Source organism: Schistocerca serialis, unplaced genomic scaffold, assembly GCF_023864345.2.
Source record: "Schistocerca serialis cubense isolate TAMUIC-IGC-003099 unplaced genomic scaffold, iqSchSeri2.2 HiC_scaffold_1458, whole genome shotgun sequence".
Lineage (NCBI taxonomy): Eukaryota > Metazoa > Arthropoda > Insecta > Orthoptera > Acrididae > Schistocerca > Schistocerca serialis.
The window spans coordinates 257893-329981 of NW_026047689.1; the positions used below are offsets into that span (position 1 = coordinate 257893).

At 40.6% G+C, this 72089-nt stretch overlaps 1 protein-coding gene across 1 annotated transcript; it reads right to left on the reverse strand.

The window, feature by feature from the left end:
• Nucleotides 1-13095: 13095 nt before the first annotated feature.
• LOC126443345 (ankyrin repeat domain-containing protein 1-like) lies at nucleotides 13096-41542 on the reverse strand. Its single transcript, XM_050090940.1, has 2 exons — nucleotides 41331-41542; nucleotides 13096-13576 (listed from the first exon to the last, which is right to left on the reverse strand). The coding sequence occupies exon 2, from the start codon at nucleotides 13501-13503 to the stop codon at nucleotides 13129-13131; it is 375 nt and encodes a 124-aa protein (XP_049946897.1). The 5' UTR covers nucleotides 13504-13576; nucleotides 41331-41542; the 3' UTR covers nucleotides 13096-13128.
• Nucleotides 41543-72089: the final 30547 nt, after the last annotated feature.

Below are 72089 nucleotides of genomic sequence, written 5' to 3' on the forward strand. Positions count from 1 at the left end.
ACCGTCGAGTCTCCGCCCACTCCTGTTCACTCAGAAGTACCGACATGGAAACAAAGGAGAAAAATACAACTATTACTGCCTGCTAACAGGAACTGCACTACTCAAGAATTAACAAACAACAAGAAATTACACATCATCATCATCATCATCATTTAAGACTGATTATGTCTTTCAGTGTTCAGTCTGGAGTATAGTTCCCCTTATAAAATTCCTCCATGATCCCCTATTCAGTGCTAACATTGGTGCCTCTTCTGATGTTAAGCCTATTACTTCAAAATCATTCTTACCCGAATCCAGGTACCTTCTTCTTGGTCTACCCCGACTCCTCCTACCCTCTACTCCTGAACCCATGAGTCTCTTGGGTAACCTTGCTTCTCCCATGCGTGTAACATGACCCCACCATCTAAGCCTGTTCGCCCTAACTACTACATCTATAGAGTTCACTCCCAGTTTTTCTTTGATTTCCTCATTGTTGACACCCTCCTGCCATTGTTCCCATCTCCTAGTACCTTCAAAGATCCTAGCTACTTTCATATCTGTTACCTCAACCTTATTGATAAAGTAACCTGAATCCACCCAGCTTCCGCTCCCATACAACAAACTTGGTCGAATGATTAAACGGTGCACAGATAACTTAGTATTGGTTCTGACTTCCTTCTTGCAGAAGAGAGCAGATCGTAGCTGAGCGCTCACTGCATTAGCTTTGCTACACCTCGCTTCCAGTTCTTTCACTATGTTGCCATCCTGTGAGAATATGCATTCTAAGTACTTGAAACCGTCCACCTGTTCTAACTTCGTTCCTCCTATTTGGCACTCAATCCGTTTATATCTCTTTCCCACTGACATTACTTTCGTTTTGGAGATGCTAATCTTCATACCATAGTCCTTTCATTTCTGATCTAGCTCTGAAATATTACTTTGCAATCGAATCTGCCATCCAACTAAGTCATCTTGTGTTCACATATCTTAATCTCACCCAGCCAGTCTATTGTTTTCAACATATGATCCGTAAATAATATGAATAACAGTGGAGACAGGTTGCAGCCTTGTCTTACCCCTGAAACTACTCTGAACCATGTACTATCTATGTAAGGACCTTTAATTGCTTGCAAACGTTTGCCTCCTATTCCATAATCTCGTATAACAGACAATAACTTCCTCCTAGGAACCCGATCATATGGCTTTTCTAGGTCTATAAAGCATAGATACAATTCCCTGTTCCACTTCTTCTCCATTATTTGCCGTAAGCTAATGATCTAGTCCTGACAACCTCTAAGAGGCCTAACCCACAATGATTTTCATCCAATTTGTCCTCAACTAATACTCGCAATTTCCTTTCAACAATACCTGAGAATATTTTACCCACAACGCTGATTAAAGAGATACCTCTGTAGTTGTTACAATCTTTTCTGTTTCCATGTTTAAAGATTGGTGTGATTACTACTTTCGTCCAGTCTGACAGAACCTGTCCCGACTCCCACGCCATTTCAGTTATCCTGTGTAGCCATTTAAGACCTGACATTCCACTGTATTTGATGAGTTCCGACTTCATTTCATCCACCCAAGCCGCTTTATTGCACTGCAATCTATTGATAATTTTCTCCACTTCCTCAAATGTGATCCTATTTCCACCATCATTCCCATTGTACATCGAAATCTGAAACCTTACTGATCGTATTTTCACCTACATTGAGAAGCTCTTCAAAATATTCCCTCCATCTGCCCAAGGCCTCAACAGGATTCACCAGCAGTTTTCCTTACCTGTCCAAAATACTTGTCATTTCCTTCTTACCTCCCTTCCGAAGACTCCTAATTACACTCCACAATGGTTTTCCAGCAGCTTGACCGAAAGTCTCCAAACTGTTTCCAAAGACTTCCCAAGATTTCTTCTTGGATGCTGCAATTACCTGTTTGCCTTTGTTTCTTTCTTCAACGTAAGTTTCTCTGTCTACCTGAGCTCTAGTATGTAGCCATTTTTGATACGCTTTCTTTTTTCTTTTAGAAGCTGCCTTGACTCTGCCTCTGATTATTCCTTTCAAAAAATAAAACCAAAATATGTGTAGCCTGAAAAAGTTCATTTCTTCTCGTTTCAGTCAACAGTTACCTAATGTTCTGTTTACAAATCTCCAAGACCAATGATACTTAAATTTATCAAAGACCCATATGCAAAATTCCTTCCCGGAATTTCTTCAGTATTAGTAACTCTTACCAAAGATGAAATTGTGCATACAGCAAAAACCCACCAGGTCAGTCCATGTTCTCCTACCATTATTCTCTCTCTTCGTCTAACAGAATTCCATCCTGCATCAGAACTAAATTTTCGTCAACATTAAGCTCTTGAATAATTTATCTCAACATACACTGTCCAAGTCTCTCCACCAACTGCTGAGCTAGCATGGTTATAAAGTATTTCTGCTTTGGTTACATTTGTACATACCTTGTCCACTATGATTCATTCGCTGAGCTGCTCGAAGTAGCTTACCTACCTTCTAATTTTCTTATTCATTATTAGACCTGTTACTGCATTAACTCCATTTAATTTAGTGCTGCAGATCCCATACTGACCTGACTAGAAGTCTTGAACTTCACTTCTGTCACTACATCCAGCTTGAACATATCCGTCTCTCTTTTCAATTTTTCTAACATATCTACCCATTTAAGGGCACTAACACTTCACACTCTGACCTGTAGAATGCCAGTTTTGTTCTTCTGATTACGTCACACTTTTCAGTAGTCGCAGTCTGGAGATTGGTGTGGGCGATTATTTTACCTCTGTAATATTTTATCTAAGACTGTACCATCACCATGTGAGCATGCAGTAGAGGTACATCTTCTTGGAAACAACAGCGGTTGTAGTTTCTTCTCGTTTTGAGACATTCGCAGTAGCAGCTCAGCAAGGCCATGTTGGCTGATGTTACAAGGCAAGACCAGTCAATCATCCAGACTGTTGCCTCTGCAGATACTGAAAAGCCTTCTGCCTTATTAGAAGCCACATGCTAGTCTGACCTCTTCACATATACTACCACAATGTGGTTCCATATACAGTATGGCTATGGTAGAAGCACCGAAGACATTCCACCTAGGGAAGTCCACAGTCCATATAACCTACAGATTTGATCATTTATGTTTTGTACCATACTGAATACGGACAATAAGTAATAATTTGTTAACTGCCATTCTTCGTGGTGTTTTCATTTTAGCGGACAGCACACAGAAGCAGGAACAAGATACTGCTAAAACCTAGAGCTAAAGAGCCTTGCACCAGGAAGAGTGAGCTCTAACTATTAGGGCCCTTTCTTTCCACCCTCCAATCGCTTAGTACAGAAGCTACGCAAGGGGCGGAAAGTGGACATGCGCTGTAGGCTACTGCGCAACTCTCGCGCTACACACTCCGCCATTGCCGACCTCAAGGGCTTCAGACTGCGTTGCACTACAGCCACGTAAACATGGCTGTCGTCACTGTTGCTCCTGCCAGGTGTGAATTACGAAGTGTAATGCGGTTTCTGCAAGAAGAAAGGAACAGTGCAGCAGAAATACATCGGAGAATTGGCAGAGTGTATGGTGATAACTTCACAACTGATTGTGTCGTGCGTGAATAGTGCCGAAAGTTTAAAGATGGCTGAAACAACGTGCATGATGAAGGGGGCCAAGGACGCAAGTCGGTCGTTACAGCCGACATTGCTGAACGAGTTGACAGAATTGTTAGAGAAAATCATAGGTTCACCATAACTTATTTGCCTATGGAAATTGCGGAAGTTTCAAGATGTGTCATTACTGAACATTTAGGCTACAAAAACCTTTGTGCTCATTGGATTCCAAAAATGTTCACGGACGCCCACAAAAGTCACCAAATGGGGTCAGCTTTGAATTTCCTTGACTGTTATCACGGTGAAGGAGACACGGTTTTGAAATGAATTGTTAGTGGAGATGAAACTTGAATCCAACACGACACACCAGATTCAAAACGACAATCACAACAATGTATGCATCCAAGTTCACAAAATAAACGAAAAAATTCAAACAAACATTCAACAACACAAAGGTTATTGCTACCATGTTTTGGGACCAAAAAAGTGTGTTGCTTGTAGAGCTTATGCAGTCTGGAACCACTATCAATGCAGCTGCTTATTGTGAAACTTTATGACGTTTTTGGAGAGCTATTGAAAACAAACGAAGAGGAATGCTAGGATGAGATTCTCACTGTACAGCGGAGTGTGCACTGATATGAAACTTCCTGGCAGATTAAACTGTGTGCCGGACCGAGACTCGAACTCGGGACCTTAGCCTTTCACGGGCAAGTGTTCTACCATCTGAGCTACCCAAGCACGACTCACGTGCCGTCCTCACAGAGAGTTCTAGTCTCGGTCCAGCACACAGTTTTAATCTGCCAGGAAGTTTCAAAGAGGAATGCTGACTTCAGGAATTGTGTTGATACATGACAACGCTCGTCAAAACACCGCTGACACAACCCAACGGCCCCTTGAACAATTTCAGTGGAACATTTTCGATCATCCACCGTACAGTCCTGACCTGACAACTAGCGACTTTCACCTTTTCCCTGAGCTGAAGACGTGGCTAGTATGGCAGCACTTTCAAACCAAAGAAGATCTTTAAAATAACGTCAATGCTCATTTGAAATCATTGGCGGCAACATTATTTGAAGAGGGTATTGCAAAGTACGTCCACAGGTACGATAAATGTCTCAATCGTTTTGGTGATTATGTTGAAAAGTAACAATAAGTGTAAAAAAATTTTGATAATAAAATAATTGTTTTCTATGAACTTTCTTTTATTTGCTGCCTACTGGAGGTTGAAAAATAAACGACCCTCGTAATTCCGTGGGCAGGCTGTAGAGCAGAAATTCCGTAATGTGCAGGGCTGCTAAATCCTTCAGTCCCAAATAACAAACCGAACGACGCACGAGTAACAGATTTATTCTACCAGGCACAGTTTACACCATCGACAGTCATTCGTACAAAAATTACTGCGTTCGTTTTTCTGAAATACTGTAGAATTTTTTAGATGGGAAACGTGATTCTTGTGGTAGTCGTAACGAATTTGGAACTGGATGCGTCACGCAGTTAATTGATGACTGTAACCTGCTGCTGCTACTGTATGTTGCTTGGGTAAATGAGCAAAAAAATTTCACTCTTATTAAATATTTTGGTTTGAAGGATTGTTCATTCCTAAGGATGAAAACTGAACCACGTGAAATCCCAGGGACTCTGCACTGTGTGTACTCCCAGAAACGAAGCTCAAGGTGGAATGCACTTTAGACACTTAGCGACTTCAGCAAAGCAGTATGTGGTGATGAGCCCCGTAATGCTGCAACACATAGTGTCTGACACAGGGTGATTTTCGACGGAGAACACAATGCAGTGTCGGGTAATGTTACATATCAACGTGCAGGGAATTTTACTCCATATCAGATATGAAAAAGCTGACAAAGCATTGGACATGGGTCTCTGAAGTGTGCAAGTGGAGGCTCAAACCATTTTGTTACCTGATACCTGGTTCAGCAATATACCTACAAAACAATGGTGAATCAATTGCGGTGCAAGTCATAGTTTTCTCTTTTCAGTGCCTTTACCTTACACAAAAGATTAATCTTTTGGAGAATGAAATTATGATCTGTTGCGCTTAAACATTTGAAACTGAGTCACATGCAACGTCAAAATATTTAATCGCAAAGGAATATAATTTCATGTACCGCACGATTAATAGTTAACACCAGTAAAAAGCACGCCAAAAGAGAAAATTATCATTCGCAATAAAATTACTGTCATATTTTAACCACAAGTGCATATCGCACTATGATTCAGACGGGACATATGAAACGAACTGAGAGAACTTTGGAGGCAAGTGGACAGTTAGCAACTAAGCTGTATAACTTCTAACGTTAAGTTTCTTGAAAGAGTAGAGAAGAACACGAACACTGCGCATAACTGTTATGATCTCAGTGATTGGTAGCTGTATGTTCAGTACAGTTTATAGCATTGTTAGTGATTTTAATAGATCACAATCTTCTTTAAATTTACTGTTGTTATACACACCATAATGTATTTAACGGCCGTATGTTATCCGGTGTGTGCTTGGTGTATGAGTGACAGCTGTGTCTGATACTTTTCATGGTGAAGATCAGATGTGAGGACGTTCCGTCAAATGAACTTATGTGTAGTCATTTCTTTGTTCAGAGAGCTATGTGTGAGGAGGTACAGAAATTCACTTGAACCGTCACACAAACAACTTTTTCGCTCTAGCATCAAGTGTAGGACAGAATGTGGGTGATCTGGATACATTTCTTATATTTAGATTGGTTGTAAGTATCGACTGTGGTGACTGCAGAGATAAAGTGGTTCAGTTCATGTTTGCAACATCCAGCGTAGCATGATTTCATCTGTCCACCAGGATGGTGATCCTGTGAGTGTGTGTCAGCAACTGTGTCACTAACTTCGTGAATGTTTGTCAGTTCGGTGGTGGGAAGTTGGCAATGTTAAATCCTTTCTTCACGATCTTAATACTGATACAACAGGTTTATTGCTCCTTCTGAAAGAAAAATAGTCTACTCATGCCACACCACTTGCATTTAAGTGACACATTCCCTACGCAAAAATTTACTGTGAGCAGGAGGAAATGATACATGACAGGTCAATTTGGACTGCTGCCCATTCCTAATTATGATCATCAGGGTTGCTTACCAGTACTGTGTCGAGGTATGTTAAACCTAACAGTGATTACGACTTGGAGAATGAGCATCTAGTTAATCTGATTTATCAGTGGGTTACATGCGCATCTTAAATTAATGTGAGATGTTCCTGGAGGGCAGTTACAAAAGTATTCGCAGAAGGAGCGCTGGACCACACACAATGTGAGGGCTGCGTGGCTCTTTCACTCAGTTCGGACCTCAGACAAGGAGAAAGAGAGTGTTTTGGGCGAACAGGTCCTGGTGGCGGCTGGCTCCACTGTCCAATAGCTGGCTGATGCCCACCGCAAGCTCAGGGGTTGCGCTCAGCGCCAGAGAGGCGCCTGTTTTCAGTCTCTCTCGGAATTTGAGAGCTGGATGGACGAGTGCCTGGCTTAAGCGATCTGTATCTGCGTGCAATTTTCAAATTCTGTCTCGAAGTAAAACAGAGACGCACTGCATCTTGCAGCGGTTTCAGCCTTCTTTACTGTAAGGAGAAGGGTTACATGTTTCATGGAAGATCACTTTGTTCTTGAAAATCCGTCTCAACCAGGGTTGTATTATATTACAGTGTCATTATACCCGCTAAGATAGGCTGGAGCTATTACTTGGTAGTCAGCGGTAAAATATTGTTTGATAACTGAGATTGATTACAATTTTTAAAATTATTTTGGACAAATTGCAAAGTTATTCCCATCTGTGTAGCTATGTTTTTGAATATTACAAGCACTATTGGCTTTTAGTCCTTGGGAGTGGAGTAGTATTCATGTGTCGTGTATCACATTTGGTTTTCTGACTGAACTGGCTACACAAATTTCTGATTCAGTTTTCCAGTTCCTACGAGCCGTAGTTCGGTAAACTGCCAGCTGCGACACAGCGGGCTGGGTGGCGGTACCTGCTGGCGCTCTGCCGACATGACGCCAGTCTGAAGGAAGTCACTAAATATTGGTAGGAGGGAAATGTAGCCAGTCGGAGATTTTGCTGTAGCTCCCGATTACGTGAGGGTGGTGATCTGCGTTAGATTATGCGTGGTAATAAGTCTGCTTACTGCAGCACTGGAGGTTGTTCTACCATTCTTTTTAATTGAGAATACGCTGATAAAGCGATTTCAGGTGATAAGCAGGTAACATAGTGTGAATATTAGTACCAACGTCTAAATGTAATTGGAGTAGTTATTCAAACGTGGAAATTCAATCTAGATTCAGAGCGAAAGTGGTGTGAATATTCCTCATAATTTCATATCTGAACTACAGGTGCAAGTTTCTGGACCATCTGCGTGGCAGACATAGGTAAGTTCTTCTTAGCTCTGAACTAAACATGCATTCCAACTACAGAACGTTTATACCCATGCTTTGTTATGGAGAAATTTATGGTAGTTTTACATCGCACTAAACATGTGCCTGGCAAGAAATTTTCAGTAATTAAATATTTTAGAGAATTAGTAGTGTATTTTTCGATTTTTGTTGAATTTTCACAAAAGGAAGCCCGCTTACTTTTGTTTTCCATTGTACACTGATCAGCCAGAACATTGTGACTACCTATCTAATAGCCATTATGTCGACCTTTGACACGTATAACAGCGGAGACTCCTGGCATGGAAGCAGTGCGGTCTTGGTAGCTGGCACTAAATCTGCACATACAATTCACCTTTCCATAAGATCTGGTGACTTGGGAAGCCAGCACATCAACTGGAAATCGCCACTGTGTTCTTCTAACCATCCCACCCCTGTCCTTGCGACATGGTGCATTATATTGCTGAAAAATGTCACTCCCATTAGGGAATATGATGATCACGAAGGGGTATACATGGTCTGCCACGAGTGTACAGTACTCCTTGATCGTCATGGTACCACTAGACCATGGACGTCCATGTGAATGTTGCGCAGAGCATAACGGAGCCACTGCCAGCATGTCTCCCTCCTGCTGTATGTGTGTCAAGAAGCTGTTTCCCTGGAAGAAGAAGGATTCGCGACCTCCCATCGGCATGGCGAGGAAAGTATTGGGATTCATCAGAAAATGCAACGCTCTGCCACTGCAACAACGCCCAGTGCCAATGGTCACATGCTCATTTGTCTGTTAGGCTCATCGAGCTCGAGGCGCAGGCGTCGGCTCGTAGTGGCGTTGGGGCAACTGTGGTGAGACCTATGCCTACTTCGGTGGCCTTGGAATCACATGGAACCCCTGATGTCGCTGCGTCTTCCGGCAGTGAGCATCTTACCGGTCAGCCATCACTCCAGGGTGAATGGCGGACAGTGGTGGGCTCGCGCGTGCCTGGCCGAAAGGCGAAGGTGGGATCTGGCCGCGTGGCAGCTGCCTTACCCCTTTCCAACAGGTACGGGGTGCTTCCTAGTGGTGATGACATCGTTTCCGAGCCACCACAGGGTGCCTCGCCTGTTGGGCCAGTGGCCGATTCTCCGGCAAGGTCCCGACGGCCACAGAGGGCGGGCCTATTAGTTATAGGGAGCTCCAACGTTAGGCGGGTTATGGAGCCCCTCAGGAAAATAGCGGGTAGGTCGGGGAAGAATGCCAGTGTGCACTCGGTGTGCTTGCCGGGGGGTCTCGTCCGTAATGTGGAGGAGGCCCTTCCGGCAGCTATTGAACGCACTGGGTGTGACCGGCTGCAGATAGTAGCACATGTCGGAACGAATGACGCCTGCCGCTTGGGTTCTGAGGCCATCCTTGGTTCCTTCCGGCGGCTGGCTGATTTGGTGAAGACAACCAGCATCGCACGCGGAGTGCAAGCTGAGCTTAATATCTGCAGCATAGTGCCCAGAGTCGATCGCGGTCCTCTGGTTTGGAGCCGTGTGGAGGGTCTAAGCCAGAGGCTCAGACGACTCTGCGACTATAATGGTTGCAAATTCATCGACCTCCGTTATTGGGTGGAGAACTGTAGGGCCCCCCTAGACAGGTCAGGCGTGCACTACACACCGGAAGCAGCTACTAGGGTAGCAGAGTACGTGTGGCGTGCACACGGGGGTTTTTTAGGTTAGAGGGACCCCCCCTTGGGCGAAACGATAAAATACCTGACGGCTTACCAGAGAGGACATTATCATCGTTGATAAAGAATGTCCGTCCTCAGAGACCAAAAACAGGAAAAGTTAACGTAATATTGGTAAACTGCAGGAGTATCCAGGGCAAGGTTCCTGAATTAGTATCTCTTATTGAAGGAAATAGTGCGCATATAGTATTAGGAACGGAAAGTTGGTTAAAACCGGAAGTGAACAGTAACGAAATCCTAGACACAGAATGGAATATATACCGCAAGGATAGGATAAACGCCAATGGTGGAGGAGTATTTATAGCAGTAAAGAATTCAATAATATCCAGTGAAGTTATTAGCGAATGCGAATGTGAAATAATCTGGGTTAAGTATCAAAGGTGGGTCAGATATGATAGTCGGATGCTTCTATAGACCACCTGCATCAGCAACCGTAGTAGTTGAGCGCCTCAGAGAGAACCTGCAGAACGTCGTGAAGAAGTTTCGTGATCATACTATTGTAATAGGGGGAGACTTCAATCTACCAGGTATAGAATGAGATAGTCACACAATCAGAACTGGAGCCAGGGACAGAGACTCTTGTGACATTATCCTGACTGCCTTGTCCGAGAATTACTTCGAGCAGATAGTTAGAGAACCAACTCGTGAAGCTAAGGTTTTAGACCTCATAGCAACAAATAGACCGGAACTTTTCGACTCCGTGAATGTAGAAGAGGGTATCAGTGATCATAAGTCAGTGGTTGCATCAATGACTACAAGTGTAATAAGAAATGCCAAGAAAGGAAGGAAAATATATTTGCTTAACAAGAGTGATAGGGCACAAATCACAGAATATCTGAGTGACCACCATCAAACGTTCATTTCTGAGGAAGAGGATGTGGAACAAAAATGGAAAAAATTCAGAAACATCGTCCAGTACGCCTTAGATAAGTTCGTACCGACTAAGGTCCAAAGCGAAGGGAAAGATCCACCGTGGTATAACAATCATGTACGAAAGGTACTACGGAAACAAAGAAAGCTTCATCATAGGTTTAAGAGTAGTCGAATCATAGCTGATAAGGAAAAGCTGAACGAAGCGAAAAAGAGCGTAAAGAGAGCAATGAGAGAAGCATTCAACGAATTCGAACATAAAACATTGGCAAACAATCTAAACAAGAACCCTAAAAAGTTTTGGTCATATGTAAAATCGGTAAGCGGATCTAAATCCCCTATTCAGTCACTCGTTGACCACGGTGGCACCGAAACAGAGGACGACCGAAGAAAGGCAGAAATACTGAATTCAGTGTTCCGAAACTGTTTCACTGCGGAAAATCGTAACACGGTCCCTGACTTCAGCCGTCGCACGGACGCCAAAATGGAAAATATTGAAATAAACGATATCGGAATTGAAAAACAACTGCTATCACTTAGTAGCGGAAAAGCATCCGGACCAGACGAGATACCCTTAAGATTCTACAGTGATTATGCTAAAGAACTTGCCCCCTTTCTATCAGCAATGTATCGTAGATCGCTGGAAGAACGTAAAGTACCTAGCGACTGGAAGAAAGCGCAGGTCGTTCCCATTTTCAAGAAGGGTCATAAATCAGATGCGAATAATTATAGGCCTATTTCGCTTACGTCAATCTGTTGTAGAATAATGGAACATGTTTTGTGTTCTCGTATTATGACGTTCTTAGATAATTCAAACCTCCTTCATCATAGCCAACATGGATTCCGCAAACAGAGATCATGTGAAACTCAGCTCGCCCTATTTGCCCAAGAAATTCACAGTGCCGTAGACACTGGCGAGCAGATTGATGCCGTATTCCTGGACTTCAGGAAGGCATTTGATACGGTTCCGCACTTACGTTTAGTGAAAAAAATACGAGCTTACGGAATATCGGACCAGGTTTGTGATTGGATTCAGGATTTCCTAGAAGAAAGAACACAACATGTCATTCTTAACGGTTCAAAATCTGCAGATGTAGAGGTAATTTCGGGAGTACCGCAGGGAAGCGTGATAGGACCTTTATTGTTTACAATATACATAAATGACTTAGTTGACAACATCGGTAGCTCCGTGAGGCTATTTGCAGATGACACGGTTGTCTACAAGAAAGTAGCAACATCAGAAGACTCGTACGTACTCCAGGAGGACCTGCAGAGGATTAATGCATGGTGCGACAGCTGGCAGCTTTCCCTAAACGTAGATAAATGTAATATAATGCGCATACATAGGGGCAGAAATCCATTCCAGTACGATTATGCCATAGGTGGTAAATCATTGGAAGCGGTAACGACCGTAAAATACTTAGGAGTTACTATCCGGAGCGATCTGAAGTGGAATGATCACATAAAATAAATAGTGGGAAAAGCAGGCGCCAGGTTGAGATTCATAGGAAGAATTCTAAGAAAATGTGACTCATCGACGAAAGAAGTAGCTTACAAAACGCTTGTTCGTCCGATTCTTGAGTATTGCTCATCAGTATGGGACCCTTACCAGGTTGGATTAATAGAAGAGATAGACATGATCCAGCGAAAAGCAGCGCGATTCGTCATGGGGACATTTAGTCAGCGCGAGAGCGTTACGGAGATGCTGAACAAGCTCCAGTGGCGGACACTTCAAGAAAGGCGTTACGCAATACGGAGAGGTTTATTATCGAAATTACGAGAGAGCACATTCCGGGAAGAGATGGGCAACATATTACTACCGCCCACATATATCTCGCGTAATGATCACAACGAAAAGATCCGAGAAATTAGAGCAAATACGGAGACTTACAAGCAGTCGTTCTTTCCACGCACAATTCGTCAATGGAACAGGGAAGGGGGGATCAGATAGTGGTACAATAAGTACCCTCCGCCACACACCGTAAGGTGGCTCGCGGAGTATAGATGTAGATGTAGATGTAGATTTCTACCCAGCCTACGACATTCACCTGTGATGAGGGGTGGCTGTCCAACTCCAGGACACCTGGATGTAGCTTCACATTCGTTTCTTCACATGATGAAGACACTCGCCTCAGCACTCCTCAGACAAGTCGTGCAGTTTCCGAAATGCTCGAGCTGAGCCTCTGGGGAATCACAAACTACCCTTGATCAAACTCAGAGAGATTCAACACGCAGCGCGCACACTGATACTAGGTGCACTGTGCAAGTGTATGACTGGCAGCCATTCGTCGCCAAGTGGCGTTGCTGCCACTTTGATGTGTTTATATTGGTAGTAGGTTGGTGGTCAGAGTGTTCTGGTTGATCAGTGTACGCCTCCCTCTATCGCTATTCTTTTGGTGTTCCTACAGTAGTTATAAATGTTGCATGAATATGGATACAGAGGAGGACTGCAGTTTCTTTGGTTTCATTATTCTAAAACAAATGACAGGAATTGTCAAAAATCTTCATTTATTTTATTTGACAAACATTTGTGAGACTCCTAGCTTTATGATAGCACGTCTATCAGCTGCTGGTGGTTTTACTGTCTGGCAATGTCCTGTGGGGTTTTGCTGGTGTTATCCACGGCCCTCTTGTTGGCCCCTGCCTCCAGCAGTTCTGTCACCGCCTCTGCCTGGCCTGTGAATGCTGCAGAGTGCAGCGGCGTCCATTCACCCTCATCCCTGGCGTTGGGGTCGGCAGAGGACGCCACCAGCAGCTGCACAAGAGCTGCGTGGCCATTCAGTGCAGCCCCATGCATGGGTGTCTGCTGGAAGTTGTCCCTCGCACCCACGTCAGCACCTGCCATTAGCAGACACCTCACTGCCACTACGTGGCCCCCGGAGGCCGCCCAGTGGACTGCTGTCTTGTTGTCCTCGTCCCTCGCCCCCAGATCTGCCTTAGATTTGAGCAGCATCAGCAGCTCCTCCACTGCCCCCTCCTTAGCTGCCTGGATCAGTCTCTGGTCCTTCTCCTCTCCACGAATGCTCCTGCAAAAAACAGAGAAATTCTCACACATTACTAGAAACACAAAGACATCACGAAGAAAACTATCGCAGTAGCAGGACTATGACCTCTAAAATCACATCCTTGCAGTGACAAACAATGAATCTACAATTCTCTCCCTTCTACAGCACAGAGTAACCTAAAGTCTTGGTAGTTAAAGATGTATAACCACAGTAGTATCGTTTTCTCAAATCTTTCATTCACCCACTATAATTCCCACATCTCATCTCTCAAGAAATTCAATTGTTACATTTTCTCACATTCATTCCCTACAGTAACTTACTTCTAAAACAAGATGTCCTGCTAAGGAGTTATGGCCCTTGACTAAATGAGCTACTTCATGTGGCCACTAGTAGTGTTCTGTGTGCACTAACACCTTCTGACATAAGGAAACGCAACACAAACAACTAATCACATCCCTTGATATTTAAGAAATACTTCCTGTTATGGAGAAAAAAATCATCAGAGTTATTCCCAAATACCCTGAAACAGCTTAATCAAAGAGAGAAAGCTACTGCTTATCAGAAACGTATTTGGTCGAAATATTTCAGATACAGCAGTGAATGTAACTCTTCTGCTCTGCCCCTATGAAAAAAGACTTTGTTGGCACGTACTTATGCACAAGCGCTCACTTAACATACAAATGTGCTTCCAAAATAAGAGCACTCACAGATACAATCTGTTAGACACACGCACACACACACATACCACACACACACACACACACACACACACACACACACACACACACACACACACACAGACAATTTGAACATAAATTCTTGCTGCTGAATACGTTCTAGGCAACAGCAAAACGTGCACGTTATAAGAGCAAATTATTGTCTCTTGCCTAGATTACGATTCGAAGCACTGCTCCAAGGAAATCTCGGCTTCCTGAACACATTGTAGACTTCTCACTATTGATCTATATCCTCAGAAATGCACCGTGCCATTTGCACGTATCAGCTTCACAATAATGAGCCTAACAGAGCATAACAACATTCTGATACTACAGACTTTGTGTTGCCTCTCCTTTTCAATAAGATGTAGTAATTTGTTTTTAATATAACGTCGATAAAGAAGTAATTCTTGTTATTATCCTATCAAATGACTTATTACAGCTGATAAATCTAGTATGCATCATTCAGTCAACCCGCTTTCTTGTTCTATGAATACTACATTTACGTGATGTTGCTAGTGTAGCTGTTTCGACTGAAAATCTTACAGTTCATCTACTTGGAATGGATGTTAAAATTGTGACAAATCTGTGTAACGCTTCTTGACTCTTTCTTGTCGAATGACGAGACAGGGAGAGTCATTTGTGAATGACTACAGTGGCCAACAGCCTGAAAGTGGTTTTGATGCCCACAGTCCTTTACTAGGGGTGCCCACAGTGGAGGCTGTGTGCTTTTGCCTGCCTATGGTGTCCGCAGCGGTTCATAGGGGCCCACAGTGTAAGATGAAATACCAGCAATGGTGCTCCTTATATTTGAAATACCACTGATAGAGGTCAAAGTCATGTCCATAAATTAAAAAAAAAAAAAGAACCTACAAATGTGACGCTAATCCCAAGCTGTCCAGTCAGGCGTTGTAATAAGGAACAAATAGACTGGTTCACATGCAGACGTTTTATCTATTGCTACTGATGTTTTAATGGTGCAAACTGAGTAAGGTCAGATTTAGCCTAACATGTTCTCTCATTATTACTCTTCAGCCGCTGGGACCTGAGCAGTTGGCTGTCTCACCATCACGAGAACCCCTCGCTCCAGTGCCACAGATGTTCTGGGTGGATGAGTTACTGAAAGACTGTATTATCTTTGTTGGGGAGTTAGAGTTAAATAGGATGACATTACTGTGCAGCACTGTGGATGTTTTGCAGTGTGTCCTCCGCCTCAGTGATGTTCAGCACCACTGCTCGAGCTCCTAGGTCTGTGTCTCCCACCAGTACTTGCATCCTCAGTATTAATATAGTACTAAATGCAGCCTTCGAGATGTGGCCGCCTCATACAAACTGAAATACCACAGACTTTCTTCTGTTAGCAAATGTTGTGAGCAGTGGAGGGACTGCTGCTAAATAAATTATTTTATGCATGATGTATAGGTCTATAAAGGTTACTGATTTGCATTATCAGAAATTGTTGTGTCGTAGTCCTCCATCGTGCCACGCAATACCTTACGTTTTTGCTCCCAATTAACTGAGACCGTGTTTCTCAGCTTGGGAATGTATGGAAGTCCCAATAGGATGTTCTCCTCAATTTATTCAACATCATGTTTAGATTAGTTTTATGAGCTGGCATTTTTTTTACAGTTACTTTACCCTCCTGTCACTTACACGCATGTTCTTCAGATTTATTTCATTTTAGGCAGATTTTCCTACTTGTAAATCAGCAAACTGACCTCATTCCTGAGATATCGTCCTCACGCTGGAAATCTCAAGTGTTTTAAGTGTTTAGAGAAGTGTGTCCACGTCATTTGCGTTTGATGTTGCTGACAGCAGCCATACATGACGAATCAGGCTTTTAATTTACAGTATTATAGCAGCCTACATCATGTTTGTCACCTGTTCACTAATCTCATTTTTCTCATAGCCATAATAACTAAAACATTAAATAAATCATTCAAGTTGCGAAAAACCACGCAAAATATGCTAGTTGTGATTTGTAGATTGACGTGAGATTCAGAATGTATTTGAACATTCCGTAATGGATATGACCCGCTTTTAACTGCTGTAGCACAGAGTTTCTATGGGGTTAGAAACAATTTTCAGAAACAATTTTGGTGCACTGTTTTATAAGAATGTCTATTTTGTAATCAGAATGGAGTAATAGTATCAATATAGAATACTGAAGTGATGATCCATTTTACTTCTTACGGGAGAGCACAATCAGCCTGTCAATTGAATCATAAGAATAACTGGTTTCATTAAAATTTCGTTATATGAACGTGAAGAAACTCTGGGCCAATAACTGGGCCAATAACTGCTCAAAAAACCCCAATAGTATTCTATCACTGTTCTCTTCTATATCGTTGATGATATTTGGCAAAATCGAGTGATCCACTCTCGTTATCCGCCACAGTGTTTCCATCTGTAACGATACCCTCCTGATGCACTACTTTTTATGGCACCTCGTTGTCCCTGTAGGCTTGTACCATGGGAAGGCAGCAGAGGATCTTGTTTGCTGGCCAATATCCTCCTTCTGTAACACAAACTGCATACATGTATTAACGGGGTTCTATATTCACGGGAACAAGAAGTTAGTTAACTTGAGATAGTCAGGTGTTGTGGTACAAGCTCTTCTGTAACAGATCATATGAGCCACACTGATGTTGAAGTACTAGTCCATTATGTACAATACTGTGGTACTTGGCTGTGACTGAAGGGTCTATTCGTTGACTCACTGGACGACTGACTGACCGGCCCTCCGGTCCATGGCGGCGATCTAAATACTGATGGTCCGGACGGAGTTAGCGGCGTATTTCTTGCGAGTTTGTCTTTGGCCTCTATCCTCATAGGCACACTTGCTCCGGTGTCTGTTATCCACCTTCTTGCAACCTCTGTGCCACCTGGAGTGCTGGCGCCAGCTTACGCCAGCACACTACTTGTCTCTGGATTCACATTTGGGGTGGTGGGTGCCTAACAAAATTTTGTACATAACTTCTCCCTGGATCTAGTGTTGCATTCTGTCCTCGCCCATTAACAGTTCTGTTAGTGCCTGCACTGCCACTGTAGTCTCCAATGTAATCCGTAATGCTGATGTTTGGTCTTCACTGCCATTCAGTCTCACAAGTGCTTCCTCGTTTCTAATATTAGTGGTCATACAGGGTGTTACAAAAAGGTACAGCCACACTTTCAGGAAACATTCGTCACACACAAAGAAAGAAAATATGTTGTGTGGACATGTGACCGGAAACGCTTACTTTCCATGTTAGAGCTCATTTTATTACTTCTCTTCAAATCACATTAATCATGGAATGGAAACACACAGCAACAGAACGTACCAGCGTGACATCAAACACTTTGTTACAGGAAATGTTCAAAATGTCCTCCGTTAGCGAGGATACATGCAGCCACCCTCCGTCGCACGGAATCCCTGATGCACTGGTGCAGCCCTGGAGAATGGCGTATTGTATCACAGCCGTCCACAATACGAGCACGAAGAGTCTCTACATTTGGTACCGGGGTTGCGTAGACAAGAGCTTTCAAATGCCCCCATAAATGAAAGTCAAGAGGGTTGAGGTCAGGAGAGCGTGGAGGCCATGGAATTGGTCCGCCTCTACCAATCCATCGGTCACCGAATCTGTTGTTGAGAAGCGTACGAACACTTCGACTGAAATGTGCAGGAGCTCCATCGTGCACGAACCACATGTTGTGTCGTACTTGTAAAAGCACATGTTCTAGCAGCACAGGTAGAGTATCCCGTATGAAATGACGATAACGTGCTCCATTGAGCGTAGGTGGAAGCATATGGGGCCGAATCAAGACATCACCAACAATGCCTGCTAGTACTGTAGAGCAATGAGTCGCACGTCAACACAAGCACCGAAGTCAACATTACCTTCCTTCAATTGGGCCAACTGGCGGTGAATCGAGGAAGTACAGTACATACTGACGAAACTAAAATGAGCTCTAACATGGAAATTAAGCGTTTCCGGACACATGTCCACATAACATCTTTTCTTTATTTGTGTGTGAGGAATGTTTCCTGAAAGTTTGGCCGTACCTTTTTATAACACCCTGTATATTGGTAATAGGCTTTATTTGCTTAGGCTTTAAAAATACGTTGTGTGTTATTTCATTGTTCGTACATGTCATGGAGGCACGTAGAATAACATTCATTGGTGTTCTTCTGCCATCATTTCGTGACAATGTGGTTCCTGTGTTAACAATTTGTCATCATTTGCACAATGCTGCGTTAAAACGCTCTCGTGAAACACAGAGGGTTTCATCTAGTACATACTTGTGCCATGGTATCTTTTTCGTCGTTGGAGGTCGGTCAAGACGTGATGAGAGCAGCCATGTCTATGTGCATATTACAGAATTCGCTTCATCTATGGGCTAGCGGTTTGTGAATGTGGAGCTGGCGTCCAGTAGTATCCCAGATATGTTCCACCAGGTTCACATTGATTAATTGAGCGGTCAGTACTTCAATGTCAGTGCACTATCATGCTCCTCAAATTACTGCACCACAATTGTGATACGGACTGTTGTTCTACTGCGAGATTCAATCGGCATTCCGAAAAACATAAAGCATCGAAGGATGCATCTGCCCTGCAACAGTGTTGACATATCCTACAGCTGGTATGGAGCCTTTGATTACTGCCACTGGTGCCACGAAAGCCTAAGTGAATGTCCACCACAACGTAATATTGCCGACACCATGCCGGATTCACGGTGTGGTGTTGTTTCATACAACTGTTCACCTGTATGACAGCGCATCTGGACACGACTATCGACCTAGTGTAACGTGAAACGGGATTCACCGACCAGACGACACGTGTCCATTGATCTGTGGTCCCATCTTACTGACAATGTGTGCACTGTGTGAGCGTGCGAACATCCAGGATTCGTCTGCTATGCAGCCTCAAGTTGAACAATGCGTACAGAAAGGTGAGCTCCAAACCACTTGTCCCCAAAACAGCATTGAACTCTTTTTGCCAGATCTGCCACAGATCGATGCCTATCCAACTTCACAGAGTGGGCAAGCCTGGTACCTCCACTTTCTAAGATGAGGCATGGACGCCCAACACCTTGTCACTTACTCTACAATACTTGAATCAATCCCTATAAGTACTGTCGATAGTAGGGGGTAACAAGCTTCTCCAGTTCCGAAACGCTCATTCCAGATGATGGGCCATCTCAAACTGCCCTTTGTCAGAGTTACTTATATAGATTGCAATACCAACTTGTGCCCGCACTGTCACTAAATTATTCCCAATTCGTCTCTCCTCTGATAATTTACTTACTCTGCCACATGACGTCTCTGCAATGGCACCAGGAAGCATTCAACTTCGCGGTCTCATCAGTACGTGTATATTTTCCCTACAAGTCCTCCTGCTTAGCTGGGTGGTAACGTGCTTGCCCCCCATCCAGCAGTCCTGGGTTAGATTCCCAGTTGGGTTGGAGATTTTCTCCACTCATGGACAGGCTGTTGTGTTGTCCTCATCATCATATCATCCTCACCACCGGCGCGCAAATCGCCCAATATGGCGTCTACTGAAGTAAGACTTGCATCTGAAGGCCGAACTTCCCTGGACGGGGCCTCCTGGCCAACACTGCCATATGCCCATTTTCATTTTTTTCCATACACTCCTGCCATTGGCTCTTGTGTAAGTACAGTGCAATGCAAACATTGTGTACATCCAAAGTTTTTATCTCTCTACTAATAATAAGTTTCAGCATCTGTATCTTTTTGATATCACGCCATTTAATTTCTGTCCTAATTCCAGAGCTGGGTCAGAGATATTAGCTGCGTATTGCCACTTATTCTCTTTTCTATACCAGAGTGTGAAAAAATGTTAACTAATAACAGATCTTGCAGCCTTGCCACTAAGCCTGTTCCATCTTTCAGAGCTGTAGATAGTTTATTCCAACTCTAAATGAAATTTCATTCTCAACCACATCAGCTAGGTTACCTACTGTGCAATGACCAAGTATTTAGTTCTTATTGGGTTCTTCTTCTTGTAAGGAAATTGTATATAATGTTTGTGCGCAAACACGTCTGCCTACATTGTTGAGTGATCACCATATCTGGAGGTATGCAGAAGACACGGGGTGGATATCTGGTACTGTCCAGAATATTTCCTTGCTGGGAGCCCTGGGATGACATGCAGGCAGCCTCACGATGCCAGCTGACTAACTGTGTGTGTGTGTGTGTGTGTGAATTCGTAAGGAATCAAACTGCTGAGGTCATCGGTCCCTACTTACACTCTACTTAAAATAACTTATACTAAGAACAAAACACACACCCATGCCCGAGGTTGGACTCGAACCTCCACACTATCCGCGACATGGCGTCTCAAACCAGGCGGTCACTCGGTGCGGCAGCTGACTGACTGAGTGAGACATACCGGCTCTGACGTCAAGGGAGCCGAAAACAGCTGGAGACTGATGTGGTGATACCACGCTGCTCCATACCACATCTGAACGACGCCATTGGCAGAAATAGATAAGGTGGGCAGTCAATCAAGGTCAAAACGTGAAGCTTCGCTTTTTGTGCGAACATTGCCTTCCAGTGTTTGTAATTTTACTTAAGATTATATAGGTTTTATAATTAAAACACTTTGTTTTAGTCTTCCAGCGCCTGTATCTTGATCTGTAAGTTCTTCTATTGGTCCACACAAACCTCTATAGCCCACCACAGAAGAAAATCTTCACATTATTATCGCCGTACAAAGTCTTTCTTCTTGGTATCATTCCCACATACTCTTCCCCAACCTATTACCCATTTTATGGTTTTCAAAGTCTCATTGCCAAAAAATGTTTCTTTCCATTTATAAACTACATTACTATGTTTCCGAATATGGTTTTCTTAGCCTCTTTGCCAACGATTTTTTCCCTTACTTTTTAAGCCGCTGTATTAGTCGGTTCTATTTTCTCATATAACTCATACAATCTTCTCTGGTTAAACCGTTCATGCTTTTTTCGCATTTTGGTAGCCTGTTGTGGTTGCTTCCTGGAAGTTTTCTTCATTTTTTGTATTGGTGTTTTTGTGGTGTAAAGATCTTCCGTTGTCATGTCTTATTTCTGACTGAAGTCCTCAATTTAACATTGATCACCGTGTTTTGGGGATATGTGGCTCCTTGTTTTCCTTTATTTCTGGCTGAAGTCCTCAGTTTGGGGATATGTGGCTCCTTGTTTTCTTTTATTGACCGGATTCACGACTTTTTACTAAGTATTCCTCGCGTTGTTGTATCTCTTTAATCTCTTCGAAAATATTTCCTTCTTGTTTGTTGTATCATGCACCTCTTTCTGTGTCAAATAACTCACACTGTCTCCATGTGCCCAATTTAACAAACACCTGGCAGCGTCCTGTCCCGATCTGCGCCTTCCACGAAAGTCTGTTGTGGTATGTGAACTTCTGTTGCCTGTCTACGCTCATGAGGCTTTTAAATGTACATGGAATCGGCAGGTCATGCATGGATGACGATACTATGTAATCAAGGCCACAATTTATTGAATCACTGTACAGGAGACAACAAGTTTTTTCAAATACACTCAAGCATTTCTTACCCACTTATCAATGTAAAATATTTATTTAGCTCCCATATTTCCCCCTGTCCTGAGTTTTGTGAGACTACAGCGTAATGCAATACTCAGTTGTTGATTACCATGAGTGTTGTTAGTCCTGGGCCTGCATAAGTATCATTTCCTTCGACATTAAAACGAATTGCATTGGCAATGAAGTCTTGTTGTGAACCGATCTATTCACTGTAATTTAGCGGTATTGTTCATAAAGCCAAATATTGATATCCACTGCATCATTGATTTAAAAAAAAGGTAAGTAAAAATCAGGATGTATTTACGTAGAAACTGCTCTGTAATGAAAAAAGAAACTGTAGTGAGGACATCTGTGAAAGGCCCTTAGCTCTGCAGGTTGTTTGCAACTGGTCAGGTGCACACTGCTGCACATGTCTCCACTCCACCAACAATAGGACTGCCTGGACTTGCTCATTATGACGAGCAGCTGCCTCAACTGTCAGGCCTTCTGAGCATGACTTACCAGACTCCAACATTCATTGAGTCTGATGTCTCAATGAATGATTTCCGAACACTACCAACAGAGGAACTCATATACATCTCCAATAGCAGGGCAAGCCAGCCCTATCCACTGACTCTGCTCTCCCATTGGTGCCATTGCCTCTCTCCCTGTGGGGCAACTGAATGCGATAAGCAGGAAATCTACATATATGTATGGCACAACATGGAAGCGTCTGAAAGAGTGATTTAAAGGAAAGTATGCAAAACACATATAGTTGAAGACATACGCAGCACAATATGGCATACCCGAATTACAGTGTGGCATGTTATTTTCTTTGAATTTCTACACTCATTATTCGTTCAACATTTCCTTTCGTGAATAGCCATGGACTTATTTTAACATATATTTGTTCCTTTAATGTCAAGGCTTCGTGGAGATGCTATGGATAAAAATCCTGTTCAAAATCTATTCCCTGCAGATTAATTTGGAACATAGGAAACTATAATTGAAAACAAAAATACCCTCTAACTCCCTGCCGCCGTTGGATAAGCAGCTGCAGCAGCAAGTCGTATACTCCTAGCTCACTCATTTGTTACATAGTTTAATTTTTAATTTCTTTGCATGTTTTTCGTACTTGCATTGTTTAATTCTTAAATTTCGGGCATATTATAGTATTTGAGAGTTGTAGCATCGCGTTTTAGTACCTGAATAGTGTAAAATCGCGTAGTCTCCTTCCGCTGCCGAGCAGTGTGTCAGCAGTGCGCAAGTAGCAGCATTACTGCATTTACTAGGCAATCTTGTATTTTAATAACCGTTTAAATTTTGTGTCGATTTGTTTGCGCTCTCTGTAGATTAGTTCAGACGTTTTTTGCAAAACAGTTTTTAGCATGGTTAGGGACTGCAACTGCTGTGTTCGGATGCAGGCTGAGTTGGCATCCCTTCGCTCCCAGCTTCAGGCAGTGTTGGCTTCAGTCACACAGCTTGAGGCTGTTGCCAATGGGCATCACTGTGGGGGACAGGATGGGGGTTTGTCGGGGACGGCCAGCTCGTCCCACGCATCCCCCGATCGGACTACGACTGTGGTTGCCCGGGATACTGCCCGCATTGAGGCTGATCCCTCACCTGTGGTAGAGTGGGAGGTCCCCTCGAGGTGTGGCAGGGGGCGAAAGACATTCCGGAGGGCTGAACGGAAGGCCTCTCCAGTTTGTCTGACGAACCGGTTTCAGGCTCTGTCTCAGGCTGATACTGATCTTCGGCCTGACATGGCTGCTTGTCCTGTTCCAGAGGTTGCCCCTCAGTCTGCAAGATCCGGGCGGTCGCAGAGGGTGGGCTTACTGGTAGTTGGGAGCTCCAACGTCAGGCGCGTAATGGGGCCCCTTAGGGAAATGGCAGCAAGAGAGGGGAAGAAAACCAATGTGCACTGTGTGCATATGGGGGGGAGTCATTCCAGATGTGGAAAGGGTCCTTCCCGATGCCATAAAGGGTACAGGGTGCACCCATCTGCAGGTGGTCGCTCATGTCGGCACCAATGATGTGTGTCACTATGGATCGGAGGAAATCCTCTCTGGCTTCCGGCGGCCATCTGATTTGGTGAAGACTGCCAGTCTCGCTAGTGGGATGAAAGCAGAGCTCACCATCTGCAGCATCGTCGACAGGACTGACTGCGGACCTTTGGTACAGAGCCGAGTGGAGGGTCTGAATCAGAGGCTGAGACGGTTCTGCGACCATGTGGGTGCAGATTCCTCGACTTGCGCCATAGGGTGGTGAGGTTTCGGGTTCCGCTGGATAGGTCAGGAGTCCACTACACGCAACAAGCGGCTACATGGGTAGCACGGGTTGTGTGGCGTGGGCTGGGCGGTTTTTTAGGTTAGATGGCCTTGGGCAAGTACAGAAAGGGCAACAGCCTCAACGGGTGCGGGGCAAAGTCAGGACATGCGGGGACCAAGCAGCAATCGGTATTGTAATTGTCAACTGTCGAAGCTGCGTTGGTAAAGTACCGGAACTTCAAGCGCTGATAGAAAGCACCGAAGCTGAAATCGTTATAGGTACAGAAAGCTGGCTTAAGCCAGAGATAAATTCTTCCGAAATTTTTACAAAGGTACAGATGGTGTTTAGGAAGGATAGATTGCACGCAACCGGTGGTGGAGTGTTCGTCGCTGTTAGTAGTAGTTTATCCTGTAGTGAAGTAGAAGTAGATAGTTCCTGTGAATTACTATGGGTGGAGGTTACACTCAACAACCGAGCTGGGTTAATAATTGGCTCCTTTTACCGACCTCCCGACTCAGCGGCATTAGTGGCAGAACAACTGAGAGAAAATTTGGAATACATTTCACATAAATTTTCTCAGCATGTTATAGTCTTATGAGGAGATTTCAATTTACCATATATAGACTGGGACATTCAGATGTTTAGGACGGGTGGTAGGGACAGAGCATCGAGTGACATTATACTGAGTGCACTATCCGAAAATTACCTTGATCAATTAAACAGAGAACCGACTCGTGGAGACAACATCTTGGACCTACTGATAACAAACAGACCCAAACTTTTCGTCTCTGTAAGTGCAGAACAGGGAATCAGTCATCATAAGGCCGTTGCAGCATCCCTGAATATGGAAGTTAATAGGAATATAAAAAAAGGGAGGAAGGTTTATCTGTTTAGAAAGAGTAATAGAAGGCGGATTTCAGACTACCTAACAGATCAAAACGAAAATTTCTGTTCCGACACTGACAATGTTGAGTGTTTATGGAAAAAGTTCAAGGCAATCGTAAAATGCGTTTTAGACAGGTACGTGCCGAGTAAAACTGTGAGGGACGGGAAAAACCCACCGTGGTACAATAACAAAGTTAGGAAACTACTGCGAAAGCAAAGAGAGCTTCACTCCAAGTTTAAACGCAGCCAAAACCTCTCAGACAAACAGAAGCTAACCGATGTCAAAGTTAGCGTAAGGAGGGCTATGCGAGAATCGTTCAGTGAATTCGAAAGTAAAATTCTATGTACCGACTTGACAGAAAATCCTAGGAAGTTCTGGTCTTACGTTAAATCAGTAAGTGGCTCGAAACAGCATATCCAGACACTACGGGATGATGATGGCATTGAAACAGAGGATGACACTCGTAAAGCTGAAATACTAAACACCTTTTTCCAAAGCTGTTTCACAGAGGAAGACCGCACTGCAGTTCCTTCTCTAAATCCTCGCACAAACGAAGAAATGGCTGACATCGAAATAAGTGTACAAGGAATAGAAAAGCAACTGGAATCACTCAACAGAGGAAAGTCCACTGGACCTGACGGGATACCAATTCGATTCTACACAGAGTACGCGAAAGAACTTGCCCCCTTCTAACAGCCGTGTACCGCAAGTCTCTAGCGGAACGGAGGGTTCCAAAAGATTGGAAAAGAGCACAGGTAGTCCCATTCTTCAAGAAGGGTCGTCGAGCAGATGCGCAAAAGTATAGACCTATATCTCTGACGTCGATCTGTTGTAGAATTTTAGAACATGTTTTTTGCTCGAGTATCATGTCGTTTCTGGAAACCCAGAATCTACTATGTAGGAATCAACACGGATTCCGGAAACAGCGATCGTGTGAGACCGAACTCGCTTTATTTGTTCATGAGACCCACAAAATATTAGATACAGGCTCCCAGGTAGACGCTATTTTTCTTGACTTCCGGAAGGCGTTCGATACAGTTTCGCACTGTCGCCTGATAAACAAAGTAGGAGCCTACGGAATATCAGACCAGCTGTGTGGCTGGATTGAAGACTTTTTAGCAAACAGAACACAGCATGTTGTTATCAATGGAGAGACGTCTACAGACGTTAAAGTAACCTCTGGAGTGCCACAGGGGAATGTTATGGGACCATTGCTTTTCACAATATATATAAATGACCTAGTAGATAGTGTCGGAAGTTCCATGCGGCTTTTCGCGGATGATGCTGTAGTATACAGAGAAGTTGCAGCATTAGAAAATTGTAGCGAATTGCAGGAAGATCTGCAGCAGATAGGCACTTGGTGCAGGGAGTGGCAACTGACCCTTAACATAGACAAATGTAATGTATTGCGAATACATAGAAAGAAGGATCCTTTATTGTATGATTATATGATAGCGGAACAAACACTGGTAGCAGTTACTTCTGTAAAATATCTGGGAGTATGCGTGCGGAACTATTTGAAGTGGAATGATCATATAAAATTAATTGTTGGTAAGGCGGGTACCAGGTTGAGATTCATTGGGAGAGTGCTTAGAAAATGTGGTCCATCAACAAAAGAGGTGGCTTACAAAACACTCGTGCGACCTATACTTGAGTATTGCTCATCAGTGTGGGATCTGTACCAGATCGGGTTGACGGAGGAAATAGAGAAGATCCAAAGAAGAGCGGCGCGTTTCGTCACAGAGTTATTTGGTAACCGTGATAGCGTTACGGAGATGTTTAATAAACTCAAGTGGCAGACTCTGCAAGAGAGGCACTCTGCATCGCGGTGTAGCTTGCTCGCCAGGTTTCGAGAGGGTGCGTTTCTGGATGAGATATCGAACATATTGCTTCCCCCTACTTATACCTCCCGAGGAGATCACGAATGTAAAATTAGAGAGATTAGAGCGCGCACGGAGGCTTTCAGACAGTCTTTCTTCCCGCGAACCATACACGACTGGAACAGGAAAGGGAGGTAATGACAGTGGCACGTAAAGTGCCCTCCGCCACACACCGTTGGGTGGCTTGCGGAGTATAAATGTAGATGTAGATTTAGATGTAGAAGTACTTTCAGTATCATTGGAGAGCAAATTTAGTTTTATAGCAGCTTTCCTGTGTAACTGCACAGATTGGCTCACTTGTGTTCTGAAGTGAATGTAAGACACACCGAAAGCATCGAAGGATGTGCATAATCACTTTTCTCCTTGCCTACTCGAACGATGAGAATCATAACTTCTGCTTTATCAAAAACGCGACAAAATGGCATTCGATTTTGTGGGAATAACTCTTGGTTAACGCCCCACATGTCGCACTGTGATTGCTGACAACGTGGACATGGTGTGATGGTAGTCACTGCAGGGGAGAGACGGCGGCGCAATCAGATTGGGGACTGGTCTGGGGCTTCGTGGGGAGACCACCTGTGACAGGAGGCCAGCCGTGGTCACTGTGGGGCTGAGAGGTGGGGTTAGTGCTGCCGTCTCTGCCGGGAATGTGTATTTACTTGGAGAACAGAGGGCAGCTTACTGGAGACGAGTCCTCCACAAATGAATAGTGGAACACACAGTGACAGCGATAGTAGGGGGTTCACTAAGATCATTGACTTACCATTGGGCTGATCAGTTTACACAGTTTCATGAGTTCCCCTTACCAGTAGCTCAGCACAGGAAACAACAATCTGTACAAAGTAAATCACATGTGAATGGTGCATACAAGGGTCAGCTGCTGTGCTGGATCGATACCAAAACTATTGGATCACATGGTTTCAATATATAACGAGGTAAATCACACAGAAATTGGAATGGAGAAAACCATTTCGTGGACTTAACGTGGTTCAACGATCATCAGATTTCTGTAGATAGTGTGTCAGGGATCAGGGACCAGACTTTAGGAGGCATAGATGGTAAACAGCAGTGCCAAAAGTGTCTTTGTGTTATTTAGTGCCTGTTGTCTCGAAGAATGACATCGAAATAAACTCAAAATACGAAAAACTGGATATAAATATAGGAAAGGTTGAATTACCGCACTGATACTAAGTTATGCATAGTTGATAGCATTTGCAATGTCTCTTCCTGACACTTTTACTTGCCCAAGACATGGCCAGCCACGCTCCTGTGCCATGAGAGTACACAGGGGTTGGAGCTGGTTCTGCCCTGGGACCATAATGGCCAGAGCGTCAGTTTCCACACGTCCTGTGTGTCACACTGGCCAATGGATACACGACAAACAGCCTAGTAGCTGTGTGGGAGTCACCACCGGGCGATGCGGATGCCGCAACACAAAAGGAAGCGACCTCTGTGTCCGTCCACAGTGGGGCCACCTGAAGGCTACACATCACTCCAGCACAGTCAGACTAGAGCTAGCCAAGACAACGTTTCCGTTTTACCAATTGCCGCTACTTATCTGAGTCACAATTTATGTATGCTACAGTGCAAATATTGATCATTGCATACTACAAATAGATATATAAAACCTAGCAATTAAATTTTATGAGCTCACCGCTGTATCGAAGCGTTACAGTTCCATGAGTTTTAGACCAAATGCCTTTCGGGCACTGTCAAGTAACAACTGTCTCCAGTAAGATGTTTTCCACTATACGATGAGGTGGGCAGACAGCGAATACGTATGATCTTTTCAAATTGCAACATGGTTTTAATTGTTCCATAATACAAAGGAAATGTGGTAATAATACAAGACAATTACTGATTTTTCAAATGGATAAGCACAGTTTATACTTGTTTTCATAGCGAATAGAGATAAATAAAAGGGGAATCAAAGATGTGACATTCAATTTCGAAACTAAATGCTATTCTTCCCATGGAGCCAAAGAACGATGTAGAGATCGACTGCAATAGTCAGTTAGTTCCTACAAGTCAGAATTTCGGACTTACTTTTAGAGTGATACATGCAGATGACATCGCCAGATGTCATTGTAGCTCTGTGAAAGTACACCTCATTCGAGCACAACTGATCCTCTGTGACTAGGAGAGCAGATAAAAAACCCATTAGTGTTGGTCGTATTGAGTATTGTTACCAGGCCTCGTAGATTGTATAAGGGCCGTGAGCAGACTCAGATGTTCAATGATCACTTTGAAGGACGCAGAGATGCTTTGTACGCATGCTGAAGCATTATAAGCAGCTATCACGATAAGTAAATGACGTCATTCTGGGTCTCTGTTTCGCTGGTTGATCGAATTGTGCAATAATCACATTTTGGATCATTCATATATTACAGTGGTCAAATGTTTAGTGGCATGGGAACATACTGAATATTGAAGATCCTGCAGACCACATCTGAACAACCCAATGGAAGATCACCACATAATCAGCCGACCTCGTCGTAATCCATTTATATCTATGCCCGCTAGCCAAGACCAAGAGATGGACTAAAATCAGCTGCCTCTCTTATCCATACCATTGTTCAGAGGGTTATCTATTTATTTATACACTGAATAGCCAAAGAAACTGACACACCAGCATAAGATAGTGTAGGGCCCCAGCGAGCACGCACAAATTTCGTAACATGACGTTACACGGACTCGACTAATGCCTGACGTCGTGCTGGAGGGAACTGATAACATGAATCTACATCTACATCTACATTTATACCCCGCAAGCCACCCAACGGTGTGAGGCGGAGGGCACTTTACGTGCCACTGTCATTACTTCCCTTTTCTGTTCTAGTCACGTATGGTTCGCGGGAAGAACGACTGTCTGAAAGCCTCCGTGCGCGCTCTAATCTCTCTAATTGTACTTTTGTGATTTCCTCGGGAGGTATAAGTAGGGGGAAGCAATATATTCGATACCTCATCCAAAAACGCACCCTCTCGAAACCTGGCGAGCAAGCTACACCGCGATGCAGAGCGCCTCTCTTGCAGAGTCTGCCACTTGAGTGTGCTAAACATCTCCGTAACGCTATCACGGTTACCAAATAACTCTGTGACGAGACGCGCCGCTCTTCTTTGGATCTTCTCTATCTCCTCCGTCAACCCGATCTGGTACGGATCCCACACTGATGAGCAATTCTCAAGTATAGGTCGCACGAGTGTTTTGTAGGCCACCTCCTTTGTTGATGGACTACATTTTCTAAGGACTCTCCCAATGAATCTCAACCTGGTACCGGCCTTACAAACAATTAATTTTATATGATATTTCCACTTCAAATAGTTCCGTAGGCATACCCCCACATATTTTACAGGAGTAACTGCTACCAGTGTTTGTTCCGCTATCATATAATCATACAATAAACGATCCTTCTTTCTATGTATTCGCAATACATTACATTTGTCTATGTTGAGGGACAGTTGCCACTCCCTGCACCAAGTGCCTATCCGCTGCAGATATTTCTGCAATTCGCTACAATTTTCTAATGCTGCAACTTCTCTGTATACTACAGCATCATCCGCGAAAAGCCGCATGGCACTTCCGACACCATCTACTAGGTCATTTATATATATTGTGAAAAGCAGTGGTCCCATAACACTCCCCTGTGGCACGCCAGAGGTTACTTTAACGTCTTTAGACATCTCTCCATTGAGAACAACATGCTGTGTTCTGTTTGCTAAAAGCTCTTCAATCCAACCACATAGCTGGTCTGATATTCCGTAGGCTCCTACTTTGTTTATCAGGCGACAGTGCGAAACTGTATCGAACGCCTTCCGGAAGTCAAGGAAAATAGCAATTACCTGGGAGCCTGTATCTAATATTTTGTGGGTCTCATGAACAAATAAAGCGAGTTCGGTCTCACACGATCGCTGTTTCCGGAATCCTTATTGATTCCTACAGAGTAGATTCTGGGTTTCCTAAAACGACATGATACTCGAGCAAAAAACATGTTCTAAAATTCTACAACAGATCGACGTCAGTGATATAGGTCTATACTTTTGCGCATCTGCTCGACGACCCTTCTTGAAGACTGGGACTACCTGTGCTCTTTTCCAATCATTTGAAACCTTCCGTTACTCTAGAGACTTGCGGTACACGGCTGTTAGAAGGGGGCAAGTTCTTTCGCGTACTCTGTGTAGAATCGAATTGGTATCCCGTCAGGTCCAGTGGACTTTCCTCTGTTGAGTGATTCCAGTTGCTTTTCTATTCCTTGGACGCTTATTTCGATGTCAGCCATTTCTTCGTTTGTGCGAGGATTTAGAGAAGGAACTGCAGTGCGGTCTTCCTCTGTGAAACAGCTTTGGAAAAAGGTGTTTAGTATTTCAGCTTTACGCATGTCATCCTCTGTTTCAATGCCATCATCATCCCGTAGTGTCTGGATATTCTGTTTCGAGCCACTTACTGATTTAACGTAAGACCAGAACTTCCTAGGATTTTCTGTGAAGTCGGTACATAGAATTTTACTTTCGAATTCACTTAACGCTTCACGCATAGCCCTCCTTACGCTAACTTACCATCGTTTACATTCTGATTGTCTGAGAGGTTTTGGCTGCGTTTAAACTTGCAGTGAAGCTCTCTTTGCTTTCGCAGTAGTTTCCTAACTTTTTTGTTGAACCGCGGTGGGTTTTTCCCGTCCCTCACAGTTTTACTCGGCACATACCTGTCTAAAACGCATTTTACGATTGCCTTGAACGTTTTCCATAAACACTCAACATTGGCAGTGTCGGAACAGAAATTTTCGTTTTGATCTGTTAGGTAGTCTGAAATCTGCCTTCTATTACTATTGCTAAAACCTTCCTCCCTTTTTTTACATTCCTATTAACTTCCATATTCAGGGATGCTGCAACGGCCTTATGATCACTGACTCCCTGTTCTGCACTTACAGAGTCGAAAAGTTCGGGCCTGTTTGTTATCAGTAGGTCCAAGATGTTATCTCCACGAGTCTGAGCAGATCTTTATTTATGGGAATATACAGTACAATCACCAACAAATTATAAATACTCACTTACTCCTTTAGCTTTAACCCAAATGAATACAGACTCATTTAGAGATATTTTTCTCTTATTACGAGTATACAAAGACAAGGCAGGCGGCAACATATAAGCCTAGTCCAGGTACGTTAGGAACTCCAGTACCTCCACGTACAATGGCTACAGTGAGCCAACCATTACCGTGAGAGAATGTATCGTTAATGTCAATACTAAAATTAAGTCTACAACCACAGAAAGCACAAGGTCCTTCGACAAGTGCAGTAGCAGTAACACTCTTAACTGGTATGCGGTTCTTCTTCTCTCCAGCTGTTGTGGCGAACTCGATGTTCTCGATGGTTTTGTAGACTGTCTGTCGCCGTTCAAAACAGACAGTCTACAAAACCATCGAGAACATCGAGTTCGCCACAACAGCTGGAGACAAGAAGAACCGCATACTGTTAAGAGTGTTGCTGCTACTGCACTTGTCGACGGACCTTGTGCTTTCTGTGGTTGTAGACTTAATTTTAGTATTGACATTAACGATACATTCTCTCACGGTAATGGTTGGCTCACTGTAGCCATTGTACGTGGAGGTACTGGAGTTCCTAACGTTCCTGCAGGGCTGTACATAAATCCGTAAGAGTACGAAGGCTGATCTCTTCTGAACAGCACATTGAAAGGCAGAACAGATATGCTCAATAAAGTTCGTGTCTGGCGAGTTTGGTGGCCAGCGCAAGTGTTTAAACTGAGAAGAGTGTTTCTGGAGCCACTCTGTAGCAATTCTAGACGTGCAAGGTGTTGCATTGTCCTGCTGGATTTGCCCAAGTCCGTTGGAGTGAACAATGTACAAGATGGAGGTGATCAGACAGGATGTTTACATACGTGTCACCTGACAGCTAGATGTATCTGCCCACTCCACACACCATTACAGAGCCTCCAACAACTCGAACAGTCCCCTGGCTCATATTCAGGGTCCATGGATTTATGAGGTTGTCTCCATACCCTTCACGTCCATCTGCTTGATACAATTTGAAACGACTCTTATCCGAGCAGACAACATATTTCAGTAATCCACAGTCCAATGTCGGCCCAGGTGAGGTGTAAAGCTTTGTGTCGTGCAGTCATCGAGAGTGCATTAAGGGCCTTTGGGTCTGAAAGCCCATATCGATGATGTTTCGTTGGATGGATGACACTCTGACACTTGTTGAAATCTGAGCAATTTTCGGAAGGGTTGCACTTCTGTCATTTTGAACGATTCTTCTCAGTTGTCATTGGCCCCGTTCTTGCAGGATCTTTTCCAGCCGCAGCTATGTCAGAGATTTGATACTTTGCTGGACTCCTGATATTCGTGGCACAGTTGTGGAGTGGTCGTATGGGAAAATCCCCACTTCATCGCTACGTCGAAGATGCTGTCACACATCACTCGTGTGCCAACTACAACATCTCGTTCAAACTCTTAAATCTCGATAACCTGCCCTTGTAGCAGTAGTAACCGATCTAACAATTGCGCCTGACACTTGTGTCTCATATAGGCGTTGCCAACTGCTGTGCTGTTTGTTGCCTGTTAACATATCTCTGTATTTGATTACACATGCCTATGCCAGTTTCTTTTATGGTTCAGTGTATATGTATCATATTCCACTTTCTTAAAGGCAATAACCGAGTACTTCATGTATGTAACTTTTCACGATAATCTTTCATGTTTCCTCACTCTTTTTCTACTCTGAGCATTAAAATGAGTTCAGAATATCAATAATACTACTTCTTTATTATTCTTACTTCCTTGCGCCATTATGTCTGCAACAATTAGATGCTACACATCTGCTGCTTGACATGGGGTTTTTCTATGGCTTGTATTTCCTCTCACACTCTTGTATTCCTTTGGAGTTACAGAAAAAGTTAATAGCTTTTCGTTATTTTCCTGCCTAATTTTACAGTTATATTTATACCTACTGCTATCAGCACTGTAACGACTGCCTATACTACTACTGAAATAGTAAACGATGTTACCATCTTACTATAAAAAGGCCCTATTGCTGTTACCACCATCTTGAATTTTCTTCAGCAACTACTACTACTGCTGCAGCTGCTGCTGCTACTGCTACTAACGCTGCCATTCAGAAAGCAGGATCATGTGATGACAGTGGTTGGAGTGGGAAACAGCATCGATAGGGATCAGGGCTACAGTATTGAGTGTGACCTGGTGAAAATAGACTCGGTAACGACCCATACCAACGTTGGGCTGGTGCCTGCTTTCCTGTGGCATGATCAGCCCCAGTTGAGGAGCTCTGTCATGAAGGTAAATATGGAGTTGGATCAGTTGCGTAGGGTGGCCACTCTGTCAGACATTGGATTAGTTCCTGTCGAGGATATTGATAGGGGGAATTTCACAAGGCATGGCCTACTCTCAATAGGAAAGGGAGGGTAAACTGGCAGGGTTGGTAGCGAAATCCATAAAGGGGGAAGACTAGTACTCATGGAGATACCTATTTTTTAGACTAATATCAGTGTCCAATGAAACTTCAGGCAGGCACGTGCTGAAGGGGTCCAAAACACATAAAATTCTCACAACAGGGACGTAAATAATAATGTTACCATATTTAACCAAAATATTCTGGGACTGAAGAGTAAAGTAGATGAGCTCCTGGTTTGTTTAGATGACATTGAATCTGGTAATGTAATAGATGTACTATGCCTGTCTGAGCATCACAGTGTGTCTGATATGGAAAAGATAAATACCAGTGGTTATAAACTAGCTGCACATATGAGTAGAGAGAATAAGGTGAGAGGAGGAGTTGCCATATATGTCAAAAGTTATCACAGTGTGGGAAAGCTTAGATACAAAAAAGTTTTGTCTACAGCAACATATAAAAGCACGTGCCCATCAACTTAAACTGAAGGAGGGCTCTTTTATAATTGTAACAATATATAGGTCCCCTTTAGGAAACTTTCATTTATACCTGGAAAATTTGGATGCCTTGTTATGCTATCTGTCAGATAGGGGAAAGCAGATTATTATTTGTGGGGACTTCAGTGTCGATTCACTGAAAGAGTGTAATAGGAAGAATGACCTGGAAGTCCTGCTCGGTTCATTTAATTTGACATCTGTCATTAATTTTCCTACTCGGGTGGTAAAGGACAGCAGCACATTGATAGATAACACTTTTATAGATCAAGGCAGGTTTAAAAACATAAATTCTTTTCCTGTTGTGAATGGCCTTTCTGATCATGATGCTCAGCTAGTAACAGTATATGACATAGCTCCATTCAGTAATTCAAAACTACCCTCCAAAGTTGTGTTCAATTAATGACTCAACAATTAGAAATTTCAGAAAAAATCTTCAGCAGTTAGACTGCATTGAGGTGTACAACGAACTCGATGCTAATTTAAAATATAACTCATTTCATGATACACTTGTAAGAGAATTCGAAAACTCTTTCCCCAAGAAAGTAGTTAAATCTAATTGTAAGAAACCATACAAAAACCTTGGCTTACTAATGGAATAAAAATATCTTCTAACTACGAAAGGGAACTGTATCTAACAACAAGAAAGATTAATGATCCAGAAACAGGCAAATGATATAAAAACTACTGTGCTACATTAAGGAAGGTTACTAAAAAGTCCAGAAGCATGTGCATCATGTCTCAGATTAATACCTCTGCCAAAAAAATCAGTTTGGAATATTATTACAAGGGAGACAGGGGAACCAAGAGTACAGGATAACGGCATCACCACCAAAGCGAAGAGAAACTTGATAAATAACAAGCCGGAAATCGAAAACATTTTGAATAATCATTTTTAAATGTTGTAGAGAAAATAGGATCTAAATGTTCAATAGAAGAAGCAAGGCAGTTAATGGAAGAGGCCTTACCAACACCATTTGATACAATTGAAATTCCACCTCTCCTTCTGTAATTAGGAAGACAATAAACTCTCTCAAGAATAAAAGCTCACATGGAATTGATGTCAATTCCAGCAGGATAATAAAAGCTAATTCCCAAGAAATAAGTCTGATTCTTAGCAACATATGTACTATCTCTCTGAAGCAGGGTATTTTCCCAGATAGACTGACATATGCCATGGTTAAACCACTGCATAAAAAAGGGGCACACGTCTGATGTCAAAAACTATCGCCCAATCTCTCTTCTGACTGCATTATCTAAAATTCTTGGAAAAGTAATGTATTGTAGAGTACCTTCACACCTTCGTAAAAATAAAGTTTTAACAAAATGTCAGTTTGGTTTCCAGGAGGGTTTCTCAACGGAAAATGCTATATATACTTTCACTAGTGAAATATTAAATGCTCTGAGCAACCTGAAGTCACTCATTGGGATTTTTTGTGATCTATCAAAGGGATTTGATTGTGTAAATCATGGAATACTCTTAGATAAGCTCAAGTACTGTGGTATGAATGGAAAAGTGCTCCAATGGTTTAAATCATACCTAACTGGAAGAGTGGAGAAAGTTGAAATAAGCAGTTCACATAATATGCCAAAAACTGGTGATTTCTCAAACTGGGGAACAATAAAGAATGGGATGCCGCAAGATTAGGTCTTGGGTCCTCTGCTGTTCTTAATATATATTAATGACTGGCCATTCTATATTCACGAAGATGCAAAGCTGGTACTTTTTACCGATGATACAAGTATAGTATTACACGCAACAGACACGAATTAACTGGTGACATTGTAAACGATGTTTTTCAGAAAATCATTAAGTGGTTCTCTGCAAATGGCCTCTCATTAAACTTTGACAAAACACAGTATATACAGTTCCACACAGTAAATGGAATGACACCATTAATAAATGTAGACTTCGATCAGAAATCAGTAGCTAAGGTAGAATATTCAAAATTTCTAGGTCTATGCATTGATGAGGGGTTGAACTGGGGAAGACGCACTGAGGATCTGCTGAAACGTTTGAGTTCAGCTACTTATGCTATTAGGGTCATTGCAAATTTTGGCGTTATACATCTGAGTAAATTAGCTTACCACGCCTATTTTCATTATCTGCTTTCTTATGGCATCATATTCTGGGTAACTCACCATTGAGTAAAAGAGTGTTCATTGCACAAAAGCGTGTAATCAGAATAACTGCTGGAGCTCATCCACGATCATCCTGCAGGCACTTAGTTAAAGAGCTAGAGATCTTCACTGTAGCCTCACAATATATATATTCTCTTACGAAATTTGTTATTAACAATCTGAACGAATTCAAAAGTAATAGCAGTGTACATGGCTACAACACTAGGAAAAAGGATGATCTTCACTATTCAAGGTTAAATCTAACTTTGGCTCAGAAGGGGGTAAATTATTCTGCCACAAAAGTCTGGTCACTTATCTAATAGCATCAAAAGTCTGACAGATAGCCATATAGCATTTAAAAGGAAATTAAAACAATTTCTTAATGGCAACTGCTTCTACTCATTAGATGAATTTTTGGATATAGTAAGTGGGTAATTTCCCCAAACACCACAAAAAATTAAAAATATTAAATGATATGTAATATTTTGCATAATGTAATATCTTGTATAGACACCTTTTATTAACCTGACATGTACCACATAATTACAAAGTGCCGTATTCATGATCTATCGAAGAAGTACTAATCTAATCGAATCTAACCTAATCTAACTACTAACAGTTGTGTTACTAATACTAATGTTTGATTTTTACCATGATTACACATGATAAAATTAGGGTTAGTAACATTCACAGAACAGAGAACTAGCATGGTCCATAGAGTATGTTTGGCATTTTTCTTTTCTGTAGTGTGTGATGGACACATATACACAAACAGTTTACTTCTAATGGGCTGTTTATATTATCTCTCTAGGTTTCCTAGCAGCTCGACCATTGAAATGTGTTCAGCCAAATTTTGCTACCTCGGGGAACCATGAGCAAAGTGTGGCCTCATCTAATGGTGCTGTACAAAGGACTGCAACTGAAGTGGTGCTGTGACCTGAGGCATAGGCTGCTGGTACCACAACAATCGATGCCATTGTTCAGTTCCACAGAAGACCATTGTCATCGAGCATGGCAGCAAGATGGGCAGCATTTGCATGTTGTCAACAGACAAGGCGGTGTCACTTCGGCTGTCATCGTATGGGAGCCATCTGTTTTGATATCAGGTCACAGCAGGTAGTGGTGGAGCGAACCTCATTGGCAAAACGGTAAGCCACGGACATCCTGCTTTAGCAGATAGTGTTGGCGTTTTAACCTTACCAGTACTACTGTAATTTAGTAGGCTTTTACATCAATAACACAAAGCTCTGTCTCTCTGTGGCCACATATACTATACCCCAACAGAACAAATAGTCCTGTCACAGGAAAAGCCATGTACAATGCTCTTACTAAAATGTAGATTATTTTCCAAATAAAGTACACTGGAGGAGAGTAGTCCTGTTAACAGGAAAAGCTAATCAATAGAGTTGCCACTTTTACAGGACTTTACCGTATGTTTTACTAATGGAAAAGTAAATCAGACTATTCATTTCTTTTCCTAAGATCTTACCCAGCAGTTTGATAGAAACGCAGCATGAAAAATATTGTACTTAAGATAGAACAACTCAGTTCCAATATCATTTAGTGGTTTAAAACATGTAGTAGTGGTTGCCAAATTATACAGGCAATGAAACAGTGAAGTATTGGAAAAGCAGAAGTATTAAATTTGCCTACTTTCTTGCTACAGTTTAAGTTGCTTCTTCAAATAAATATTACTCCACGCAAATAATTCTTATACATAACGTTTTTAAAGGAGAAAAAGCCTAGTAGACAACATCAAGGACGATAAAAATATGGCTTGGGGGGGGGTTGGGGGGGGGGGGGGGACTTTAGAAAAGCATTTTTCATAATCAAGAAACTTAAATACTAAAATACTTAGATACTAAAGCACATACTTCTTATACTGAACATTTCACCTCAGAATACCTCTTTCTTACTGGAATTTACTTTCAAAAGCTATTATTGTTTGAACAAACTCTGTATCTCACATAAGAGATGCTAGTAACTTAGCTTCACTCTGATTGAATTTTACACAAACAAACTTTTACTACAACACTTTGCAATAGTTAAGGAAACTTTTTCATTATATACAATTTAAATGGTGCCTCTTGATATTAACTTGGCACTTCATAAGTCTGTAAAACAGGATAATCAGATTAATCAAACACCAGGAATGAAGGTGTATGATTAGGTGAAATAACGGAGTGAACCAGTTTCTTTAAAGTTCAAGAATGATTTTTAAAAACACTGTTTAAATTAATGGTTCACGCTGTACAAAAGTAAAAATACAGAAATTCTTATCTGGTGGCTACACTATCTGATGGCTACACTAATATACATATATACATAAAATATAGTAACAATATGCAAAAATTTTAAACCAAAAAGGAAGTATAAGAATTTAAATGATCTGTAAACAAATAATGTTGTAGAGTGAACCCTACTGGCGAAATCATAGCCACAGACATCCTGTTGCCTCATGTGTTACCTCTCATGTAACACTGACATTACACAATCTACCAATATGACAATGCTTGATCACACACGGGACATGTCAATGAATTGTTTGTGTGATGTTGAAACACTCCCTCGCTCAGAAAGATAGTCAATACCCAGGTCTGACTGTGGTGAGACATGCATGGCACTCCATCCCCATGCCAGTATCCAGGATGTCTAGGTAGAGCTACAACAGTTTAGGAACAGCTTACTCACAAGAAGTTACAATGGCTTTAGGACATCCTTCGCAACAGAATTACTTCATACATCAAGGCAAGTATGGGAACAACATGATACTAATAAGTGGTTTCAAACAGCTAAGTTTTGAGGAAATTTGACTCCATTTTATAATGACTGAAATAACATCATACATTGTCTCATGCCATGAAGTTTCATTTCGTTCCGTCCCCCATTTCTTCAGGATGCATCTCTTTCTGTGTCACCCAGTTAATGTCTAAGCATACACTCTAAACTCCAGAACAAGTGCTGCCCAGAATCTTAGATGGAAATTCTTTTTCTAATTCTACTTGCTTTTCTTGCTCTTGACTCTTACTTCTTTTCCTGCTGAAGACCACCATAAATTCAAATTCGTACATGCTATTCGCACTGCAGCAAGGTTTTGTACGACTGCAATACACCGAAATCCTACTCCCACATCCAGTCCCTCGAGGATGAAATTGGAACACACACAGGGTGATTCACGAACATATGAAAATATTTTAATATGTAATTCTACAAGTAAAACTAAAGAAGAAAGTTTATGTAAACATAGGTCCACAAATGTGTAATTACAGAGTTACGGCTAATAAAACTCTTTAGCAACTTCGCTAATATGACACCATGGCAAAACTGTACGAGGCTGAAGTAAATCACGATTTCTATTTTTCTTATTGATCTGGGGAATCTAATAAAAGATGTCCCAGACGTCTATCTGCAGTAGTTTTCCAGAACATCCAGAGAAGCAAAGATTATTATGCAGGTAAATTTGTTTACTTTACATTAAGAATGTAGAAAAGTCATGCCATTGTTGGCAACCGTTAGTGAGTTGTTTCATTCGTTTCCTAACCTTGAAATGAATTAGTTTTCTGTATTATTGAGTGAAGGAGCGTAATAACAACTGTGTGTTTAAGTGAAACCAGAATTCACGTCTGCTATGGCACTAATAAAGTCATATTACCTGACATGTTCATACAGTTTCATTAACGTTATTGCCATCATTTTCCGAAAATTAAAATCTCTACAACTTCTCTGTAAAACTTTGTGCAGTTGTCTGGAATTTAAAAAACTAATTGGGCCAAGTAGTCAATAAATTTAAAATTTTATGAAATTATGTCTTTGCTTCTAAGGATCTTCTGGGAAAATACTGCAGATACACGTCTGGGGCATGTTTTATTAGATTCAACAGATCAATAACAACAAAACAAAAGGAAATCGTGGTTTACTTTAACCTCACACAGTTTTGCGATGGCTTCATATTAGCGAAGTTGCTACATTTCAGGCAAAATCTTTTATTAGCCGTAACTGTGTAACTGAATATTTGCGGACCTATGTCTATCTAGACTTTTTCCTTTAGTTTTACTTGTAGAATAACATACTGAAATATTTGCATATCTTGGAGAATCATCCTGTATAACCAGCAATGAAAGTACAAACTGTGTCCAGCACATCAATATGTAAAAGAACTCTTGGGAAAGAATTTTGGCATGCAAATATTACTGAATTCAGTGAAATACATGTGCTCTGAACTGAACATGATCCACATTGCATGCCATATAAATATGTGTAAAAACTGATGTAAGACATTAAATACGGAGAGTGAGCTTTATTCTACGTGTGTACCCAGAGAAACATGTAGAGACTGAATGAAATATAGTTACCGTTAACCACCAGGGCCGCAGCGTTTTATAAAAGTAAAATTAGGAGCCATACGATTTTTTAACACAATTTGTAGTGTGTGAACGTGGAGAGATGTGCAAATGTAAAGGTGGAACTCACCAGACGCAGGAAACATTGGCGCCATGAGGTGGGTCACTGGAGTGAAGACCAGCGTGTTGCACAGCAGAGGTGTTCCCGCTGTCTGCAGAGGCTGGCACACTACACAGAGACAGAGAGAGAGAGAGAGAGAGAGAGAGAGAGACACAGTGTGAGGGGTGTGTGTTCACACAGAGGGCGGACGGCGGCTTACTACAACCAGTTCTACGGAGGTATTGTCGACACACAATAAATAGAGCATTCACTCCCAACGACAAATAGTTGGTTCACTAAGATGAATGAGTCGCCAATGAGTTAATCACTTTATGCGTTGCTTATCTTGAGTTTCCCAGACCTGTAGCTGAAGTATGCCTAACAGCAGTCTGTATAAAATACAGCGCAAATGGAAGGTAACTGTACCTGTTGTACCTGGAGGACAATGCTCAAGGGTCATTTAGTACTTAAAAGACAAACTGGTCTGGAAAAAATAGCGTTTCTTCTTACAAAACCATACTGTTTCTGCTTTTCAACATAATTACCTTCAACATTTGAGTACTTGTTCCAACGGGCTACAAGCTTTTCTATTCCGGCTTATAAAGACTGCCTTTCTTACTAGGCTAATTACTGTTTAGCTCTACAGGGCCTCTATACTGAAATGTTTCCCCACACCACCTAGTATTGTCTTTCTATGTGTGTGAGTAACTGTATGTTCACTGTTGTGGGTAAATACATACAGCGTACACAGGGCGGTGTGTGAAACTGATTACACACTTCCGCTGTTGTAGAAATCTGCTCCAGATGCTGCAGATACCGTGTTGAGCTGAAAGTGGTAACCAAAGTACGGAGAAATATTCTTCGGGGCTCTGTTGCATAGCAATCAGATTGCTTTCAGTTCTGAGAAATGTCCAGTTACTATTGTGGATTAGAATGATCCATGAAGTGACTTCTTTTCCGAAGAAAACATCGAACTATTTCACTAGAACTGAACGCTCCCGTCGGAACTGTTCTCAGCTGGTGTTTATTAGTAAATCACAACAGCAGTATATCGCTGGGTGTATAATAACACGTACCTTCTTGAAATGAACAATATTTTATTGTTCTATTAACTGATTTCCTTCCATATGCACTTATATTTTACAATTTGAATCAAAAACTCGCAATGGCGTCGATTTTTTACATCACAAGAATGGCTCTCCTCCCCTAAAAATTACTCTTAACAAGAACAAAAAAACTCTATATCCTAAGAATAATTATGTGAGCGCTGACCGCCACAGAGTAATAAACAATATCTTTGTCTCTCTCTCTCGCACTGTCACAGCAAGTTACGCTGCATGATACATCATAGTACTCATCGTTCTTCCTGCTAGTAAATATCGATTAAAGAGAAAGTACACAAAGGAGGGAATACTCTATTGAATGGACACATAAAATTTCGACTTTTAGAAACCTGCATGTAACACGAAACGAACTACTGAGGGCCGGCCGGTGTGGCCGAGTGGTTCTAGGTGCTTCAGTCCGGAACCGCGCTGCTGCTATGGTCGCGGGTTCGAATCCTGCCTCGGGCATCGATGTGTGTGATGTCCTTAGCTTAGTTAGGTTTAAGTAGTTCTGAGTCTAGGGGACTAATGACCTTAGATGTTAAGTCCCATAGTGCTTAGAGCCATTTGAACGATTTTTTGAACTACTGAGACTAAGCATTGTCATTGGAAATTGCATGAAAGACTTGGTAAGCAATATCAGAACCACAAGTAATGTATGTGACGACTCTTTGGTGATGTATGTATACACACTAAAGCGCCGAAGCAACTGGTATAGGCATGTGCATTGAAAGACACATATATGTAAACTGGCAGAATTCTGCTCTGCGGTCGGCAACGCCTATATAAGACAACAAGTGTCCGGCGCAGTTGTTAGATCGGTTACTGCTGCTGCAGTGGCAGGTTCTCAAGATTTAAGATGTTACTAAAACGTTAAAAACGCTTTTCTTGGATTATTTGGTAAGTTTACACTATTCATATTTTCAACTATTTTGCACATACTTTCGGCGTCGGACTTACGAAATTCGTAACCTAACATCAAACCGTTTCGTGACAGGAATACGCATTTCATCCCATTCAAGAGAACAAATAAAGCATGTATTAAGACGAATTACACCTGAAGATGGACCCATAGGGTCCGAAATGAATCGTTTACTGAATATTCCCCAAAAAATGTGACTGAAGGCATTTTTTAAATTCATACCTCGAGTGTATTGAGTACAGTCACGTTTGAAGCTGCAAAAATGGATTAATTAGAATAAAAAAAAAGAACGTAGTGTTATAGTCGGCACACGAGCGACGGTACATAGCATCTCCGAGGTAGAGATGAAGTGGGGAATTTTTCGTGGGAACATTTCTTGAGTGTACTGTGAATATCAGGAATCCGATAAAACATCAAATCTCCGACGTCGATGCGGTCAGAAAAAGATCCTGCGACAACGGGACCAATGAGAAAAGAATCGTACAACTTCACAGTCGTGCAACCCTTCCGCAAATTGCTACTTATTTCAACGCTGGGCCATCTGCAGGTGTCAGTGTGTGAACCATTCAACGAAACTCATCTGGATGGACTTTCGGAACTTTATGCCTCGCCTGAGCCAGTTTAACACCGACATTGGGCTGCTGATGACTGGAAACATGTTGGCTAGTCGGAGGAGTCTCGTTTCTGAATGTATCGAGCGGACGGACGTGTACGGGTATGGAGACAACCTAATGAACCCATGAACCCTATTCGTCAGCAAGGGCTGTTCAAGCTGGTGGAGGCTCTGTAATGGTGTGGGGAGTGTGCAGTTGGATACGACTCTGACGGGTGACACGTACATAAGTATCTTGTCTATACACCTACATCCATTCATGTCCAATGTGCATTCCGACGGACTTGGGCACTTCCAGCAGGACAATGAGACATGCCTGGAGGTCATTGACATGTCCAAAAGAACAGATATCATCTTCATATAGATAAGGCTTACTGGCCAATAATCTTCTTCAGTCAGGATGTACTCGCATTGCTCAAACTCTTATGGAAATCAGTAGATTGACTGCCGCGAGTAATGAGTATAGTGAGCAGGGTCACTACAAACGTAGTGTGTGGACAGTAAGATGGAAGTGTGGGTCTCATGGGGAGCATCCCAGAGATAAGTTCCTGTAGTCTCACTATCGTCTGTGTCCTCGATGGTTGTGAGATAGAGCGTCTGACATGTAAGCAGGAGATCCAGGGTACGAGTACCGGTCGTGGCACACATTTTCAACTGTCTCCATTGATATTTATCTACACCTGTAAGCAGCTAATGGTCTGGATTTCATTGTAATCTGGTTCTCCGAGAGCTGCAAGATCAGCAGTGGTATCTGTTCTTTTGGACAGATACCATCTGCACATACTCATATTTTATGCATAGGTTTATTACGCTATGACACTGGAGAGGGGGGGGGGGGAAGAAGGGAGGAAATCAGGCAACAATGCATGATTTAATTGATGATGCCATCAGAAATCTCACAACAGTAGAGACTGTGTCAGTACATATCATGCCCTACTACTTGCGTCAGTGATGAAATGTTTAATTAATGTCAGTTAAAATACAGAAGAACTTGTACTCATGGTAGAGTGTTCTTTGATTATCAGTGTTACTAGAGAGCACCAACATCAATTAAAGGGTGCAACTGTGTAGTAACGAGTTCTGTTTGTCTTATGCATCTGACTTCAAATGTAATCTTCTCCATGACACTTGATGTCATTGGTCTGAGACTCACAAATCATTTCTCTGTGATATTTTCCAGTTAGAGGCCACTGTGCTTGGACGTACAGTCCACTCCAACTTCACTGAAAGCCTAGGTTCTTAGAATCCATGCTATGATGCAAGAAGGTGTTTTGCATGCCATGTATGGAAGGAGGTTGGTACTGACAATGGTCTGACCAATTGTTCTAAGGAGACTTGATGGTGACGAATTTGGGGAGACGGATATTTGTAGTGTGATGCAATAGGTTATTCCCCACAGGCAATCAAAGGACACCTTTATCTGCAGGAAAGAAGTGAGATTATAATTTTCATGGAAGAAGTACAAGGAAAAGCCCAATTTGCCAGTGTACTTCTTTATTTTCTTGTGCATTAGCGGATTTGACAGGGTTACTTTATGGGGTGAACGTATACCCTACCAGATCGCACCCCATTGCATGTGGGAGAGGATATACTTACTCAAATGTCTGCGTGTAGTGTCGCTGATGTGTAAGTGAGCGAAAGTCTTCAAAATTATCGCGAAACGTGTAAGACTGAGATGTGACGTGTATTCCGCCTCGTATTCACCTATTGGGTTGGGGAAACCGGCAGAAACTAGGTCAAGACTGGCTGGCACGCCAGGTGACTATCCGCCAGACGTTCATGCGCCAAGCGAATTTGATCTTGGGTAGCTGCACCTTCCTTTCCCAGGAGAGGCACTAACATCCATGCGTATGTGGGCAGGTAATTTGTCAGTGTAGTAGTTATCAGTACTGATTGACTATGGTTGTAAACTTAGAAATGCTAGCAGTGGCACAAGCAGTGGGAAAGTAAACAGAAGACACAATAAATAAAGCGATTTTCATTGATTATTTTCGCTAGGAATGCCTTAGATAACCTCTTCACTCTTTAGAGGAAATTAGAGTGTCTTGAGGCTTTGTAAAAATGAGTAAAGGCTACTAAAATCTTACAGAAGTGTCGTCTATGTGCAAAGAATAGCTGCCTCACAGATCAATGTGTAGTTCATAGTTTCGTCTTGTAGCGATGGAACCATTGCTGTAGACATTATGTGACTGCATGAAGGATGTGGCCTAGTGAAATTTATAGATGACAAATTGTAAACAGTGATACAAAAGCTATAGAACGTACAGCCATACTCAAAAGTATCCGAACGACCTAAATTGCATTTCGCCTGATTCACATGCAACCGGCATAACGCAGCTGTCTAGCAAGTCCTCTAATCAGTCCTTGGTACAGTCGTTTGACTATTGAAAATGGTTCCAACGAGTCACCACTAGAAAACACTACTCTGTATCGCAGTAACTCATGATGTAAAGTAATAACACGATGCTACAAATATCAGGGAACACCTTATCACAGATAAGACTGTCCTTAAGGCTTGTAAGCTCACATTTATTACAATAAATGATATACCTGAAATGTTACCACTCTCATTATTACGACAGATAGGTAACGCACGTAGTAAGTTCGTCGTATTCGTGATTTCCTCTTCAAAGTAACATACAGTACTTATTATTTAACACCAAATGATATTAAAAATTTAAGTTATCCACGAGCAGCTAGTTGAGAATATGTATGAACTTCAAATGATACGACCAACCGTCTCGTTCTGCATATGGATTCAAACCCAGGTCTGGCAGACTAAGCAAAGATTTCGTGAGTGACACAAACTAAGAGCCATTCATGATTAGGCATACAGAGAGTGATGTACCTCGATTTTAGACATTATAGCAAATATCAACTTTAAATTACATAACACAAACACTTTTAACGGACGCGAATTCCTCCCCAACATCTCTTGTCCCTGTTAACGAATTACGAGAGATGTTAAATATTGCTACTTCACAAGTAACTTACTTGAAATGCCGTGAGGTAAAGCTTTGTGTTGGACAGGGATTCGAACCCAGAACCTAATCGGATTGATATCGAAACACAACCAACTGTGACATATCGGATTTCCTTGCCAGTAGCTAGATGTTTTACGGGAAATAACGAGAAGAAACATTAATTTTTTCCTTCCCAGGACTCCAACCCGGCACCTATCGCTGTTATATTCTAGAGACAACGAACGTTAACTATGGGTTTGTTGCACCAGCAGCGACATGTGAGCATGTTTGAACTACAAATAATATGACAAAGGGTTCAGTGCTCACTGGGAATGGAACCCCACACATATCGTTGCTGACTACACACAAAGAGACGTCAGCTACAGAATTTTTCTCCACCAGCAGCTCGGAATAACATCTTGAACTTACAGTGATCTCGCAAATAGTCGTGTGTCCCACTGGGAGTCAAAAACGTCAGATATCGTTAGTTCAATGGTTCAAATGGCTCTGAGCACTATGGGACTTAACATCTGTGGTCATCAGTCCCCTAGAACTTAGAACAACGTAAACCTAACTAACCTAAGGACATCACACACATCCATGCCCGAGGCAGGATTCGAAGCTGCGACCGTAGCGATCGCGCGGTTCCGGACTGAGCGCCTTAACCGCGAGACCACCGCGGCCGGCTATATCGTTAGTGTCGACAACGAATGAAAAAACATTAAAAATCAAAATTATTATCCACCAGCAGATAGATGTTGTCATGCTAGAGCTTGATAATACGTAATGAAATCTTTAATGCCGGGGCAGGATTCGAACCCATTCACACGTAATATGTGGAGATGTTGAGGAATCTGCAGTTTTGAACAAACAACAATTTGTAGCCGAGCTGTATTGCCACGAAGGGATGAAATTCCGCGTTAACGGCGGTCTGAGTTGCATTCTCAGTTCAGAACCAATTTTATCGACATACAGAAGCTCAGATAAAAGATGGAATAAGTGTCCTGTGACTCTACATAGCGTTTGTTTCATCACCAGAAATAAATAACTAGTATAAGAAAGGTTACTTGTGACAGAGTTTCTACATGTCGCCACTCGAGACTTTATTCTGGTTCAACCTAACGTCTACTTGGCAGAGAAGCAATATCATCTTTAATGTGAATTTCAGACCACACTGCCATTATATCTTCTTCACTTGGTGTAGCCAGAAGAGAATGGAATCTTTCTCTCCCTATCTAAAATCATTGACAGAAGTGGGAATCGAACACAGACGATAGGTATAAGAACTTACCATCAGTCCAACAGACCACCAAACCCTTTTTTCTGTGACTCATTTTTCTATTGTAATGCCGTTGCGCCACACTCGATGGGAATTCTGACACACAGGCTCCCTGTAGTAAATTGCAGCATGTTCAGTAAATTCATTTACTTGGTTGACCGAATCACCACGAACTAGCTGCCTCGGCTACCCAGTACATACATTCGACTCTATTTTGTAATCACCGAAATAGAATCACGTAACTGCCACCTACACAGAACTGCCAACCGTGTAGGATGCAAAAATTTGAATAGTAAGTGTTCGTTTCCAGTTGAGCTATTCTATTGCGCTGTCTGTTTGTAAAAAACGTCGTGCAGCGGAAAAGAACAGCTGTAACTGTTTCTCTCATTGTCAGAAGTCTAGACCCGGCCATTTGCATTATCTCGCAGCGCTGTGGTATGCAGAAGTTCTGGAGGAATTGTTGTTCAGCTCTAGAGCTGTTGGTGTTATGTGTCAGCTAGTAGCGTAATGTTAAGTGTAGTGCACCATAGGTAAGATGTCGCGAGTTCGAATACATTTACTACTAAACTTTTTTAAAATGCCATTCTGCTGTCTGCTGAAGTTACCAATCTAATGGAACTTTGAACATAATTCCCTTCACTTCTCAACCCAAAATAGTCGCTTGTGGAAAGGGGCTAACTTCTGTGACATTTTGTTCTTTTCAGGTTTAATAGACAGCCAGGCATCAGATGCATCTCGAAGCTTTTGTATTATGTATGGCGAGAGCCCACCATGAACAAATACGTCAGAAAAGTATTTTCTACATTAGCTGTCGTGTGGTAGTGGCTTTTTATTCTTCTTCAAACATTGTTTGACAGCTTTAACTCAGAATAAGTTTTCTACATGCATGTAATCAATAAACTGCATGTGCAGCATCAGACTGTTATAGATAACATCAGAGAATTCACATATATCGTTGATATCTGTACACAAGCATGCCTCTATCGACCCAAATTAGTAAAATACTACTCACTTAGATTTTGATTGGGTCTGTGTTTAATTGGTATGCTGTGTCATACTCAAGAGGTATGCAAATGTGGCATTTCATAAATATAGTTATGTATTTGTAGAAAACCAAAATTTGCTTGTCAGTAGCGGAAAGAAGCGTTACCTTTTGTGCAGCATTGTAAGTTTTTCTCCATTGCACTATGAGCCAAAAGTATTTTCTTGCGATTTCCTTATTGACGTTTGATCTGACTGCTTGTAGCTCTTCCACTGAAGGGGTAAAAACCTTGAAGACAGAGGGACTTGAACTGCGAACCATATCAGACGCCTTTTCACAGGTCAGTGCGTTCCCACAGAGCTGGCGAACAGGTATTTGTGTGAGCCATTATAGTACCCATAGCTAAGGTGGTACTATCTATTTCACATCCTAATTCTGCACTATTGCCAACTCTCCTATCTAGAATACTCTTTAATTATGGATCTAATAGGACTGAAGTAGATGTAAACGTGTAACTCAGTTATGGAGTAAAAGTCAATATCGAGGGAAGAAAAACGAGACAGACTGAGTCTCAGCATTAAAGAAAATCTCTGGCGCTGTGCAGCTATACAGAACATGTGGATAAGGAGCATAACGGCTCCAGTTCATGTTTAGTATTCTCTCCATTTATTTTTGTATGACTATGCATTCTTCAAATATTCTATCAATGTTTAAAGCATAAACCTAAATTCTTTTAACTATACCTAATAAAAACAAGTGGAAGTCATAGAAGTCATGAACATAAAATAGATCAAGAGACGAGATAGTCCCTGACAGGTGCATAGCTGTGAAAATGTAAAGTCACATGGGTGGACAAGATGTACTCAGAAACATGAAAAATATATCCTGTAGCGTCAACGACACAGCAACAAAGAATTAACTACTACTCTATGTAGACGTAATTGACACTTAAGTTTGATGAGTATACAGGAATAAACGCGAAAGAATAAGGATTAGAAGTTATAAGACAAAAGAACAGGCAAGTGAATAACATTATAAGGCTAATAGATATCTGCATTAATAAGTCAAAAAAGTAGGACCTGGGAGGAAACCAGTTGGAGCAGGCAGTACAGATTATTGAAGTGTGTAAAGGAGTCGAAAGTAACAGAACACTAAATAGCACTATCAATTTGCAGTGGACTACAGATTAATAAGATACGTGAAGTGGAAGGAAGTGAGAGAATATTCAATAATATAGGCAACTGGAACTTGTTTAAAACGAATTCATTTGGCAGGTGTTCAGTTAAGCCCCACCACCTCCCAAGTTAGTAAGAGGAATTTGGGTAGGAGGAGTCATTCCCCATGTTGTTGTGGTCTTCAGTCTGAAGACTGGTTTGAAGCAGATCTCCATGCTGTTCTATCCTTTGCAAGCCTCTTTATCCCTGAGTAACTACTGCAACCTACACCCCTCTGAATCTACTTGCTGAATTCATCCCTTAGTCTCCCTCTATGAGTTTTACCCACCACGCTTCCTTCCAGTACTAAATTGGTGGTCCCTTGAAGCCTCAGAACATGTCCTGCCAACGGATCCCTTCTTCTAGTCAAGTTGTGCCAGAAATTGCTCTTCTCCCCAGTTCTGTGATCTACCTATCTAATCATCAACATTTTTCTGTAGCACCACATTTCAGAAGCTTCTATTCTCTTCTGTTCTGAACTGTTTATCATCCATGTTTTAGATCCAGACATGGCTCCACTTCGTACAAATACTTTCAGAAAACACTTCCTGACACCTAAATCTATACTTGATGTTAACATATTTCTCATCTTCAAACACACTTTCCTTGCCATACATTTTATATCCTCTCTACTTCTGCCATCCTCAGTTATTTTGCTGACCAAATAACAAAACTCATTTAATACTTTAAGTATCTCATATCCTAATTTAATTCCCTTAGCATCACCTGATTTAATTTGGCTACATTCCATTATCCTCACTTTGCTTTTATTGATGTTCATCTTATAGCCTCCTCTGAAGACACTGTCCATTCCGTTCAACTGCTCTTCCAGGTCTCTGACAGGATTACAATGTCATCGGCAAACCTCAAAGTTTTTTATTTCTTCTCCGTGGACTATAATTCCTACTCCAAATTTTTGTTTTGTTTCCTTTACTGCTTACTCATATACAGATTGAATAACATGGGGGATAGGCTACAACCGTGTCTCACTCCCTTCCCAACCACTGCCTCTCTTTCATGCCCCCCAACTCTTATAATGGTCATCTGGTTTCTGTACAAATTTTAAATAGCCTTTCGTTCCCTGTATTTGGCCCCTGCCACCTTGAGAATTTGAAAGAGAGTATTCCAGTCAACACTGACAAAACCTCGTTCCTCTAAGATGTGAAAAATAAGTAATGGTTCAAATGGCTCTGAGCACTATGGGACTTAAACATCTGAGGTCATCAGTCCCCTAGAACTTAGAACTACTTAAACCTAACTAACCTAAGTACATCACACACATCCATGCCTGAGGCAGGATTCGAACCTGCGACCGTAGTGGTCGCACGGTTCCAGACTGACGCGCCTAGAACCGCTCGGCCACCAGTGGCCGGCAATAAGTAATGAGCAAGAAGTGAGTTGACTAGTACTGAGGTAAACATGTATGCTGGAAGACATAAGGAGAAAAGTGTAGTCGTCATATGCCAGAGTAATAATAAGAATATTTTAAAGTTATGAAGATACGGCAGTAGTTACAGAGACGAGTATCTAAAAACCTATGCAAAATTACTTGATAAATTCTTCAGTGAAATAAGACGAGAAAAACATACCATGGTGCAAGAACTGAAAGAGCAAACTGGACAGTCAAATAAAAATGAGACAGACGGGAAAAAAGTAAGTAATTTGGTAGTTGCTTCAAAAATAGTCGTCAAAGGGGTTAAGTCATTTATCCCACTGTGACATAAGACAGTCCATGCCTTCATGGAAAAGTGTTAGCTGTTGCCTATGGAACCACGATTGTACCCAGGTACTTACTTTTTCTTCCACAGCAAATAGACAGCAACGAAAATTTTTGTTCAGGGCTCCAAATTATGGAAATCGCAGGGAAAGAGATCGAACTGTATGGAGGACATGTAAGGGCTTCCCACGAAACTCCTGCAGCGTACCTGAAACAGCAATGGCAACATGTGGCCCGCCCAGATATTTTAACATAGTTGTCAAAACCATCCACCCTATCGAATATACCCACACTATTCACCAATTCTCCCCAACTGCCCAGTTTGTATTCAGTCTCAATGTAGCTGCGACCTACTCTCACAAGTAATTACACATTCAACAGTTTACAAATATTACTTTAAATTAATCACTTTCCTATCATACTACCCTAGATACAAATTGCATCACAGCAGTACATTATCCTTGCCTCAACACTTGTCCTGAAGAATATCATTGCTTGCACATGATCACACTATCTTCAACTGTCCCTATAACCTACAGAAGACCAGTAACCCACACATAGTAGCCATGCCAGATTTAAATTACAGAACCAATACCGCCCACACTGTAGAAAAAGGAGGTGGAACAGCAACTGAATTCCTCGAATCAACATCATTCGGCTACAGACCCTGTTCAGTCATCCTGCTGAATAATCTATTCTGAGCATGTATTTTTCCATATGTAACAATCACCTAACAATCACCGCTTGTATGAGTTATCGCACACCATTTCGTCGCTCACTTTGGCTAACCCTTCTACACCTACAGTATCGTTATTGACCTGTATATCCACAGCAGTTACCATGTTGAACGTAACTGGGGGGGACAAATGATCTACTTCCTTTCAGGAGGCGTAGCCCACCTCCTCAACTCTCCCGTCCCTGAAATGATTCCTCTATCAACCTCCTAAGAGGCATAACTGCAGAGGTCCTTCATCTGATCAAAAGTGATCACGAGTTCATGCAAAAGTCAATCCTTATCCTCATTCCACATCTTCATATCCATCCCACAATAACCCACGGAAAATAATCCTAGAACAGTACCATAAAATGTAGGATGTTTAATGGAAGCTTCTACAGATTCAAATCAGAAGATACCTTGCCACTCTCCACATCTCGAAGGTATTTCTGATACTAGTTCCTTCTCACAGCAAAGTTCAGCCAAAGCCACTATCACACACACACACACACACACACACACACACACACACACACGCACGCACACACACACATACTCATCCCAGCTATCAATCACATTTGAATTCTCCATACTCCTCGACCTCTTGAAATATTCAAAGAATCTCATGGGTACTACTGCTCCTTCTTCCTCACCAATGACTTCCACACACTAACTCGCCCCTGGGAATTAGAGAAATGCGGCAGAAATATACTTTAAACAAACAGACGCCTGGACTGATGGCAGAAATGCTCAGAGTATACAAAATATAAACTCAAGTACTGGAAAGCTTTCTATTGACTTACCAGCCGTGATCCACTCAAATTTACCTACTCTTTTTCAATAATCAAACACTGACTGACACCATAACAAAGATCCTCTTGAGTGCAAGATCACAACGTCAATCTTGGCTCATTTTCAAGTGTTGTGTTAACAATTCTGACAGGAAGAACATCAGCTGCTAATGACTCACCATGTGCATCAGGAGGGTGACAGAAAATAAATGTCGAGGAGGTGCAGAGATGATACTTCTAGGGGATGCACGTATTATACTTCACAAGACAGGCATCGTCGATATTCAAGACATGTTAAAAAAGAACTATGAAATTGCACCACGAACACCAAAGGAAAAACAGTGCGTCATAGTCATCAAAGAGGTTGCAACCGTCAAGATCCAAGGCGAACTTCTTTTGGTTTACAAACCGAATAGAACGTTCAACTAAATATCCACTCTTAAAGAATGCATACAGAATCATATTGGTGTTATAGGGTGATGAAAACAGATAGAATGTGATTCATCCAGCCTAATGCAGAACAGTTCGCTGAGGACCTTATTGTGAAACTGAAATCCTTCAAGACATAGCTCCAGAAAGTGGGATAATATAGTTTATAGGCATGCGAAAAGCAAACATCCAGACGTTGACTTTATCCAGTGGTTCCAGGTTGTGCGAAATCCAATGTCACACCCTTTTTGGGAGGAATAGTTTGCTCTAAAGGAACATGATTTTTATCTGGAGACGAGGAATCAAGCAAAAGCAAGTTATATGGACCATCTATTGGCCCGAAACCACTGCTCTTACCATAGTTGTAGCTTTCTTACGTCACTATTCCACTCTGGCTTGCTGTGAGGTAAATATATATTACTGACCTTGCAAGATCACACGTACGAGAAAGAGTCGTAGGGAGCAGAGCACCTTTAACTTCTTGCAGCACAATAAATAATTTTATAGACCATGTACCATTATGTTAAACAATCGGTGTAATTGTATACTAATGCATTGAGGCATTGATTTTACTCGACTTTGACACAACTCTTTTAGTACCTCTAATTACCTGGATTCCATTTAAATGCATTTCTTCGTCAATCAAGTTCCTTCCTGAAGGTTAGAATAATCATCTACAAATTTTTGGGTCGATTCCGTATTTTGCTGTGCATATCAAGTGGACACTCCGTTTGAAATGACGTTATCTTATGTCTTCCAATTCTATAGCACTGTTTCAAGTTATGCAACCAACCACTACTTCCCTTGAAATCGCAGTAATCTACGTCACACACAATTTGATGTGCATAACGTAGTAGGTCACTATCATGCACATCCTTGAAACGCGTGAGTATCAGTTTTTGTAACAAGTGCTTCTTGTTCTCCCCTAAATATTTGACGTTTTTCTTATGCACAACACAGTCATGTGGAATTATTCGAAATCTATTCATAGTTGCAATTTTGCTATGCTGCGGATGATCTTCCATGTCTGTACTTCCATGTATGTAATTATTTTTAATACCCGCTCCTTCGACCACGATTGGTCTTTACTACGTTTCACTGGAGATGGGATTTCTGGCTCCCTGCCCTACAAATATGATGAACTACATAACTGGGACTTGTTTCGGTATCAGTTTCACTTGTTAAGCACATATTATCATCATTGCGCTCGTTATTTATACCATCTGTACAGTCGAACCTATACAATGCCACACATCCCACTGAATAATCTTGCAGAAACCTTAATATTTCATCTGTCACTTCTTTCTCACTCTGCAAAAATCCTTGTGCTTCTTTCTGACGAATCATCAACTTCGCCAACTGTTGTTGTAGATATATTGCAATGTTTGCTTTCTTTATTGTTGCCATTGCTCTGCTTTGTATCAATACTAGTAGCATTGTAACACTATTGTGAATTACTCGTTGACTAAGCAGTTCAGTTATGTTCGCAGCTGGAGAACCTCCAGTCCCACCCCTGTTGCCATTGGCAGTCAATATTGTGGTTGCATGCCAGACATTATGAGGGGAGTCGAATGCCATAAACACCATTGGCCTTTTTTCAACCTCACACGCAAGGGGTTCCTCATAAGTAAAGTAAAACTTTTCGGCCTCCACCTCTAAGACACACTCACCATCCTCGGCAATCCTAAGTTGGCCACCTCATGACCCCACATGCCCAGTGGTGGAGAGGCATTTACGCTGTACCTCTCACTTCAGTCTTCCAGTATTTATGCACTGTGCTATGAACGGACTTAAAACCGCCAGTCACAGTGTAAAATATGAAAACCGTGACCAATTACCACCCCACACCCTCCTGTCGACACCTCTTCATCTTTTGTTGAATCGTTTTCGCTGGTTAGCCCTTAGATTAATATAACTTCTGTACGCTCTTCCTTCCCTAACTGGTGCCATCATCTAGGCTGGACGTGGAAGTACACGTCATTACCATGACTTTCCTCGATTAGATAAGTAGTTTTAGCCCTGTTTGACATTTATACTCTATTTTTGTGTCAAGTACCACAAATTTTTCCAAGTTCTCACTGTTTCCTTAAATCATGAAAACTTAGGTAGTATCTGGCAGCAACGGTATTTCACTATTGTCCACCAGTCAGATTTTCTGCTCAGTCCTGAATTAAATTATCGCAGCTGTTTACGTAACTGTAAAAAATACGTACCAGGGGAAGAAATGGAATAAAAATTAATGAATTGTAACGAGTTCGACAAAAGTTACAAAGTATACTCGCTTTTACCTAAGTATATAAGTCCCAGGTCTGTTCCTGTGTTCTTCCACTTTGTAGTACGCCATCTGCTCGTTGACGGATTGCACATCATGAACCCAGCCGCTTAATTTCGTGTGCAGCATGTCTCTCAAATGTGTCATGCTGTTAATCCATCCGTGGAGTTGCATATCATTTGAGCAGATACCCTGACACACACAGAAGGTGGTTCAAATTACTTACAGTATTCACAATGAGCAGCCAACTTTAAGTTACATGTGTAGGTGCGACTATTGCATAATGCTTAAATTAATGCCAGCTTATGACTAAACATTCAGTTTTGTACAGCATATTATAACATAAATGCAAAGTGTGTTGTATTTTTGTCTTATCAAACACAAGATTCTCAACCTACAGACTCAGATGAGAAAGTTGCATTTATTTATACACAGTGGAGTCGAATTAATGTGACCACAGCCTATGTTCGACGTCCACACACACTAGGATGGTCTATGGGTGGTTATAGATTTAGCAGATTATAAAATAGGAACTAAGTACCATAAGAGTATGAAACTTGGTAGCATGAATGTCCAGAGTGCGGGGTGCATTATTTCCCTGCGCCACAGCACCTCTGTCCAGTTCCAACTAAGGCCACCAGTTGTGATCAGTCATCGTGATTCATAGTCTCCTATACCTGATTAGTCGCAGTGCAGTTGTTGAAATGTCAACATAAGCTTGGACAAAAGGAACAGGGCATTATTGGTGAAGCTCTAGCGTCAAAACAACAGTAATGCTGTAGCTGCACTTTGAAAGTATTTCCAGCTGAAAGGATTTTGGAAGGGTCCTCTTTCGCCACCTGCTGTTTGTAGCGGGATGAAGAAGTTTGAATCAACTGAAGAACTGGGCGTCGCTCCAGGAAGGGTCTGACAACCGGTTGCACCACAGGTGGTTGATGAAATCGCTGTTGCTATGACAGTCAAGGCTGCGAGCAACTCCTGATCGTCTAGCAGCATGCACACAATGTCACCCAGTTAAACATCCCATGATCACAGTACAGAAGGGATTTCAAACCATTCTCAAATGATATCCATTTTTTTTTTTTTTGTCATCAGTCTACTGACTGGTTTGATGCGGCCCGCCACGAATTCCTTTCCTGTGCTAACCTCTTCATCTCAGAGTAGCACTTGCAACCTACGTCCTCAATTATTTGCTTGACGTACTCCAATCTCTGTCTTCCTCTACAGTTTTTGCCCTCTGCAGCTCCCTCTAGTACCATGGAAGTCATTCCCTCATGTCTTAGCAGATGTCCTATCATCCTGTCCCTTCTCCTTATCAGTGTTTTCCACATATTCCTTTCCTCTCCGATTCTGCGTAGAACCTCCTCATTCCTTACCTTATCAGTCCACCTAATTTTCAACATTCGTCTATAGCACCACATCTCAAATGCTTCGATTCTATTCTGTTCCGGTTTTCCCACAGTCCATGTTTCACTACCATACAATGCTGTACTGCAGACGTACATCCTCAGACATTTCTTCCTCAAATTAAAGACGGTATTTGATATTAGTAGAATTCTCTTGGCCAGAAATGCCTTTTTTGCCATAGCGAGTCTGCTTTTGATGTCCTCCTTGCTCCATCCGTCATTGGTTATTTTACTGCCTAGGTAGCAGAATTCCTTAACTTCATTGACTTCGTGACCATCAATCCTGATGTTAAGTTTCTCGCTGTTCTCATTTCTACTACTTCTCATTACCTTCGTCTTTCTCCAATTTACTCTCAAACCATACTGTGTACTCATTAGACTGTTCATTCCGTTCAGCAGATCATTTAATTCTTCTTCACTTTCACTCAGGATAGCAATGTCATCAGCGAATCGTATCATTGATATCCTTTCACCTTGTATTTTAATTCCACTCCTGAACCTTTCTTTTATTTCCATCATTGCTTCCTCGATGTACAGATTGAAGAGTAGGGGTGAAAGGCTACAGCCTTGTCTTACACCCTTCTTAATACGAGCACTTCGTTCTTGATCGTCCACTCTTATTATTCCCTCTTGGTTGTTGTACATATTGTATATGACCCGTCTCTCCCTATAGCTTACCCCTACTTTTTTCAGAATCTCGAACAGCTTGCACCATTTTATATTGTCGAACGCTTTTTCCAGGTCGACAAATCCTATGAATGTGTCTTGATTTTTCTGTAGCCTTGCTTCCATTATTAGCCGTAACGTCAGAATTGCCTCTCTCGTCGCCTTACTTTTCCTAAAGCCAAACTGATCATCACCTAGCGCATTCTCAATTTTCTTTTCCATTCTTCTGTATATTATTCTTGTAGGCAGCTTCGATGCAAGAGCTGTTAAGCTGATTGTGCGATAATTCTCGCATTTGTCAGCTATTGCCGTCTTCGGAATTGTGTGGATGATGCTTTTCCGAAAGTCAGATGGTATGTCGCCAGACTCATATATTCTACACACCAACGTGAATAGTCGTTTTGTTGCCACTTCCCCGAATGATTTTAGAAATTCTGATGGAATTTTATCTATCCCTTCTGCCTTATTTGACCGTAAGTCCTCCAAAGCTCTTTTAAATTCCGATTCTAATACTGGATCCCCTGTCTCTTCTAAATTAACTCCTGTTTCTTCTTCTATCACATCAGACAAATCTTCATCCTCATAGAGGTACTGGATCCCCTGTCTCTTCTAAATTAACTCCTGTTTCTTCTTCTATCACATCAGACAAATCTTCATCCTCATAGAGGTATTCAATGTATTCTTTCCACCTATCTGCTCTCTCCTCCGCCGGCCGCAGTGGCCGTGCAGTTCTGGCGCGCAGTCCGGAACCGCGGAACAGCTACGGTCGCAAGTTCGAATCCTGCCTCGAGCATGGGTGTGTGTGATGTCCTTAGGTTAGTTAGGTTTGAGTAGTTCTAAATTCTAGGGGACTTATGACCTAAGATGTTGAGTCCCATAGTGCTCAGAGCCATTTTGCTCTCTCTTCTGCATTTAACAGTGGAATTCCCATTGCACTCTTAATGTTACCACCGTTGCTTTTAATCTCACCAAAGGTTGTTTTGACTTTCCTGTATGCTGAGTCTGTCCTTCCGACAATCATATCTTTTTCGATGTGTTCACATTTTTCCTGCAGCCATTTCGTCTTAGCTTCCCTGCATTCCCTATTTATTTCATTCCTCAGCGACTTTTATTTCTGTATCCCTGATTTTCCCGGAACATGTTTGTACTTCCTCCTTTCATCAACCATCTGAAGTATTTCTTCTCTTACCCATGGTTTCTTCGCAGCTACCTTCTTTATAACTATGTTTTCCTTCCCAACTTCTGTGATGGCCCTTTTTAGAGATGTCCATTCCTCTTCAACTGTACTTCCTACTACGCTATTCGTTATTGCTGTATCTACAGCGTTAGAGAACTTCAAACGTATCTCGTCATTCCTTAGTACTTCCGTATCCCACTTCTTTGCGTATTGATTCTTCCTGACTAATGTCTTGAACTGCAGCCTACTCTTCATCACTACTATATTGTGATCTGAGTCTATATCTGCTCCTGGGTACGCCTTACAATCCAGTATCTGATTTCGAAATCTCTGTCTGACCATGGTGTAATCTAATTGAAATCTTCCCGTATCTCCCGGCCATATCCAAGTATAGCTCCTCCTCTTGTGATTATTGAACAGGGTATTCGCTATTACTAGCTGAAACGTGTTGCAGAACTCAATTAGTATTTCTCCTCTTTCATTCCTCGTCCGAAGCCCATATTCTCCTGTAACCTTTTCTTCTACTCCTTCCCCTACAACTGCATTCCAGTCGCCCATTACTATTAGATTTTCGTCCCCCTTCACACACTGCATTACGCTTTCAATATCCTCATACACTTTCTCTATCTGTTCATCTTCAGCTTGCGACGTCGGCATGTATACCTGAGCTATCGTTGTCGGTGTTGGTCTGCTGTCGATTCTAATTAGAACAACCTGGTCACTGAACTGTTCACAGTAACACATCCTCTGCCCTACCTTCCTATTCAAAACGAATCCTACACCTGTTATACCATTTTCTGCTGCTGTTGATATTACCCGATACTCATATGACCAGAAATCCTTGTCTTCCTTCCACTTCACTTCACTGACCCCTACTATATCTAGATTGAGTCTTTGCATTTCCCTTTTCAGATTTTCTAGTTTCCCTACCACGTTCAAGCTTCTGACATTCCACGCCCCGACTCGTAGAACGTTATCCTTTCGTTGATTATTCAATGATCCAGCAGTGGATTTAGGACCGAGGGTGGAAGCATCTGTGGTGAACAAAGTCCATAGATGACAATGGTGAATGGCTGATGTGGAGATGGGTATGGGCGAATATGCATGCAACTGTTGAGCAATTGACTGCTGAGATGAACCAATGGTCGACCAACAGTGTCTCCTCAACGACTGTTCAGCAAACATTGCTGTGTATGAGCCACCAGAGCAGGCACCTGGTTCACACATCTTTTAACGGCTGTCCACCGGCAGTGATGGCCGGAATTTGCATACCAGTTCCACAACTGGACGTCCTTTTGCTGGAAAAAAGTGACCACATGCAATGCAGCATTCGGCAGATGGAAATTGTGATATACAGCGTGAAATGTCTGAAAGCAAACACCCAGCAATAATCATCGCAAGACTTCAGGTCGAAGGAGGGAACATAAAGGTCCAGAGAAAGTTATCGTGGAATTCCGTGGGTGATTTCCTCGTTCTGGAAAGAACAACAGATCCACACAAGGATTGCATCTATCCTTGGGAACCACGTCCACCCATATATGTAGATTGTTTTTTCTCAGTAAAATTCCATCGACCAGCAAGATAATACAACATGTCACACAGCTGGCAGTAAGTGTACCTGGTTCAGAAAACATGAGGCTCAGTTTACCGTTCTCCCCTGTACATAGAATTTAAACCAAATCGAGAATGTGTAGGAACACCCCAATTGGGCTGTTCGCGCCTCAGATCCTCAACCAAGAAACTTGGAACAGCTGGGCATGTCACTAGAGTCTACATGGCTATACATCCCAGTTGGTACCTTCCAGAGCCTCATTGACTCTCTGCCTGTACGTCCTGGAGCGGCCTGTGCACCAAAAGACAAGTGATCACATGAATGTGAGTGAACATTGCAGATAGTTACAGTACCAATTTTGCGTCAAATTCCAAGATTCTTGATTATTTTGCCAAATTCGTACTAGTTTCGAAACGTCTCATTACCGTTTGCGTAGGTAATGATGGGCAACAACCGCATTATCTCACAAAAATTATCTGAATTTCTTGTGCACATATTAAATGTCGGATTGGCTATAAACATTGTAGTATCAGCCTGATGTATCTTTAGTCGTTGCTGCTGAAAATTTCCGTTTGTTCCCCATCATTTGACGTTACATGGCCTATTTCTCAACAGGTCTCGAATCTTGCAGATTTGAAGGCATGCAGATCAGTTTCAGATCACACAAGTCTCAGATTCGCAAAATTGAGTCCATCCCAGTGGTTCTTGATGAGATAACAAGAGAAGTTGCTGTCATTAGTAGATAGAAAATGGGGTGACTAGCACACTTTTTATCTGTGCCCCATATTCTATCTGCAAACAACTGAATTCCAAATCTATTCCATACAGACCACCTGTATTTCGAAAGAAATAAGAACAACTGAATTTCACAAATATAAATAAATAAAATACCATAATAATTTGTATTTTAACTCAATACAAAAGTAAATAATGATATCACAATAATCATAACTTTTAGCTGAATACAAGAAAAAATGAAAACCAGTAAATCAAAATATTTTAAGTGAATTAGACACCTAATAGATGTAAAAAAGTTTTAATTTTTTCAGATGAAATTTTAAAAATATAAATGTGTTTTTCATTTTTATTATTTGTAATACATTACTTTGAAATATATAAGAATTAAACATTATCAATTAATATTCTATTTTGAAAGATACAAAAATTAAAAATCGTTGAACATTTATTTTCAGAAAGGGTATTATTAGCAACTCTGTCATTAAAACTAGCTCATAATTCAATAGTTGTTTTTTCGTATTACCATAATATTTCTTCTTTGAGTTATGTTTAAAACATAAACAGCATAATTTGTAATTAAATTATGTATATTTATATCAATACCTCCTTCTAATTGTGTTAATCAGTTAAAATAATGTAATCAATTGTAAGGTTTTAAAAAATTATTTGAATAATCTAAGTTCCATATTTCTTGAGGAAAGATGTAGTCATCCACTTTTCTAAATAAATATCATGTAATTTAACATTATCAAATAAGGAAGAATCAACTAGTTAATTATTTTTCCTTTTTGCTTGAAAGCAACAAAAATATAAATGAGTTATGTGAAACTACCAAATTATTATTTCTTATATCTACTTCAAAAAAATTTTTATTACTCTGTTCAGTGAGTTCTGTAGGTAATTCAAAGAAATATATCGGTATTTTATGCTTCTTAATCTTTCCAGTTCTAATTCTAGTTCATAATTATGATGATACTTAACAATAGGTACTTTAATCTCCATATTTTCAATAACAATTTTTCCTTTGTTTGGTCATGTATCTTTTATCAAAGTCCTAACATTATTTTTATCAGACCATCTAAGAATAGCTTATTATACCTTGATCTAAAAGTTATAATGACAGTTAAATCTCCTTCCCATATTACTTCTTTATAATATTTTTAAAAAACCATCAATTTTTTATGGATAAAGTGCTTCATTTTCTTTACTTTTTATTCTACCATCGTTAACATTTAGTTTTTCCATAGAAATTTTACCAGAAAAAGACGAAGTTCAGTTTAATAAAGCCCATGAAGAAATAAAAGAATGTTCTATTCTTGATAAAATATTAATTCCCTTTCTTTATTTTTCAAAATCAAATAATGTTGCAACAAAGTTAAAATTTAATATTAGATTTTCCATTACATGTGGGATAATCTGATTCATCAGAATGAATGACTTGAAAATTCATATGCAATTCAGCATGGCCAGGATGAAACCAACAATTGTCAACATTCATATCAATTTCTATATCTTTATTAGGAATTTTTTAGTTTTCTCTTTCACTAGAAAAGAATGAAACTAATAGCTTTCAATTCTGTTCATTTATACAGATAAAAATTTGTTAAAAATTGTACTATAACATGATTTTTATGATACCAAAACCAAACTATTGAATAAAAATTTATCATCTTTTTTATAACTTTATCAATGGGATATACATTGGATTATTTTGTTTTCTTTTAGTCCTTGTACATAAAAATTTCCTTTCATTTCTCCACTAAGATCTCTTAATTTGTATGTGACTAGATTAGAACAAATAACACTTTCAGTTTCCAAAATTTCCATTACTCAGATAGCTGTGTAGCCTATGTCAAAAATTTCTTTTAATATATTTATTCTTACCTTATCAGCTATTTTATATTTAGGCTTATGACCTTCAAAATTTGATGTAAAAACAGTCTGCAACAAAAAAATTTCATTTGCTTACATCTTTTGGCTTCACTTTAATTGTTGATGTTTTGTATTATTACATTCATCAATTAATTTATAGAGTAAAGCAATCCCCATATAACTTTCTGGCAAGTAAAATTTTTCCCACTTCTTTCTTTTAATGTTCATGTTCCTCATTCAACAAAAGACAGTTTTAATTCAGTAAAAGATAGACATTGAATGATTTTATATTTTTCAAAAGTTATTGAAAATATTTATTATAAAATTCATTACTGTCATCTGTTTGTAAATTTCTTTGACATCATTCCTTTGATAATTTTTCAAAAGTTTCTGAAATACTTTTACTAGTTTTGTCTATCATTGGGATACCCCAGGCAAATTTTGAAGAAACATCCCAACAGTTAATAAATATTCTATATCAAAGCTTGATAATGGTTGACTATTTTTTATTACTTTTTGAAACATTTTTAATCCTATTCCTTTCTTTCCGTTGCAAAATTATGTCTTTTCGTCTTTGAGATCTTTATCTTTTTGTTTTTTATTTATAGCTACTATACTAGCGCTAACTAAATATGGTAGAACAAGCAATAGTAATGGTAAAAAGCCAACTTCATATTTTGTTAACCCAGAACAAGTTCTTTTCTAATAAGATGTTCAATAATTTTTTTCCACAGTTGGGATACTTAGCATTATAAGCAAATTTCCAGCTGATTCCTTATCTCAGTACAATTGAATTGTTCATTATTTAGTTCAATTCCAATTACATTAGTCTTAGTGTTACCACTTAGCAGTAAAGTACAATGAATTTTAAAATTATTCATTTATTTAGACAAAAATTTTAAAAACTTTTTATTTATTGAATTTAATTAAAATTATATGATTAAAAATTTTTAAAAATAGTTTAATGAGATATTTAAAATTTCTCAAATTTTGATAAAAATTTATTTTAATATATTACTGAATATTTTTAATTTTTTTCGAATTTGGTTGACAAATTTATGAAATTATTTTATTAAAAATAATAAAAATTTAAAAATTGATTAGGAATTTTTGAAGACATTTAATTGAATACAATAAAAAATTTCTAAGCCCAACAACAATCAGGGCCTGTTACTAATTCTCGTTTCCCATACATTATTTCTCTGAGTGTTGTTGTTGCTAATTTTTCGGAAAATTAAGTATCTTTGGCTTACATTCTTTTTTTTACAGTTACCTGATGTTCTATATCTGCTTCATGCCTATCTCCTAAATATTTTTTTCTCTGTATGAAATATCACTCATTTTAAAAGCTATTGTGTATAGATCACAATAATTATACCCAGAATGATGCATTTCAAAAGCTAATTTATTAATTAAAATATCAACTAATCCTTTTCCATATTTTTCTGGTTGCCAAGTTAAGTAAGGTAATTTATTCAAAAATCTAGTTAAATAATGTTCAACTTTTGAATTATTAATAATAAAATGATTAAATTTATTTGATGTTATTTCAACTTTTTTGTTACAATAAATTTTATTTTCAGCTAATACTTCTCCATTATTTACCGCTAATCAATCAGTTAACTGACATATGTAGTTTGCCCATATACATTTGATTGGTTTTTCTGCAATCTTTTTAATAAAGGCTTGACCAATTTTTTCTTCTATATGTGAATGTGAATTTAAATTTACTGATTATTTTTTCAAAAATGAACATCGACAATTCCTTCCTTCAAATATTTATGTATGTTTTACACTGCCCTCCAATAATAAATTGCTGATCCCTTGATGCCTCAGAACATGTCCCACCTTTGAGTTAAGTTGTGCCACAAATTTCTCTTCTCCCCAATTCTTTTCTGTGCCCCCTCATTGGTAATGTGATCAATCCATCTAATCTTTAGCATTCTTCTATAGCACCACATTTCGAAAGCTTCTATTGTCTTCTTGTCTAAAGTATTTATCATCCATGTTTCCCTTCCATAACTGGCTACACCCCATACCAATACTTTCAGAAATGACTTCATCACACTGAAATCTATACTCTATGTTAACAAATTTCTTCAGGAACGTTTTCCTTGCCATTGCCAGTCCACATTTTATATCCACTCGACTTAGACCATTATCAGTTACTTTGCTCCCCAAGTAGCAAAACTCATCTACTACATGAAGCATCTCATTTACTAATCTAATTCCCTCAGCATCACATGATTAAATTCGACTTATTCAACTATATTCCATTATTCTCGTTCTTCTTTTGTTGATGTTCACCTTATTTCCTCCTTTCAAGACTGCCCATTCCATTCAACTGCTCTGTCAGGTTCTTTGCTGTCTCTGACAGAATTGCAATTTCATTGGCAAACCTTAAAGTTTTTATTTCTTCTCCATGATTATAATTCATACTCCAAACTTTTCTTTTGTTTCCTTTACTGCTTGCTCAATATACAGATTGAACAACATCGGGCAGGGGCTACAACCCTGTTTCACTCCATTCCCAACCACTGTTCCCTTTCATAGCCCTCGACTCTTATAACTGCCCTCTGGTTTCTGTACAATCTGTAAATTGCCTTTTGCTCCACGTATTTCACCCTGCCACCTTCCGAATTTGAAAGAGAGTATTCCAGTCAACACTGTCAAAAGCTTTCACTAAGTCTACAACTGCTAGAAAAGTAGGTTTGTCTTTCCTTAATCTAGCATCTAAGATAAGTCATAGGATCAGTATTGCTTTCCATGTTCCAGCATTTCTGTGGAATCCAAACTGATGTTCGTCTGTGTGTGTAGTTTGCAGCCATGATTTATTAAACTGATAGCTGCGTAATTTTCGATTCTGTTAAAACCTGCTTTCTTTGGAATTAATATATTCTTCTGGAGGTTTGAGGGTATTTCGCCTGTCTCAAACAACTTACTCGCCAGACTGTAGAGTTCAGTCAGGGCTGGTTATCCCAAGGCTATCAGTAGTTATAATGGAATTTTGTCTACTCCTGGGACCCTGTTACGACTTAGGTCTTTCAGTGCACTGTCAAACTCTTCACACAGTATCACATTTCCCATTTCATCTTCATCTACGTCCTCTTCCATTTCCATTATATTGTCCTCAAGTACATCGCACTTATATAGACCCTCTGTATACCCCTTCCATTTTTCTGCTTTCCCTTCTTTGATTAGAACTAGGTATCCATCTGAGTTCTTGATATTCATACAAGTGGCCCTCTTTCCTCCAAAGGCCTATTTAACTTTCCTGTAGGCAGTATATATCTTTCACCTACCGATATATGCCTCTACATCCTTATATTTGTCCCCTAGCCATCCCTGCTTCGCCATTTTGCACTCCCTGTCGATCTCATTTTTGAGACCTTTGTATTCCTTTTTGCCTGCTGCATTTACTGAATTTTATATTTTCTCCTTTCATCAATTACACTCAATATTCTTCTGTTACCCTAGAATTTCTACTAGTCTTCGTCTTTAAAACTACTTGATCCTCTACTTCCTTCACTATTTCATGTCTCAAAGCTATCCATTTTTCTTCTACTGTCTTCCTGTCCCCCATTCTTGTCAATCGTTCCCTAATGCTTTCTCTACAACTCTCTACAACCTCTGGATCTTTGAGTTTATCCAGGTCCAATCTTGTTAAATTCCCACCTTTTTGCAGTTTCTTCAGTTTTAATCTGCAGTTCATAAACAACAGATTGTGGTCAGAGCCCCATCTGCCACTGGAAATGTCTTACAATTTAAAACATGGCCCTAAATCTCTTTCTTACCACTGTATAATCTATCTGAAACCTACCAATATCTACAGGCCTCTTCCATGTACACAACTTTCTTTCATGATTCTTGAACCAAGTGTTAGCTATGATTAAGTTATGCTCTGTGCAAAATTCTACCAGGTGGCTTACTCTTTCATTCCCTACCCCCATTCCATATTCCCTTACTACTTTTCCTTCTCTTCCTTTCCCTTTACCCATTGCCAGTCATCCATGACTATTATGTTTTCGTCTGCCTTCGCTATCTGAGTAATTTCTTTTTATCTCATCTTACATTTCATGAACCTCTTCTTCATCTGCAGACCTAGTTGGCATATAAAACTTGTACTATTGTGGTAGGTGTGGGCTTCATGTCTATCTTTTCTACAATAATGCGTTCACTGTGCTGCTCATAGTAGCTTACCCACACTCCTATTCTTTTATTCATTATTAAACCTACTCCTGCATTACCCCTATTAGATTTTGTATTTATAACCCTGTATTCACCTGACCAGAAGTCTTGTTCCTCCTGCCACCGAAATTCACTAATGTTCACTATATCTAACTTAAATCTATTCATTCCCCTTCTTAAATTTTCCATCCTACCTGTCAAATTAAGGGGTTCCAGGCTCTGATCCAGAGAACACCAGGTGTGTTTCTCCTGATAACGACGTTCTCCTGAGTAGTCTCCACCCAGAGACCCAAATTGGGGACTATTTTACCTCCAGAATATTTTATCCAAGAGGACGCCATCATCATTTAACCATACAGGAAAGGTGCATGCTCCCGGGAAAATTAGTGCAGCAGTTTCCCCCTTGCTTTCAGCCGTTCGCAGTACCAGCAAAGCAAGACTGTTTTGGTTAATGTTACAAGGCCAGACGAGTCAATCAACCAGACTGTTGCCCCCGCAACTACTTTAAAGGCTGCTGCTCCTCATCAGGAACCAATCGTTTGTTGGCCCCTCAACAGATAACCCTCCATTTTGGTTTCACATACGGTACAACTATCTGTATCGCTCAGGCAAGCAAGTCTCCCCACCAATGGCAAGGTTCATGGTTCAGGGGGGAACACAATTCATGTGAATTACTTAACATATCCTCATATTTTGATAAAAGAACAACATAAACTTTTTTACTTATATTATCCACAATTATGTATTTTAATTTAAGCTTTCATCAATGAATTTGTTACTTTGTATGTTTTATTATCAATTGTTAATTTATCACTATCATATTTTACTGGCAATTTACGAACAAATTTAAATATATCAACAGGTCTTAATCCAAAACTGTATCTTCAATATGGTTGTATATTGCAGCTCTCTTTTTCTTCCATTTCTTTTTTAACATTTGATGATCGTTTGTCATGTTTTAACTTTTTTATCTTTAATCTCTTATCCATATTTATTCAATACATTTAGTATTTCTGATTCACTTGAAGTGTCATATTTTTTATTACTGGTGTATCTTTAAATTCTTCTGCAAAATGTAGTTGATGATAAGGAACAATTAGTTTTTCAACTACTGTATTTTCTTCAGCTGCTTTCAACACTTTGTCATCAACTTTTTTAATTACATAAATAACAGGTTGATCTCCTTTTTTCTATTTTTTATATTCAGTTTTAGACTCTTTTTTCCATTTTTTAAATCCTCTCTTAATTGTTCTTTTAAGGGGAGACGGGAGGCAAGTGGGCTTCAAAAATTCGATTGTTATATTTTAGCATATTTGAAAGGTCTGGTCGTTACTGTGTGAAACAGTTTTGGTTTTACATAAATACGTCAACTTTTCGTGAGATAAGATGGTTTTCCTAACACTATGTGCAATCTGGCATTTAAATGCCACGCCTTCATTTTTGTGCCATGCAGAGATAATGCACAGCATTCTTTTACTTTTTGTGTATTATTTCATGCTTCTGTTGTTTTATCACTTCAATGTTTCCTACCCTGTACCTACTATCGATACTCGTTTCCTGATCGTGTTAATGGTTGTACTTAGTGAAGTTTGTTGTGAGGGAAGTACGTGTTAATTTGTATTTTCTTTGGTTCTGTGTGTTGTCATAAAAGTGCTGTGAATAAAGAAATTCTCGCCTAAATTAAAATTCAGAGGAAATAAATACGTAAAGATAAATGAGGGTAGTGGGTCGAAGGATCAAAGAATGTTAGACATAAAGAAAATCAGCACCTCGAGAAAGAAATTGCAGTCTCTTCATGGCATTTCCTCTCAGTGAGCTATTGGAGATGAGTATTCATTTGGAAATATTACGGTGAACCATAGCATGCTCTGTGATTTCATTTTCTAAAATACTGTGTGCAGAATGTGTGGTGGTGACATATCTTTGAGTGAGAATCAGCGTAAAGGGATTGTGTCAAACGTGACATTGAGTTGTGCAAAATGTGGTGCAGTTGCTACAACAATGACATAAAAAATGGCAAATAATAATTTATATGAGAACAACATAAGGCTAGTTCATGGTTTCAGATCTATTGGTAAAGGAATGGAGGCAGGCAAACTCTTATGTGCATTACTTGACATTCCAAATCCTCCTGCAAAATTTATGACTTACAACAATGTTATTGGTACTGCTGTTGCTGAAGTTTGTGATATCTCAATGAAGGAAGCAGCTGAAAAAGCACTCAAGAACAGTGATGACAGTGAAAGTGGTGATATTTGTGCATGTTTTTGTGTCAGCTGGCAGAAACGTAAACACACTTCATCAAATAGTGTCATGACAGCTACAATAATTTGATACTGGCAAGTTAATTGATGTAGAGATTGTAAGCAAGTGCCGTAAAACTTGGGGCAGTGGAACTGAGAAAGAGGATGAACATTACTGTCATATTAATTATACTGGTCCAAGTGGTGGGATGGAAGTAGCAGGAGTTCTCAGGATTTTTAATCGTTCAGTGGCAAACAGAGGAGTCAGATACACATTTTAGGGGATGGTGACAGCAAGGCTTATGACTGTGTATGTGCATAACAACCCTATGGTTCAAATGTCTCAATTTCTAAATTGGAGTGCATTGGGCATGTCCAGAAGAGAATGGGGTCTAGGTTGAGAAGATTATTGAAAGAAAAGTATAAAATAGTATTGGAAGATGGTAAGAAGATCGGTGGTAAACGTCGCCTATCAAATGCTGAAATAGATAGATTACAGAATTATTATGGCTTGGCCATAAGAAGAAATGTAGGGCATTAAGAAAACATGAAAATAGCTGTATGGGCTACCTTTTTCCACATTTTTCCGCAAATGAAAATCCAGTGCACGATCTTTGTCCGAATTATTCTGACACTTAGTGCAAGTACAGGAGAAGTGCCAGATATAACCACAAACATTCTTTACCTGCATCAGTAATGAATGAAATTAAACCCATATTTAGAGACCTTTGTAAAGATACCTTCTTGAAGAAATGTCTTCATGGGAAAATCCAAAATTTAAATTAATATGTGAATTCTGGCATTTGGAACTGGTTACAAAAAACTGTATTTGTTCAATTTACAGCCATCAGATTTGATGTTTATGATGCTATTTTATGCTTCAATGATGGTGTAATTAGGAAACTGGGTGTTTTGGAATTGTTGGGCATAAAATCTAGTGGATATACTGCAAAATCCTTGGTGCAAATAGATAAAGAGAGAATCTACAAAGGAGATATTGCTACTTTAAAATGAACAAAAGAAGCCAGATGGAAAAGAGGGACCAAGAGAGGAAAAGATCAGTATGATTCAGATGATGCTCATTATGGTGCAGGAAAATATTAGCGGTAAGTAATTCTCATCAATAACTATACTAGAATTGCAATATTAAACTTTAAATGGATTTTTCTCAAAACTACATTTTTTTTACTTTCAGGTACCATTATTTGATAAACTAATGGGGTTAGAAACATGGAATTTGGCCAATTTGTACTGGAGATGTTAGTAAGTTATTAAAAGTAAATTGAGAACCGCCGAACAATCTGAAACAGTTTTATAATAATTACTGTACAAAGAAGTTAAATTTTACTAGTAAATGAATTTTTTTTCTTCAAAACCATAAGAGGTATTGTGTTCATTTTACTTGTAACTTGAGGTATGTATGTTACATATATGCAGTAAAAATGTCATTATTTTATCACTTATAGTTCTTTTGAAAAATATAGCTATTCAAAGGGTAAAATAGGGAAAAGGATAAAATGGGGATAAAATTGCCTTCTGTCTCCCCTTGATAACAGGTTAATCTACTTTTTATATTTTTCACATTCAATTATAGATTGTGTTTTCGTGTTTTTTAAATTGATATCTTAATTGTTCCTTTATCTTTCTATTTCGTTTAGCTGATTTAATAACCTCTGAGTCATATTTTTAACATTTAATAGCGATAAATCATCAATAATTTGTTTTTTAACATATTATGTTTAACAATAATATTGCTCTTAAAAGTTAAAGACAATTTAAAATTACTTAAAAATTATAAATAAAATGTAATTGGTCTTGTGAATACAAAATGCAAATAGATAACGATGTTAAGGTATATGGGCATGAAACCCCAAATTATAGGATTACTGTAGAAAAAGTTATGACCAAAAACTTTAATAATGTGAAATAAGACATTTTAACAAAAAT

Bases quoted from the DNA above. Each gene is read 5' to 3' on its own strand.
- LOC126443345 (XM_050090940.1), bottom strand. From the start codon at position 13,503: ATGCTGCTCAAATCTAAGGCAGATCTGGGGGCGAGGGACGAGGACAAC.